Raw genomic sequence first — 60,948 nt, forward strand, 5'->3', positions numbered from 1 at the left:
TACCCTTCCCTTCAAGCCTCCCTCCAGAGCCCCTCCTCCAGAACTCCACCGACACCGACTGCCTCACTGGCCAGCTGGGAGATATTAGTGAGTGGCTAGTTCACAAGTTTCCTCAATCTCTCCCAGCTTTTGTAGTCAAATAAATACATAAATTACCAACTCAGTTACTGCCCACTACTGTGGGTTTGTGATTTGTGCAGACCTGGTTAGCTGCTGAACCAGTCTTTTGCTGCAGCAGTGGCTCTGTTTTTGGCTCAGGGGTTAATGCTTCGTGCAACTGGGTAAGCTGCTGAACGCCAGGCTCAGGGACTGTGTACTGTGAGTGCAGCGGATCGTTGTCATTGCTAACCATATCCAGCGACCTTGTGTTTCACTTACATTTCAGAAAACATCTTACTTTATCATAATGAACCTTAACAACAAACATGGTTATTGTTAGTAGGCACCACTGTCAACTAGTGCGTTAGTATTGGGAAGTTTTGGCTGGACTTTCTGTGCCAGTCTTGTGTAGGACCCGGAAGATACCACTCAGCCTTACTTCCCATCTGGCCCGGTGGCCACTTGCGGTATTGCAGCAAAAAATTACCTACGTCCCAAAAGACATTTACCCCATAGGCCGCCATTATTAAAGAAACATCTGTGAAATTGTTGACAGGACATCAAATATCGCAAAAAAGGTCAACTATGACTTTTTCTATTAGGAATTTTTGATCCATGGAGGATTTTTCTTTGTAAAACGTTCAATAGATAGAGGCTTAAAAATCTGTGACGTCATTAAAATGTAAAGTCTATAGGCTGAGTGGGAACTCACAAACAGGGCCATGGTAGGGCAGGGTATATTCAATGGGCTGCAAAACCAGGAAGGAAGTGCAGACACCAGGAAACCTTTTTTGGCATATGTGCTAGGCAAGCAATTCTCATTTGTTTGAAAGAGGGCTATCTTTGCATCTGGTATCTAGTTCTTTTATATAAATCTATGGCCTTGTGCGACTAGCTCACTAATAGCTTTAGAAATATATCCGTCTTCAGTCTTCAGTCACGCACAATGAGTGCTCAGGCAGAGTTAGTGCAGGCAGGCAGGTTAGTAGAAAGAAAGGTATCCTGTCTAATGATTTTATATGGGCCAAACGACATAATTGGATCAGCTTATTAGAGGCCTGCTACAGCCACAGATACTGTATTTTTTATTTTGTTTGTCAGAGCTTTGCTTTATTGATCCTAGCTTAAACAACTGACCTTTGAAGAAAAAAAATTCAACTGGTTAAATGACAGCACTGCATAATCTTTTGCAACATTAAGACATTGGAAAGTCATTTCCATCAAAATCATTTTAGAAAAAAATCAGTCATATTGTGGAAAAAATTCTAATTCACAATTTACAGACCTTCATGAAAATGGCATTTATAAAACAATGCAAACCAGATAATAAAATGTCAAACAAAAAATGTGTTACTTACTGTCACCGTTGCTTCTCCACTTCCCATGGCCGTCACCTTTATATCCTTATTTATACCATTGAACTGTTGAGATTTAAAATGTGTCACATGTTTAAAACAAACACCTTCATACACATGCAAGAGTAAACAATCAGTAGGAATCATGTCTGTGATTACTAGATCATAATGCATGCAAAGACTGACTTTGTAGCTCAAACTGAAGATCTGTGTGTGTGTGTGTGTGTGTGTGTGTGTGTGTGTATGTGTGTATGTGTGTGTGTGTGTGTGTGTGTGTGTGTGTGTGTGTGTGCATTCTCACTTTAGATGTTCTCGTGGTGTGGTGGTTTTCACGGTTGAAGTTAAACTTGTCAGGCCTTGACCTCTCTGGCAACAGGATGTCCACATACAGATTATACTCTTGTTCTTTCTCCACCAGTGCACTGATCGGCTCTCTTCCTGAGTGGATACAGACAGAGCCCCTCTTCAAGATGGTCATTTGCAACACAGACATCTTTGGCAACAACTTTAATGCAAAAAGAGAATTTACAGGCCCTCTCTCACTATGTTCCCTGTAGTGGCTATCTTACGTTCTTTTCTCCATTCTTCATTTCTTACTCTTTTAACCACTCTTGAGAAATGACGTGAGACTGCTTTACTCGTTGAGCTGGCTGGGTGCCAACACAGACGGTAAAACGACTGTATTGCTCCGCCATCTTCTCGTTTATTCAACACATGTTCTTAACAACAACACTTCACTTCCTGCTTTCTCTACAAAAGATGCATGGGACATCAACGGCAACACAGATGGCTCAAAATTCAAAGCATACTCAAACTTATTCCTCCAACAGAACATCAGCATAAATCAGCGCAAATAACTGAACAATAATAAATGGCGCTTACATTCCCAACTATAAGATAATAGGATCATTTATCATGCCAGCGTGAAGTCAGTGGAAGCACAAATGCAGGTACAATCTGTTTCTTTGGATTTGCATGGGCTGATGTGTTCCCTTCGCCACACAGCTCTGCCCACTCACTTGAGAAGCTCCTGTCTCTGTTTGCCTGTAGACCACAATAGCCTTCAGTGTTGCTGGGGTATTACTCGTGATGCATGACCAATCCGACGTGTTTACAAAACAAAGGGAACATGTTCAGTGACGTAAGATCAATGGGCGTCATAGAGCGTGATTAATCTGCCTTATTTTATTTAGAAAAAACACATTATTTTTATATATAACATATATAAAAATCTATATATTATATTGACAGCTCTAGTTTTTGATGTTTAAAATGCTTAATATTGTGGTGGTTAATGTTTGATTTTTGTTGAGATTCTCTGTGGTGTAGGGCCTTTATAAAGCTTTTGACAACATGGTCAACAAAAGTAGTAGAATTTGATGTACTGCAGTTTAATTAGATTTTTTTTAGAAACTATAAGCTATTTTTTTACTTCATTAATCAGTCTTTCTGCTGTGTAATAATGCATTTTACTAAATCTGTACCCAGTATTGTCCTTGTCAGTATCTACAGCTGACATGGGGTGCAGTTGTAGTGGAAAGTCCCACAGTAAAGGCTTTTACAAACTGTGCAAATAATTCTAACGTCAGTGTTTTTGTGATAAGTACTTGCACACAGAAAGTGAATATCATACAGTGAGAAAGCGACACCATTGTGTAACTTATTCGTGACTTCCTCGGTGTGGAAGGCTTTAAGAGACAGGGACTGCATCCTGCTTATGCAGATCACTTATGGTGTGCACACACACACTCTTCAAAACCAATTAGAAGATTGTTATCATTTTGCTGCTCAGCATGCAAACTCTGTAAAACCAATGAAAGCTATTGAGGCTAAACTCTTCCAGCGTGATGCCACAGCTGGCTGTGTGACCATGGCGACCACACAGACACACAGGAAGTACTGTAATTTTACTGAGATCTGTGACAAACACTTCCTCAATCGCAGTTACAAACATATCAGTGACCATAAAAAGAGTCTTGGAGCAACATCTGCTTCAAAGTTTGTTTACCTGGTGTGGACCTGATGATTAATGTTTACGATGCTAGTCAGCTAAACATGCTAAATGATCATGTCATATTGCTAATCATTCCACCACTTTAAACTGCTCTGCTGTAAACTACATGATGAGATTAGTTTCAAGCATGTCTCTTGTTCTCACCTGTCACAGAGATCATTGTGCTAGCAGGTGAGTTTGGAATCAAATCTCTCAGAGGAATTTCACTGTTGATAATTACCTCTTGTTTACCGTCTAAAGGGAGAGAAAGGTGGCAAATTAGGGATGAGCAAATAAAAACATTACAATTTTGCTTGTTACAGCAACTTCAATAGCACACTTACCCACACCTCTATTAGCAGGGGCTAGTGTTATAGTCTTTGGGGATTTTATCAGAACACCTTCAGGCTAAAAAAACAGCAGTTAATAAACACATCAGGAATAACTCATAAGTAAACTTGTGTGACAAAAAACAATGGGGCATGCATGTTAAAATACTTCTCACTCAGTTTTTTCATCTCTCTGAAATACTTGATATACACACACACAAAAATTGAGACAAGCTTCAAATAATTATAATTTACAACCTTGAATTCTCGTCAGTCTGATGTTGCAGCTGGCTTAAAACGGCCACACATGCATGCAAGTCAGAAAGTTAAAGGTCTGAGATAGAAGTGTAAAGTTTAAATCATATACTATTTTATTGTTAATCTTGAACGCAATAAGATGACATTTCAGAGTGTTTCTCTTACCACCACCCTCAGTGTCTTCATGATCCCATCGCTGAAGTAAGAGTCTTTAACAGCTGCTATAACCTCTATGCGGTATTGTCCTTGCTTCATGGGAATAATGATGAAAGGTACAGATCGTGTAGTTTGGGGCCCAACTTCGACTTCCTGACGATACTTCCCACGCTTAGAAGCTGAACTGCACACATCTACCTCCTCTAACAGATCCACACGCACCTTGAAACAGGTCAAGATGGAAAAAGAAAGAGACTGACATTTAGATGTTGACAAATTGAAAGAAAAATCATAATAAATGAGGAGATAATTAAAAAGATGATGTTTCCAAGGTGCATGGGGTCACTGAATGGTTCAGATTGTTAATACTGATAAATATATTATCAGAGAGAGTGGGAGGGAGGGAAAGAAAAAGAGGCTGCTGGAAAAATACTGCCCTCCACCTGTTGTGTGTATTCTTTTCATCCCTGTGATCTATTCTACAGATACAGACTTTGAAACTGTAGTGAAACGCATGAGTGTTGTAAAAAAAACAAACAGGCGGGAATCTCTAGATTCTCGCTGCTTACATGAGCGCTGAAGTAAAAAGCAAGACGTTCCACCACGCTCACGCACTGCACATGCAGGATTCGTGTTCGGCCCATGAGACTTGCATGAGCCGCGCTGCTCACACTGGCTGTGTGGCTACTCAAACCTGTTTACATGGGTGCCAAGAGGAAAAGCAAGATGTCCCACCACGCACAAGAGGTTTGACATGAGTAATCTAAAACTGCTTTCAGTCATTAGTGGCTGCAGACAGACAGAGCTGGACTTGTTGTTGTTGTATAGTTATAATAATGTCTCTGGTTCAGCTTACGTTAGCTTGACGTGTTGTTACTGTTCTGAGTTGTGTGCAAACTTGACTGTCTTGACTGCTGCACTCCAAAAATGCTTCAGCATGCATGTTAACTTCAAGACACAAGTTTTCAAGACATCATTGTTGTGACGTGCCAAGTCGTAGTTAGCAGTAAATTATATCTGGCAAATTGTTGCAGAAACCTGGGATTTGTATTTATGAACGTTGTGTTGCACTCAAACAGTGGAGGGCGTTAAATTGCAGAAAATACAGATTACTACATAGTGTTGCTTTAAGCTAATGTAAAATATGACAGTGATATTGATGTTCTTCTCTTACTCTTTGAGAGAGTACAGTATTTTAATAGTAAACCCTGCCATCTGTCCTTAAACACAAGAGCTGAATAGCTCAGACTCACAGTGATAGGATCTGGACTGTAGTTATGGAGGATAGCCTTAATTTCTAGCTGCTCTCCCCGGACAGCAGAGTATGGCAGTTTCACATTCACAAGAGTCACATTATTATGTGAGAGCGGTTTATTTAAATATTTCCTTAAATTGCTTCCCCAGATTGGTTCATGAAAAGTACGGTCCTGTCCAGACTTACTGTGGCAGGATCAGGGCTGATGTTGTGGAGGACCGTTTTAACTTCTATCTGCTCTCCTCGGACAGCTGAGTAGGGCAGCCTCAGATCAATGAAGAATTCCTTCCGCACAATGACCTCTAATGGATCAGCCACACAGATACCTTCAAGTCAAAAAGAAACGTGAAATTAAACAAAATGAAAAGAAAGATGGGAAATGAAAGGTAGAGCGGAAAAGTGAGGTGGAAAAACAATGTAACAAGTGTTTAAATGACCAAAGAGCAGAATCCTCCTCCAGAACCTGACAAACTGTAAATTGTGTGCCTTAGACTTAGACTTAGACAGACTTTATTGTCATTCAGTGTGCAACAAGTGAACACAGAACGGAATTTTGTTTCAGAGGCTCAGCATAGAATTAAAATATGAAAGTATATCAAAAAAATATCACAATAAGAATAATAAATATCAAAAACAGAAACATACTGAAAGTGCAAATTATTGAAAGCACCGAATGCTGCAGAACCTCTTTCCAGAGGCCAGCACGGAAAACAGTCCACGGTGAGGGTGACAGGAGTCTCTGACTCCTCTGTCTGCACTGTTTTATACACCCTTATAACCTCACCAATGTAAAGACAAAGAAAGAAAAAGTCAAGTCGTGCAGAGAAACAGAATCCTCACCGTGAGTTCTTGACAGGCTAATGCCAATGAACTGCCAGGTTGTGATTGAGTCTTGCAAAGGAACATTTTTCCTAACTGATGTGGTTTCACTGAAATAAGGAAAAATGTAAACACTTTGAGAGGCAAAAGGTAGGTTATCTGTGTATTTTTTGTGTGTATATTTCTGTGTATATTACCAGTTCGGTGTTTGTGGAGGGCAAGCAGGCAGCTTGATATCTGACCACAGCCAACTTTCAGGGAACCGGGTGCGAGAGACAATTTCATCGCTGTCCATGTAACTGTCATCCTCCTCAGCTACAGTGTCATTAAAAAGGTTACAATTTCGATTTTAGGAAAATGACAGTAAATTAAAAAAAAAAAGCTTTTGGTAAAGAAATTTATCTCAACAAATGTTCCTGACATTTGTAGATGATGGCAAGACTGCCAACACAATTAACAACTATTTGCCAACAATAAATGCTTTGAGCAAAGGAATCAAGTTTAAACAGTCTGACCAGAACACAGTCACAACAGCTGAGAGCTGATGTAGCTGTTTTCATTTAAAAATATTCATGTTTTCTGTTTGTACAAAATTAAAATCACACTACATGATAGCTTCACCTCCTTCCACATACCATAACACAGACATATATTTTAAAAGTCAGATATCCAAGAAACATTTTGGAGAGCATGAAATGTCACACAGAAGTTTAGGGAATATGTTACAGAATATATTTGGTCATTTAAGCTATGATTTTTACCTCGTTTCTTCCTGCTGGGGGCTTGACACTTCAACTCTGGAAATGTCAAACAGACAAAGTCTTAAACAGAGGAGGGGTAATTTGACACAGTAGACACCAGTGGACTCGAGGGGCAGGGGCGAAGAAAATTAAAAGGGCACCAGCACACAGAAAGGATACTGGAAGTGCACTTTATCATGTTTTATCTACCATCGGGGCATCCAAGAGGGCACTTTTGCTGTGTTTTTTTTTGCTGAGTCCACCAGTGGTAGACACAGTAAGGCCTCTGCGTCCATACAATATATTTTATTGTAATTGTACTGGCAAACCAATGGTTGCTTTTTTTAGGGACGATGCAACATTTTTATGTGGTCATTACACTGATGAAAATGTTTCATTCTGCTTTCTTTGAGGCTGTTTTTCTATGATTTGCAGGTTTGGCTGTCTTAATTCTTAAAAACAAGAACTAAGTGTTAAAAACTGGACACTGTGGCTATGTGCCAAGAATGGCAGATGTAAGGAACATACAGTCAATACCACTCCCCAAAGACACAATGAGCAGAAGCACTTTTGACATGAGTGATGACATCAAATGCCAACTCATGGACTACTTTGCCATACAGCTGGATGAGTTGAATGTCACTTCATTGTTAGTTTTTGTAAGATACTGCAGTAACAGTAATCCTCACAATCGGCCATTTCGCAAAGAGCTATCACAAATGGTAAATAATGTAATGTGCTGCCTTGTGTGGTCTGGATTGGAAACACTGTACAGGTGTTAACACAATGACAGGAATACATCATGATGTTGTCACACAGATCCAAGAGAGGGTGCAAGATGCCAAGTGTGCATGAAATTATGAATGTAACTGTGAAAACAGCTTACTATATTGAAAAAAATGCACTCAACTCCGGGTATTCGCTGCTCTGTCTGAAAGACTTGATGCCGTTAATTTGCAGCACTTATACCACAGTGAAGTAAGGTGTACGGTAAACTAAGGAAAGAAGTTCACATAATGATTAACTTCCAGCATCACATCACCACTTTTACAATGATAGCACACAATAAAAAAAAAAAAACATTTCTTAAATCGGGAGCTTCCTGTTCCAGTCTGAGTCTGGTTGCATTCATCACAAGCAGATTCACTGTGAAGCCATTTTTGCTGCGACTAGGAAAACAGAACAGATTACACCTGTGCTCCAAACATGACACTGCCGTTACAGTAGAGACTTAATTTCAAACTATTACTATGTTAAACTTCAAACTAAGGGGTACGGCTCCTAAATATTTAAGTTTTTATTTCATTTTAATAAATACTTTTATGACATGCCTTCCTACCTACAGCCCAATCAGATCCCTCAGATTATTAAGCATGTGTCCTGAATGTGAAATTTAAAACCACAGTAAACCAGGTGAAGGTGCATTTCTCTATGGTGCTGCTTGATGACCTGAGATATGCTGCAAGTGTATCCTCTTTACAAGCAGACTTGAAACATTTATTTTCTGACATTCACACTCAAACTGTTGGTCTGACCCGATGAGGATCCAAGTGGGAACAAAATGTTGTCTTCATGAGACTTTTTATTAGATTTCATCAGACACTTTTCCTGGTTGCCTTGCACCTACGTGATGTGCGTATATCCAACATGCTCTTCTTCCACTCCATTTGTCGAACAACTTTATTCTGAATTGTGACATATTTTTGACAAAGCACTATATTTTTAAAGTACAGTTCCTTAGGACAAATGTACACATGATCAGTGTCAGTGTGATGTCTTTAAACTTTTTTAAAAATGTATTATTATTTAGTCTCAAAATGTTGTAACTGTAAAATAATGAAAAAACATAAATATGGCCGGTGACTAAAGCACATTCAGTTGTGTGTAGTGTAGTGTCACCATGTCTGTAGGGAGTCCCAGAGGCAGCGGACTCAAACAACAGCCCAGCATCGTAGAACACACTCATGCTGTCCCTCCCTCCACCAGGTGTGCAGCCTGTGTCTGACTTCTCTACAATGTCCCACACCTGAAAGGAACAAGAGGAAGTCATTCACACAGAAATACAACCAGACGGGGCTTAGTTACACAAGGAAAATAGCAGAACAGTAGAGATGGAAGTGACAACTTTTGCCACAAATGGAAACAAACCAACATGGATACATCTGAGTCAACGTTAATGCAGAGAGTACCACCAATATCATATTCGGTGCCAGTCAGGTTTTATATCAGGGAGTCTTGGTTAATAATTTTTTTTTATAACTTAAATGTCAATAACACTGAACATCAGACATTGCTGAACATTCCTTGACAAAGGGCTTTTCATTCTATTTAACTTTCTTCAAGAGCATCTTGTTGCTGAGGTCTTTAGATACATCATAACTGGAGTCCATCTCTGTAGAAAAATGTCATTTTCATTTGCAGTTTTGCTGTCATGTACTCCATTATATAGACTTGTTTCAGTCTCTGAGTCCACTGGATTGTTGTGGACGAGGTGCTTTCCTCCAGTTTACAGTTATAATTTTTCTTGCAGTCAAGATGACAAATGCAATATATACCTCTGATCTTTTCCTGTCACATTTTCCGGAGGTACTCCCAGTACAAGCAACATAGGATCCACTGGAATGGCAATGTTCATTATCACTTCTATCTCCCCTTTTATGTCCTGACAATATCTCTGTAATACATGTGAATGATCTCCCGTCATCCCACAATTCCTCCAACAAAGTGGAGATACTAAATCTTTATAAAATGTTGAAAGTACCAGTGGAGTCCTGAAAAATCTAATTTTTGGCTTCCGATCAAATTCCTTTCATAGATTAGTGTTGATGCCTTTGTGACTATTCATACACATGTCCTCCCAGGTCCTGCCTTCAATTATCACATTTACTTCTAGCTCCCATTTTTCTTTTACATTGAAGGTATGTTCTGCCATGTCGGCCAGTAACATCCTATTTATATGTGAGACATAATTCTTAGTTTGCAGATGTTATTCCGTTACCATAATAAAATATTGTTCGATACCTGTTGGGTCTTGATTAATTATTTTCACCAAAGTCTGTGATTTTCAATTTTTAAACACATCAATTATCTATATCTGCTGCGTACAGCGGGCCGGAGTCTATCAGAGCTCTCATAGAGACGACGGATACACCCCGGACAGGTCAGCTTTCTATCACAGAACAAACACATACAGACAGGAAACTATTTACACTTACATTTTAGAATATCAATAAACCAAACCTGCCTGTCTTTGAAGGTTTTATTATGTAGGTCTCTCCTAATGTCTTATGTTTTGCTTTACACTTCCTCCCTTTGTCCTTTTCCAGACATTTGTACCTGTTTACCTGTGTTTCGTTTGTAACTTAGCCCTGTCTAATTAAGCCTGTGTTTCTCTCGCACTCTTTGCCATTTCTTCTGGTCTATTTTACTGACATCAGTACAGGTCTCCTGTGTTCTAAGAGCATCTTTGGTTTGTACTTTATGTAGTTTTAGTTTTAGTGTATTTTTGTTGCTGTTTTTTTATGTGTAGTCCAGTAACTCCCTCATTTATTCAGGGAAGGGCCCTGAGTTATTTAAATCACTTAAATTACCTAATAAGATAATGTATTTATATTTCTCTTGTGCTAATACACTCTTTAAATTGTCTTGGGTCTCCTTTAACAAAATAATAATTAATCACCAGACTGAAATCCATTTTTTTAAAAATTAACCGTTTATTTACTTTTCAAAGTTTCAAATAACAAATGAAATAATATTTAACACCTCTCAACTGAACTGAACTGAACTGAACTGAACCTCTCAACAACTTCAGATGTCACAGCAATATTTTTCCTTTCGATTGCAACACACAATGTAACTAAATTCAAGTTCCCTTAATTCAAATTCACATTAAGCCCTGTTGCAGGCCCGATGTGAAGCTTGGGAGCGTTGCGGCCCAAAACTTATGGCCGGTTCACTCAAATGAGCAAAATAAAAGTGTGGTACCTTATTCCAGTGTTATGAGTCCAGTCTGCAGGTTAACCAGTCTCTCAGTCTGGGTGATGAACAAGAGGGCACACAGGTGTCCAGTGACAGCGTCGTCTTCTCCATGACTGACCACTGAGCCTTAGGTTGATACTGTAATGTCAGCTCAAAGCAGTTTCTGATTCATCTTCAGGATTTCCTCGCCAGAAACGATGAACTAAAGTATTTGTCGTTTGCTGGGTTAGCTAACAGTGGCTAAGAGTCCATTCACTTTGCTAATGAATGCTAACAACATACACTCAGTATGCGAACAAACACGTGAAGCTAATGCACCCACATGAACAACTGTAGGACACACTTCGAGTAGAAATATCTTTAGCTGCTCACAGAATCATGTAGCATGAGTATCTTGACACGGACTCACAAGTAGAAAGTCTGAGACATCAACTAGACACTTGTTGCATAAACTTTTCACGGTCTTTTTCTCAGCTGTGATTTGTTATCGGACAAGCCACAACATTTAGCTCAGACTCTTATTTCCTGTTACTGCCCACCTGTCCATCAACCACCTCAACCAATGAATGATCAGAATTACTCTTGTTCACAAATACCACTTCCTTTTACAACCATGAACTCTCCAAAATAAAACAATATTTATAACAATGCCTCTGCATCTTTTTAAATGTAGTAATTACATCATACCGTTTTAATCATCCATGAAATAGCTTTTAAACCATTTTAACATTTTTATCCTGATGTAACTGTTGAGAGTGGATAAGTGTATGAATGTATGTAATCGTATTTGTTCAGGAGGAGGCGCTGATGCACCAAATATGGCATAGAATCACGTGTGACTGACACCACTATCTTATAGGGGGAATGTTACCACCCTCTCTGTCTCTGTACTTGGCTCTCATGGGGAGCAGTTTTGTTTGTGCACAGTTCGGCAATAAACAATGCCATGAGGTTGATGGCTGAAGAGACAAATGTCTGAACGTCTGTTCATCTCTTAGAATTATTATTCCGCTGTGCAGGTAGGCAGAAGGTATAAGCCTACCTGTCAACAGTAACATTTAACCTTTCCTATATGTTTTTTTGTAGGGCAATGTTGACCTGGTTACATATGTTTGGACTTTCTACTTTGGATTTTGACTTTGGTCAAAGTCCAAACTTTGATTTAGATTTTTGGTTGCAGCTTCATTTTAATAAAGAGTGCTTTTAATTCATTGCCCTGTCCTGAGTGTCTTGTATTTGGGTACTCACTATTTTTGCTACAGGTAACAACTTGGAGAAAAACTAACACAAAGGGAGAACATGCTAGCTCAGAACTAACACAGAAAGGCTCCATGGAGCTGTCAGACTCAAACTACACTGTCACCTCAGTCTCAATAACACTGAAAGCTAACACTGAACATTCTTTCAAAAATTTTAAAAGAAAGGAAATTGCCTTTTTCTGAGTGAGGCGGTGCTCGTTGTTGAGGACATAGACGCCTTTATCAACTGCCACCAGTCCCACTGTGGCCTCTGGGTCTCCTGTGATCTTCAGACTAAACATCTTGCGAGGTTCATATGATGAAGCAGATCTGGATGATTCCAGCTTCAACTACATAAGGGAGGAAGAGCCGATTTTTATTCAATCAAGCAGTTGCATTTAATTCATTCTATTTTTATATACACCTTCAGTTTTATCAGTTTATGCTTGGGTGTCCCACTTCATTAGTTAAACTCTGCAACATCAGTGTTGTGTGTCTCACCGAGCCCATGCAGGAGTCCTTGACATCCACCCAAACAGAGTCTGATACCACTTCATTGTCATTTGTATGGTAGTAGGCTATGATGCGGAACGATGGCAGCATTTCTTTGGTAATGGGAACTATCAGGGGAATCAGTACTTGGCCTCTTGTGTGGTATCGGCCTTTTTTCACCAGTTGACCTCTTCTCAGGATCTGGGGACAACAAATTACACATTAGCCTCTAACCAACATTAATATATATATACACTACACCACCTGCTGAAAGCAACACAAACACTAATGCATGTGCACAAACACACACATGTACAGATGTTAAACATCTCTCACCAGGTATGTGATGTCTTTGTCTTGATTTGAGTTGAGGTTAAGGTTGATTTTCAGGTTGTCTCCTAATGCCAGCTCAGCCGTATACACACCTGCAAAAATGACATTTTGCAATGAGTGATAGACACTGAAAAGATTGAGTGCAAGGCACATACTGTACTTTGCCACTGCCAACACCATCACAACTTTTGCTGTTTTACCAGCTGCTGTCATTTCAGGATGTTCCTCACCTATGTGGATGTAGTTGTTGCTTTTTGTGGTATATGGGAGAGCTGTCATGGATGCTAATGCTTGCCTCTCACGTGTAATGACAGGATCATTGGTCTTTGCCTGCAAATAAATGCACGCAATAAATCATACAAACAAGGTATAGAAACTTATAAAGGATCTATTCAGGCCAAGCTTAGCCAAGCTTTACAGTTCATAATTACTTTTAAGGCAAATTTGCAAACACAAAAATATAAACTTAAATATACCAACCTTAGTTGATGAGAACAGAAAACTTCACAAAAGATACAATACAGTACAACTCACAATTAGTTTCCATCAGACGTAGCCCATTCTTTTTATGTTTTGCTTTTGCATAAGCTTTTATCCGCCAAACACTACTGTAATGCAAAATGCTAAATGAAAATCAAACTATTTTAAAGACATGCTGTAACTGCAGGCACTGGTTTGAAGATCTGAGCATTAAAGACAAATTAATGTTCAACAGTCATTCGATTTTGGTGTCCACCAACTCTTAGTATATCTTTAGCGTGAAGCTGCCAGACTGCAGTAAGCTCACCGTTTACAATTTGGCATATCAGTCAGTAAATGTGTGAGCAGCAGAACCACAACAATGACAAATCTACATCTAGCTGACATGTGGATTCATGTAGGTTTAAGATTCATTTGTCAAATGCGCTGTAATGCATTGAAGGTAAAAAAAAAAATCAGACTTACAGTGATCGTCAGTCTGTCAGTCCTTGACTCTGTATTGATGGTAACCCTCATCATGCCATTGGCTGCAGTGACGCCCCTCACCTGGCCCGGATCAACCACCACTGCAACACCTTGTGCAGGAGTTTCATCAGGATTCACAACTTCAACCTGCCATCAGAGACACAAACAGCTGAACAATCAGAAAACATCAAATTAAATCTGATAATCTGTCTGTCTAAAAACAAACTGAAAGGTCCCATTTGGAAGAAAAGTTGATTTTTGAGTCTCATGTCCTACCCGTCAAAAACTGACGCTTTGAGATGGCGGCCAACCCGACCTTGTGTACAATCCCAAAGCGCCAGTATTTGTTAAGTTGGGAATGAGACTCAAAGATCAACTTTCTTACAACTCAGTCCTTTAAAGTCACCATGAAATGGCTAATAGAATGTTATTTGCTTCGACATAGTTTTGAGTTTCCTGTAAAAACAGGCAGCGGCCAAAAGCGCAGAATGTACGTCACAACACACTCTACCCATTAAACACGGAGCCTCTGACACTGGCCCTGCCCCAGCTGACAGCTCCCAGTAAACATGACCGAACTGGGACAGAACAACACAGCCTCCCAGATGGGCACCAGTTTGACAACGGGTATATAGCACCGAGGTGGTTTTCTTGCCAGTATCGGATCCTGGCCAAGGACCACTTACCGAGCCAACAGCAGGTAACTACATTTAGCAGTAGTTAGCACTTACTTTAGCAACAAAAACATGATGTCTCTCTCCCAGGAAACTCCATAAATCACCTCGGTACTCCAACTAACAAGTATTTTCTCCATAAAATGACCCAGTTTCACCCAAATCACTGAATAAAGTTATAAAGTTGTGTTTTTGTATAGGAATCTGTCAGGTACGGTCCCGGGCGACACACTCCTCTGGCAACATTCTTCTTTTTATACATCCATGGCTTTCCTTATAAAATAAGCACAGTGTTTATTGGACAAAAAATTATTGGACACCCCCCAGTGCAGGATAAGTCATCAACATTTTTTATGATTTTTCAGGAAGTTACAAACTTCCATTTAACATTTAAATACCTGCAAACGGCTTTTTTCCCCACTGTTGGGCCTGTTACTGCTGTATACTATAGGTGAGATACGGAGTAAAACATCTGTAATAAAAATACCTGACGATTTTGACTTCTTGCAAACTTTAAGAGCAATCTAATTCTACCATGGACATGTTGTAATCATCTGCAAACTGCAGTAGCTGGGCAGCAATGAAGTAATGACTGAGATAATAGTCAGTAATGGGTTTTTCAAATAGCAATTGAAGATACAGACAACTTTGTTTTCTAACCTTGTTGTCATTGTTCATAAAAATAAATTCAGTCAAGTACTTTACCACTACATCGAAGGCCATTCCTGGTTTGAAGTATTTGGGCGTTTTCTTGAAGTGGATGGTGTACGGTGACGTGACAATCTTGATACCTCTTAACTCTGCCTCCACCATTTCACCACCTGTTGTGATAAAAAATCACAATCATGTTTTTTAAAAAAACTGTAAAAGTTCTTTTGTGCAACATTACAGATAAAAAGCACAAACAAAACAAACTATTTTATACATTCCCCTCTGCTCCAAGCCCTCAAAATAAAACCTGTAACTTTTATGTCCATCCATCCAGACAAAGTCAGCAGAGATGGGGAACATTTAGTAAAGGCCTTGAATCATCAAATAAGAAGCAGTAAAACAATAAATGAACTTTGTCATTAGTTGTAGCTAAATACAAACACAAACAGTGTCTCTTTCTTACCGCTCTCTGTCAGCACACTGACAGCTACAAATATGGAGCTCCCCACCAGGTCGTCGATGCTTTGGAAGGTCTGTGTGATGTGCTCTCTCCTCAGCGAGACTACTCCCATACTTCTCGCAATCTAATAGAATGAATGTAACCATCATCAATGTATTCCTATATGTGAATCTAACAATAAGCTTAAATACTGTAACTGCAGACACTTAGAAAACAGTCAAATCACAGACATTTTTCAAAGTGTGATAGATTATTTAGCATTGATGAGGCCACACCAGTGACAAAGTTTGAGGTTTGTTCTCGTCATCATTTTAGTTTGTGCTTGCACAGGAAACAACATGAAACAGAAAAGTCAAACACGTTGACCAATCGAGGAGCAGACTGACAGACACACCTGCACTCTCTGAAGAGAACCTGGAAAGCTCTTTTTGGTACCCTCTTGAATAACCCCAAATATCACATACGCCATCCCATCCACCTCTTCACCAGATAGATACCTAAAACCACAAGGACATTTTTAAGCCTACAAAGAAGTAAAACAGGACAATCAAAAACACAACAGACTAAAAGAGCTACAACACAACCCCTGAACAACATCATCTATTTTCTCCTCCAGTCAATCTACCAGTCAGACCTGATCTCTTGAGCCACAAAACAAAAACCTTCACATACCTAGCTCTGATGTTGATGGTGAGCTCTGGACTGTCCACGTAGAAGAAGGGGCTCACAGGCGTCAGCTTCACCTCAAAACTGGGAAACACTGAAAATGTGAAAATGTTTTATTGAATGTCCAATAAAGTCAAAAGTATGTGAATATAGAAGGTATATATATAAAAAAAACAGTGCAGGTAATGAGGGACTTACCATATTCTTTGACTTCGAACTCTGCAGAGTAGCTCTGCTGTGGGTTGCTGTGGAACTTGGCCACCACCTTCCACAGTCCGGGACTAAACGCAACAACACACAACAACACATATTCCAGTAATCAAGTGAGTCATTCGAATATTCATAACATTTTGAGACTGAAGGTGACACGTGAATCAGACTTCAGATTTCATGAATTTATTTTAAATCTTACTCGAATGAGCTTGAAAGCACTTGTTGTTTATACTGTCCCACAGAAAGCAGCAACACAGAAACAGTAAAGTCTAGAAGAAGGGGTTTATATTGTCAGGTTGGCCAGAAAACTGTACAATAGATAGAATGGTTGTACTTTTATTGTTAGTCTATTAAGTCTGATCATTTCAGTTCATAGATGTATTTATTTTAACATGTCTGTCTGTCAACTTAGAATTAAAGTTTATCTCTAAACAGAGACGCTCTAGATTACTTAAGTAGCTATCTAGCTTATACACTACAACATTTCTGAATTAGATTGTGTGTTTATGGTAGAACACTCACGTTATCTAGTTTGTACATTTGGCCCTACAGTAACAGTGTAACCAACAAACATTTGCCTTCACCAATGCTAGCTAGCTAATAGCGCTCCCTTTTATTTCCAGTGTTGGCTAAATAGCGCGCTAGCTGTGATTATGATTTGGCATTTCATTACAACTATAAATTGTCTTATATTATCTCAGCTAAACAAGCAAGACAGTGTAAGGATTGTAAACTTCAGTTTACTGAAATGTGCGTGGCACTGCACAGGGTCCTCTATGCCTTGGAGAAATAGTTACACTATAGTGGGACATGTCCCACCAACTTTTAGAAGAAAAAGTGTCAGTCCACTCACTCGGTGCGCTTTTCAGAGCACTGCCAGTGCTCATCAAATCCAGTCCACTTTCTTATTGGGAAAATTGCCAAATTAATGAAATTCCCTACACAGCTACCTTACACCTTGGCAGATTGACACAGAGCATGGAAATTAATTGTACAAACCGCAACATAAACATGTTATTTACTTTAAAGATTTTACTTTGCATAATTTTAAATGATTCAAGCTATTATTACCAGCGAGTAATGTTTTCAGTTTGTGAGTCTGTGTGTGTGTGTGTGTGTGTGTGTGTGTGTCATCAGACTGTCACAGCAGCTGTTAGTACTTTGCCAGGTGTTCATATGTCTGTCTTTCTGTGGACAGTTTTTTGTCAGCGAAATAGTGTCATGACACCTCAAAGGTGTGATCTTTTTGAAGTAGGGGGCGCTGAGGCTGAGTTTGAAGTTGGGTGTGGGCCGACTCATGAGTACTGAGTACTAATGTTATAATGTAGTAATCACTAATGAATACTCATGGGTCAGAACATGTTGACAGGGGTCACGGCTGTTGAGATCCCATCACAAGATGATTTCTAGTTTGAAATTAATTAACCTGTTATTTGTGTAAAAATGCCAATTCAATTTAAGTAAGATACAGCAGGCTACTCACCTGACAATTTCACCAAGTTTGTAATATCCTGAGTGGATCCCCGAATTCAGAGAGACTGGATCAAGTGGTAAAATGATGCCTTCAGGGGTCTAGAAACAAATAATATTGTATATAACAGTGACCTGTACCAGTTTACAAAATAATTTAGCAAAGCAATGCTTTTATTTTGTCCGCAGTCCATGAGCCTAGTCAGTGTCTAGACATCAGCTGTGTTAAATGTGCAACTCAACCACTAGAGGAAGGCATGCATTTATTATTATAGTGAGTGGGAGGACGTGTTTCTGTTTTTTCTGGTGATTTGTAGGCAAGTGACCCACTATTAAGCACTGTGATGTCATCTCATTCAGAGGCGTTTTGCTTATCAATTCTGTGCTTATTAAAGATAAAACACAATACCACAATCTCAATGGCAATAGAAGCATCTGTGTTGGTTTCCTCCTCTACAGGCTTCATGAGGGGTGTCACTGCAAACATCCTGTAAAGAACTGACAGAGAGAGAAAAAGCTTCATTTTGCTGGTGAGTCATGTGACTGTTTAGCAACTTTCTGACTTCACTTCATTATACTTGTGTCAAAATAACGGTTCATTTTACTGTATTTCATACTGTGTTTTATTGTTTAATTTGAAAAAATAAATATTGTGATATATATTTTCTATTGTAATATCTTTGCTTACTAATGTAGAGACATTGAACTCACCTGTGCTTTCGGGGGTGTAGAGGGTCTTATCAGTCTGGATGAAGATGTACCCAGACTGGAAGGACGCTAAGACGACTTTCTCCAGCAGCCGGTCAGGAAACTGAGCTTGCAGGTACACATACTGCTTGATGTTGGGATCTTTACTGAAGTCACCAACAGGGATCTGAAACACCATGCAGAGACGGAAGCAGAGCATGAGGAGCAGAGTGCGGCATTCAATATTCTAGATCGTTCGTTTGTGGTCATGATACAGTAGAAAATTAGGCCAGCTAACAGTAACATAAAAAAAAATACAGTAACATTTCATTTACCATTATTTGTGCGAGCTCCTGGAAGCTGTTTCCACTGGTGAGGGTCACAATTGTGGATGCCAGCCTTTTAGTTTTGGTTGGATGGTTCATCACAATGATTTCGACCCTAATGTCTGCTCCTGTGCAATCTTGACACTCCACAAAGATGTTTTCTGCTGTTCCTACCCGCAACAAGTTGGGGGCAGACATCACCTGTCTGCAGAGCAGAGAAAGATGGAGAATAGATGTAGTCACTGTGCAGAGGATGCCACATGCTGTTTAGGATTTCCAATCCAATCTAAATTTATTCATAAAGCCGATTAAAAAAAAACAAAACAGTTGGCCAAAGTGCTGAACAGTCAGAAATAGCAATAGGATAGGATTTAATGAAAGAACACGTTCTTCTTGTTGGATGCATTTAAGGCATTTTAATCAAACACAAAATAATGAAGTGTTGTGATAAAGAAGTGGTTCCCAACCTCTTTTGGGTTTGACCCCTTAAACTTAAACTTCCCCTGACTTTTCATTGGCATGCAGGTAAATTGAGGTAAAGTGAACTTTCATTTTTGGGTGAACTTTTCCTTGGTTAGTAATGAGACATCTGCTATATTGGGAATACCAAAAGCCCAAATCTGTTTTTTGTCATATCCAGATTGTCTCCATACTGATTTTAGGAAGTCTGGACAACAAAAAAACACATGAAATGCAATTTTTGCGAAGCAATTTTTTGAAAATTCAAACCATATTTGCAGTTGGTTTGAAATGCAATTCAAATCTGATTTCTACAGATATGACTCTCCTGACACTATGGCTGCTCGTATCAGATTTCAAAGTGTCTTTTGTGTCACTCGCAGCAACAGCAACGTCAAATCTATAAGGGTTTTGACGTAAAGTCTTGAAGGAAAGAGGCTGAAAAATCTGCCACGTTGATTTAGCAAGTTTTCAATTTTTTTTTTCTGAGAATTCAAAGTAGAATTAAAATCATTTGACAAATACACTGTTACATTTTACTGGTTATTTTGTTATTTAATTTTTTTTTAAATGCCACCAGCATGCAGGAAACACTATAATCCATGAGTCTCACATTTTTTGGGACCCCTTCGACCCTGATTTGGTTTCAAAATCCTCCCTATTTCTGAGGTCTCAAGGTTGGCAAGTATGTGTACAAATTCATGTAGATTTAGGAACTTTCAAGAAGTTAAAAACAACCTGTAAATCTGCTTCCCTCTGTCATGTCTGTATCCTATATTTTAAAGAATTGTGGTAATTAGAGTGTATAAAACTAAGATTTTCCTCCTGTGGTGTAAATATTTTTGTGAAAATTAGCTCCTGAGCTGTATTTATTAGGAGAACATATGAATCTGTTAACAATTATTGGACATTATTACAATATCAGATCAAAGCAACTTACTACAATTTACATTTATATTTGCAAACAACTAGACTCTTTTTACATTATTATATAATACAATTAATTAGAAAATCAGTCTAACCCATTTTGGTCACCGAGACTAACATACAGTAATTAATAATTGGGTCATTGGAAGATTAAACATATGATTTCTGTATGAAAACAACAAGAAAAGCACCAATTGTGGGAAAATAAGTGTGTACTGAAATTACACAATTGTGCCAAAGCAACCACGAAGAAATAGCAATGGTATGCAGCAGGGCTAACAACATTTCAGTTCATTTAACCTAAAGAAATTTTGAACAGACATTCAGGGTCTCTGAAGGTGAGGCAGGTCTACTCACAATTGAGCTCCATCAGTCAGAGAGAAAAAGGCCAGAAAGGCCAGCAGCCTCAGCTGGGTCACACACATCCTACAGCTTGATCCCATATCTGCTGTCAATGTAGACTCTCGCTGTGCAACACCGTCCTTTATACACCGACCTCCCTCCTCCTGCCCCTTTAGTTCTCTTCCCGTTAAACGAGAGGTGCACAATTTTATAGATAAGGTAGGTAAACAATAATCAGCTGCCCATGTTTGCATTGGAACTGTGTTTGCTTGCTGTAAGCACACATTCTTGTTCTGAGTACCCATAGATCCCCTTCCTAATGTGCTTTAAATGTAGAATCCAGTTTTTATTTCGTGCAGAAATATGTTCCAAAGTCTGATCTACCAGAAACATGATCACAATCGTTTGAGCAGGAAGTTCTTGTAAATTTGGCATACATCTTATTGACAAGGCAACAATTATTTGAGCAAACTTGTGGCTTTTATAGGCGGTTTATAGAGGAATGTTTATAAGGTGAAAATGATTGTGGCAACAACAGGCAAATCCATTATAAAAGTTGATATTTTATTGTTGTAAATTAGATTTTTATATCCTGGATCACAGTGTTACAAACACTTTTATTTCAAAAGACACGTTTTCAACACATAATATTTTGATGTAATGAGTTTGCAGTTAGCACCTACATTACATCTGATATATTGGTACAGACCTGGGATTTGTATTTACGACAGTGGTGTTGCACTCAGAAACTGCAGGGGGTGCCAAAATAAGCAAAATGCCAATTTCTACATGAGGTTGCTTGAATAAACTTCAACTTCTTGTTGAACTTAGCAAAGATCTTTATACAATAATCAAAATAACAATAATCACCATTCGTCTTACTTTATATAAAACAGTGAGATTAAAACCATTACATTTGAATAATTTCAGTTTAACATTGTCACCTTTGCAGCCCTTATATAATTCACAGATACGAATGTTTTAAAGTATTGGACAAAATGACATTTTGATCTGATAATGGTGCTAAAAGAGACATCCAGGAATTACAATGACACAGAGTTAAGTTCAAAAGGGCAAAGTCTTTACTAAAGAAACATTAAAGTCATAGGAGGTCAGTTCAACAAGGCAAACAAATCCAGGAAAGGAGTTGGCAAAAAACAAACGTGAAGTCAAAAACCACAGTAACAAACACTAGGAAGAATGCCAGATCAGAGGCAGGTAAGTTGGAAGCAGGTTTGGAAAATCATGGAGGCAGGAAACACATGAGAACAGCAAGAGATGTTAGCCTTTCAGAATAAAACAGGAAATGCAATATGCACAAATTAATTGGATGTTACACACCCAAAGGTTAAGATTGAAGATGAAAATTTGATGGTACTCATTCACACGTTTGTTGAGATGTTGCAATCAGGAGTAAACTGGTGGAGCGACTGGCTGACAGACCAATTTCCATGCCATTAGCACAGCTAATAAAAATAAAGGGAGTGTGGGATTTTTTGTGAACACGTAGACTGTCAAAGAATAGAATGAGGATCATGAGCTCCAGCAAGGACTTTACACATAATGAGTGATCTATTGATTATCTTGACTAAGTTCCTGCACTAGATCAATAAGATATTACATCATTGTTATGGACACTGTTTACTTTGCATCACTATGTAAGCTTGGATTAAACATTGTGTGAAAATTTAGGCCAGTGGCATCATTTGAAAAACCAGTGTACGGTCAAATGGAACAGTGTTAAACTATTTCTCCCAATTTTCCATCATCACCATGTATCCATTACAGTTAATGATTACAAATTCAGATTTTCAATTTTTTTTTCGGGCCTTAATAATACAATATGTAGATTAATGTAAAATTAATAAACAAAGTACTTATAGAAAGCTAACTACTTAGCTGTGTATCCTGTGTAGCTGTGAGTGATGTGCAATTGCCATTTCTTTTGTGTCAACAAATTATTGTCAACATGAGTTTATTCACATTATCATAATACTGAGGTTTGGAAGACATGCAATTCAGCTGCAATTCTAAAAAGCAAAAAAAAAAAGGTTTATTAATCATTTATTGCATTCTTCTTCTTATTCTTCTTCTTATTATTATTATTTTATTAGCCTACAGTAGTAGTAGCAGTAGTAGTTGTAGTTGCATGAATGCAGAAGCATTCATGCAACTACAACTACTACTAGTACTACTACTACTAAAGCAACCCTACAGCAAGCCAGCATATAAAATGGTACAGTATCATTACTGCTTGGTCACACACACACACACACACACACACACACACACACACACACACACACACACACACAGCTAACGTAGCCTGAGACCTATATTAGCTAGACAATAAGCTAGACCAATTTCCCGACTTCCCGAAACCGAGTCATGACTTCCAAACTGCTAGGCTAAGACTAATGGTCTTGATGATATTTTTTCCAAGGTTGCACATTAACACAGCTTGTATAACAAAAAGGCAGAACACAGAACAAGGACAGAACATAACACATAACAACACAAACACAACACCAAGATTGATTTACATTAATTATATATACAGTATATACAGTGTGTGTGTGCGTGTGTGTCTGCGTGTGTGTGTGTGTGGGTCACTCACTGTTCCTCAGGTTGTGGCATGTTGACACACATTGGGCAGCAAGATATGCCCTATCTCCCTCTCCCAGGAGTATTTTTAATTTTGATATGTCGTTTAGCTCTTTGAAGTCTGATATTACCGAATTAAACTTATTAAAATAAATTTTCCTCGTTTCGTTGTTCTCCTGCAATGTTTTACATTGCAGGAGAAAGTGCATCTCTGTCTCAACCTCACCTGTCGAGCAGTGACCGCATGTTCTGTTTTCTTTTGGTTGCCATGATTTTTTGTGTCTTCTTGTTTGGATTGTCAGTTTGTGGTCACTGAGCCTGTACTTGGTGAGGATCTGTCTCTACTTTCTATCTCTGACAGTAGAGAGATATTCTGCTAATTCATAATCTCTTTTTAGGGCTAGATAACATTCTAATCTACTTGGGCTTTTAGTTTCTTCCTTCCAATGCTCCAGATATGTTTCTTTACATTGTGTTATAATTTGCGTTACTCTGATTGGTGTTTGGAGAGCAGTGTTGTTGTGAGGCTGGTCAGACTGTGTCTGAGAGGGGGCGGTTAGCCTCAGTACCAAATGACATAGGGCACTCTTTTCTGGGCTCTTTTTCTTCTCTCTCTCTCTCTCTCTCTTTTTCGCCCCTCTGTGAGAGACAGAGCGGAGCCGCAGCGGACAGAGAAGTGGCTTTAGGCTCAACACACACACACAACACCGTATTACAAGGAAATGCGTATGGTAGATAACCGTGGCGTTTTTATACCGCCGTTTTTTTTTTACATCCCTATGCACAATAGGAATTTATTTATTCATTTAAAAAAAAAAGAAAAAAGGGCACTTTTTAATACAAGGCAAAAAGGGCAGGGGCTCAAGCACCCCTTGGGCCCTATGTGTGCACGTGCCTGGTCCAGAGTCCTCACTCTGAGTCAATAGGAGGATGTTCGACGCTTTGTTTCTCTCTTTTGTATTTTGTATTGAGTTGAAAACCAAATAATGTGCAATAACCCATATTTCAGCAGTAGCATTTTTTATTACACTGTATATATAGATATATTTCTGGTAGAACGTACATTTCTTATATTTTTATTCTATTTTTATTATTCTTGCTTATATATAGTTTTTATTTTTCTGCATATTTTCTAAGACTTTTGAATGGGAGCAGCTGTAATGCAAGCAATTTCCCCTCGGGGATCAATAAAGTATTTCTGATTCTGATTCGGATAAAGGTGGTTGGAGCATTTGTTTTTTTCTGATTGGGCTATTATTCCAATTATTATAGGAATATTATGGTCCATGTAAACACAGCTACTGAAGAAAGTGTATTGTGCATGACGAGTTCAAGACAGGGTGATGACACATGCCAGACTGGCAACACCACAAGCCTATTTCATTGTTTGAACAAAATGATCAGTTAGAGCATGCAGAAAGTAAGACATTACAATTACAAACTAGTGTTGAAAGTGGACACTCAGTAATGATTGTTCTATTGTCTATTTATCTTGATTAGTTTGTCAGTCACTATATTTACAAAATGTTTCAAACCATCTGTACATGCTGCCGACCATAATTAAGATATTTAATTTTTATTAATTGTTTTATTTGTTGGCATAATCCTTTAAAAACATTGGATCCTAAGCCATCCTACATGCGTGCGGCACACTGCAGCACTTAATATGTTCTTATCGTATTTTAATGTTTCTCATGTTGAGACAATAATACTTTTATAAACGACAATCAACTGTCTCTGCACCTCAGCAGCAAAAACTAGTTTTTAAACAAGAAATAATGATTTGACTTTTATTGTGATAGTAATCAACTTTTATCATTGTAACATTTTTGGCAATATTGCCCAGCCACACGAAGGGATCGTGACATTATGTGTATATGTATGTGCGTTGCAATGCATGAACACATGAACCGACATTGTGAGATTTTTTCAGTCATTTTATTTTCGTCAAGAGAAGGCATTTGACTTAATGGAAACAGGATTATGGTGCCACATGCATCTATCTTTTGGCGACTGTACATGTACATAACACATTGTGACAGTATTTTTCAGCATCTAACCAGACAGGGGTTCCCCTCTTTTCTCATTATTATTCTCCAGAGGGATGGAGACAATAGCCACACCAATATGTTGCAATTTGCACAAAGAAGGAATAATACATGTATTAAAGAACACAAGGTTTTACTTTATCCAGATGATATGCTTCTTTATATATTAAAACCTATGTCATGTCTACCAAAGTTCTATGAAGTACTGGAGAGATTTCGTCAAATTTCCAGCTGTAAGGTTAACGTAGAAAAAAAGCATCTCTATATGTTGTGTTGTTTGATTCAGAAAAAAAAAAAAAATTTAATTTAAATTTTGTAAGAGGCTACTGCACATGCTGCATGGCATTCCTTCCTGCTTAACCAGCTTAGCCAATAAAACCACACAATTTCACTTACACATTAAGGGTGTCACGATTTCGATTTTAAATCAAAATCGACCGAAATTAATTCACAATCTCGAACTTCGAATTAAAAAATAGAATCGTCGATGCTGCCACGCCCCCATGTCACGTCCGGTCGGCTTGCCAAGGGGAAAAAAACACACACGTGTTGAAGTGCTGCGAGTCAACCACCTCTAACTTAGCTACCAGCTAAGCCAGTAGCTATTAGCTACAGCCAGTCAAACGATAGCATGGTGTTGCACCATTCCTGTTCGGCTCCCGGACCCTGGTTGGGAAGCACAGGGGAGATGATTTCCTCCAGGGCCGAAGTTTATGTTTACCTTCGGGGTGAACCCCCTTTCACGTGTTAAGCTGGTCGGGAAATAATATCAGGGAGCTTTGCTGTATCTTGAGGAGCTGTAGCCTTTATTCAGCCAAACTGCAGCCTATATTGTACACTTTATTGCTGTCGCTACTACTGCTACACCTTTCGCTTCTCCTTCCTCTCCCATTCATTCACTGTCCGCACGTACGTCTCGCTCGCCCACTCACACCTTACGCACCTTATGCACACACACCTCACCATCGCCCTATTCCTGAAAGGGGCTACGCCACTCTTACAAAAATGGCAACTGCAGATGCAGGAGACCCATCAACAGAACTTGAACCCCCTCTTCTTTCACTGAAGTCGCTGGTGTGGAAGTATTTTGGATTTCCAGTGAGTTATGTTGACAATGTTAGCGTTGTCGACAAAAAAGCCACAGTTTGCAAGCTTAATTGAACTTAATTGTTCAGAGAAGACTATGGACATGGCTGTTTTATTTTTTTGTTTGTTTTGTTGTGAACTTGAATGTCATCTTCTGTGAAGAAGACTGAAGTTACAAAAGAGAAACTAGATGGCAGGTTATTTTGTTTAAGTTTCCAATTGACTGAAGATATAAGTTATTGTTACATTATGTTGTTAATAAATGTTTTAAATTGTAGTGTGGTACATGTTTTAAATGTAGTGTGGTACATTGCGAACAAAGGTCAGATATTATATTGCATAAAAGTCTAGTCTAAAAATGGCATAGCAACCTGTGCTTTGAAAAAATAAATGTTTAAATTGAGAATCGAATTGAACCGTGACCTTAGAATCGAAAATTTAATCGAATCGAGGATTTGGAGAATCATGACACCCCTATTACACAGTTTAATTTTTTATTTGCAAAGTGGTTTCACAAAAGCTTAAAATGCCTCCTTTACTACTGCTACAGTTGCATTTATTGATCTGTATGAGCTGTCATATATTCTGAATCACAGCAGATTTGAAATTTGATTCATTTTATATTGTTAAACTTCCTGTGCATCACTTTGTAACCTTAACATTATTAAGGTATGGCATAAGAATTGTCTTTTCATGGGTTTAAAGGCGGCATTTCAGTATGATGTAATTTTCTGACCTTACCAGGCTGTTCTACTTGTTCTAATACTTGTCTTTACCCACTTGGTCATTATATATATTATATTATTTCAAAATATTGTGATTATATATTGTATATTCACAGCAGTGAAGGCTTTACAAATGGAAAATGCTAAATGAAATCGATTTGAAAAGAAAATTTTATTTCGAAGAGTTTAACTAGTGCTCACATCCAAACAGTGCATACTGCTGGACCAGCTCCTCCATGCCCAAACAGGTAGGTCTGTATATGTCAGTCTGACACTCTGCTTCTGTGGTCCAGTACTCGATCCAGGTTCTAATCAGTATTCATCAATTAATATTCTACATTAACTGAAAGTTACTTTGTATAAGACATAGACGATAAGACTAAAACCATAACATTTAATCAATGCAGTGTCACACTGTAACTTGTGCAATCCTTATGTTTCAAAGCACTGAAAGTTTTACATAATCAAAATAATGCAGAATTAAAACAATTTTGAAAGAAGTTTATTTCTTTGAGTTTCACTTAGCTGCGCATCCGAAAATTGTGAACATATCGACAAGCTCCTCCATGCCCAAACAGGTAGGTCTGTATATGTCAATCTGACACTCTGCCTCTGCGGGCCAGTACTCGATCCAGGTTCTCTCACCGAGTACATACTGAAACCTGAGGAGAGCAAACAGAAAAACACCTTGGGTCTTTGTGTGGTCTTAAACACACCGCAGCATAACACGATAAGTCAAACAAAAAAAAAAAAGAAAAAAAAAACCTCAACAAAATGTGTGCCTTTTATCACTCTGACTGACTTTGATTCAGAAAGCAGTAAAACAGATATAAAGTTTGATGGAGACAATATTATGATGGGACGCACTCACAACACACACGCACATTCACTCAAAGAACAAACTTACGATTCATTTTGGTCATCTCTGTGAATATCTTTGGATGTCCCCATGATAAGGTAGGTTTTGCCTTTTGTCAGATCTAAAGACTCCCTGCAGTGCTGAGAACTGAGGAAAGCACGCAGTTTATTCTGGGGACCCACATCATTACTTCCTGTGATTAAAATGCAGAAGAAGAGAGATAAGATGCTTAAGGATTAAATGCATAGCTAAAGGTGCAGTACAAAACATTAATGTTGTGTTCTCACATATTCCAAGTGGAATCACACTTAAAAAAATGGTTCAACATTTAGTAAATATGAAGCTACAGGCAGCAGCGGGCTAACTTAGCTTAGCATTAAGACTGGAATAAGTTAGCTTGGCTCTGTCCAAAGATGAGAAATCTAAACTTGTTTGTTTAATGCATACAAAAAATTAACTTTACGTTAATTTAGCATGCACCCAATGTACAGTGGCTGTGTCCTCACCGCAGTGGCCCAGGGTTCGAATCTGACCTGCATGTCATCCCCCCTTTCCTATCATCTCTATAAATCCCATAATAAAGCCATTGAAAATCACAGGTCACCATTCATGGGTGGTTATGTACTGGACTATTTCGTGGCCAGGACCAGTTAATTACTTGAGTATCCACTGGTTATCTGTGATGGAGGCTGGCTGGCTGTAAGGGACAGCTTTATAGTGTATTTAGTGTAAAATATGTGACTGTGTCACCGTCTCATCTACAGTATCTTTCTTCAAGAAAGGGAAAAAAAACATGTCTCCTAAAATGTCAAACATTTCTTTTGATGACCAAGAAGTTTTATTTCTAAATGTAAACAGTGTTGCCCATAAAATTTCAGAAAGAGACAAAAAATTGCAACGTCACCTTCCTCTTCAAGGCACCTTAGAAACACTTAAGGGAAAACATAAGTGGATAGTACATTTTAGGCAGTTCAAACATGAATACCCACCTTCCTTGATGACTTCCAGTACCCGCATGGTGTAAATGTCAGTGGACTGACCGTCTGTAAATTCTTCCAGCCTCACTTTGTACACTGAAGACAGACAAGTTGCAGATTGTTAGCTCACTTGCTTAACTCTCTGAAGCTTTTTTATTGTTGATAAAAGTACTCAATAAATAAATGCAGATCATTTACACTCTTACCAAAATCTATTACGCTGGTCGGAGTACTCTCACAGGCCATAGCTGTGCGCTGTCCATGGCTGATTATGCCCTTCTTCTGCATACTGCAGTTCTCTGGGAGTATACAATAGGCATGTCGTAAGGTTAAACATGAGGGAATCTGTGTCTCAATTCATCTAGGATGCGGCCCCTTAATTGAGACTAGGGATGCAACAATATTCAATATTTTATCGAACCGTTCAATACGCCCTGTTAGGTTCAATACACAAAGGCAAACAATACAATACAATACAGTACAATACAATACTACAATAATGTTTGCTGTTTAACTTGATTGGATACTGCATATGTTTTTTATGGAAGGCAATTAAGATAAGTGTTAAATTTTTATAATAAGGTTTGTGGTTTGACTATATCTGCTTTTAATTATTTTTACATGCAATATTGCCTTTGCTAGTGTGACTAGTTTTATATTAAGATATCGAAACCGTACCGTTACCATGGCCCAAAAACTGTGATAGCGAACTGTGGGAAAACTCTACCGTTGCATCCCTAATTGAGACACAGCTGGAATGACGTTTAGCTCATCAGACATTATCTTAATGTCGATGCACCATAAAAAATAAATTATTAAGATTCTTCACGAGTCCCAGATCTCGAGTCCGAGTCGAGTCTGAAGTCTTTTGAGGGCGAGTCTCAAGTCTCAAGTCACTGAGGGTGCAACTTAAGTGTTAAGCTTCTGTATATGTTCTGTGTGCTATGCCATCTTTTCCTGGGGTTGCTATGATCACTGAAACATCTGAAAAAGGTCCGTTAAACCCCCGTGATGATTCGGGCCGTCAGGCTCTGTCTATCATGCCACAGGATTGGTTTGGAGAATGGAAAGAGGAAGTGGAAATGGAAACTGATCCTGTGGCCTCTTGAATGACTCGCTCTCATGAGTCAGTCAAGAATCAATAAGTCATGTAACTCAGACTACAGAGAATAAGACTCAGATGTCGTCTGTTGTTTTCCTTCAAAACAAATGTATGTTTAGACTGTTTAGGTCATCATGTTTACCCTCAGCACATGTGCATTCATCATTTCTACAGAGCCGCAGTAGCTTTCCATTTCTCCTCTCTGGGTGGTAGAATTTCACACACGGTCTCTCTGCAACAGGGAAGAAAGACATTTGAAAAATATTTTCACATTGATTATTCACAGCATCATCCGCACATGTACATTAATATCTTTAAATGTGTCCTAAATGTATTCTTATTTCATTTTCAGCAAGGAATAAATTGTTGAGCTGTATTACCAGAGGAAGCTGAGAACACACACTGACTTTTATGGCCTTGGCGAACAATTGCTCATTGCACACTTGAATATGTGAGGGACTGTGTTCAAGCTAGAAAGGGGTCGTATGTTGCTCTTTAACCCAGGGTGGATGTTTCACTTCACTGTTAAACTAAACTGCATAGTGAAAGATAAATAACTTCAGGGCTGAACCAGCATGTTAAAAGATGCAGCTGCTCAGTACCAATATTTTTTGTCCACACACAAGATTCAACCCTGAGGTAGTCATGCCCCTTCCGGTGAACCCCCATATGACCTTATTACAGGGAAAAAAATATGTACAGTAGTGAATGAAGAGAGACAAATCATTTGATCCCACTCAAGTTTGTGCCATGAATTACACAAATGATGTTTGTCAATTTACAGGTAATTTTCCAACTCAATAAGGTTGCAGTTTGTCATAAAACTAATGAAATATAAGACTGAAAATACACTAAACAAAAATATAAACGCAACACTTTTGTTTTTGCTCCCATTTTTCATGAGCTGAACTCAAAGATCTAAAACTTTTTTTATATACACAAAAGATCCATTTCTCTCAAATAGTGTTCACAAATCTGTCTAAATCTGTGTTAGTGAGCACTTCTCCTTTGCCGAGATAATCCATCCCACCTCACAGGTGTGGCATATCAAGATGCTGATTAGACAGCATGAATATTGCACAGGTGTGCCTTAGGCTGGCCACAATAAAAGGCCACTCTGAAATGTGCAGTTTTGCTTTATAATCAAACACAAAAGTGTTGCGTTTATATTTTTGTTGTGTACATAATTACACAGACATTACAAAGGCTAGACAGCCAACCGATCCGCTCACCACAAAAACTCCATAACTCAACCCTTGAGTATATTTGCCAACTCACAAAACTGAATAACTCTCCTTTCACAAAACTACAGTTGTCAATATTAACAGATTAATTGTGATTTTCACAATAAATCTGTGCGGGAAATAGTGCGGGAGGTTGAGCGCTACCGGCTAGAGATAGTCGGGCTCGCCTCCACGCACAGTCTGGGTTCTGGAACCCAACTCCTTGAGAGAGGCTGGACTCTCTTGTACTCTGGAGTTGCCCGCGGTGAGAGGCGGCGAGCTGGTGTGGGCTTGCTCATAGCTCCCCAGCTCAGCCGCCATGTGTTGGAGTTTTCCCCGGTGAACGAGAGGGTCGTCTCCCTGCGCCTTCAGGTTGGGGATAGGTCTCTCACTGTTGTTTCGGCCTACGGGCCAAACGGCAGTGCAGAGTACCCGGCCTTCTTGGGGTCCCTGGGAGGGGTACTGGAGAGTGCTTCAACTGGGGACTCCATCGTTCTACTGGGGGACGCTCACGTGGGCAGCGACAGTGTTACCTGGAGGGGTGTGATTGGGAGGAACGGCCTCCCCGATCTGAACCCGAGTGGCGTTCTGTTGTTGGACTTCTGTGCTAGTCACAGTTTGTCCATAACGAACACCATGTTCAAGCATAAGGGTGTCCATCAGTGCACGTGGCACCAGGACACCCTAGGCCGGAGGTCAATGATCGACTTTGTGGTTGTGTCATCTGACCTCCGGCCGTATGTCTTGGACACTAGGGTGAAGAGAGGGGCTGAGCTGTCAACTGATCACCACCTGGTGGTGAGTTGGATCCGCTGGCAGGGGAGGAAGCTGGACAGACTTGGCAGACCCAAACGTATTGTGAGGGTCTGCTGGGAACGTCTGGTGGAACCCTCTGTCGGGGAGGTCTTCAACTCCCACCTCCGGGAGAGCTTTGACCAGATCCCGAGGGAGGCTGGGGACATTGAGTCCGAATGGACCTTGTTCTCCGCTTCCATTGTTGATGCGGCTGTTCGAAGCTGTGGCCGTAAGGTCTCCGGTGCCTGTCGTGGCGGCAATCCCCGAACCCGGTGGTGGACACCGAAAGTAAGGGATGCTGTCAAGCTGAAGAAGGAGTCCTATCGAGCCTGGTTGGCTCAGGGGACTCCTGAGGCAGCTGACGGGTACCGGCAGGCAAAGCGTGCTGCAGCGCGGGCAGTCGCGGAAGCAAAGGCTCAGGTCTGGGAAAAGTTCGGGGAGGCCATGGAGGAGGACTACCAGTTGGCCTTGAGGAAATTCTGGCAAACCATCCAACGCCTCAGGAAGTGGAAGCAGCCCTCCACCGACACTGTTTACAGTGGAGGTGGGGAGCTGTTGACCTCGACTGGGGATATCGTCGGGCGGTGGAAGGAATACTTCGAGGATCTCCTCAATCCCACTGACCAACTTCCATAGAGGAAGCAGAGGCTGGGGACTCGGAGGTTGATCCATTCATCACCCAAGCCAAAGTCACTGAGGTAGTTCGGAAGCTGCCTGGTGGCAAAGCACCGGGGGTGGATGAGATCCGCCCTGAGTACCTCAAGTCTCTGGATGTTGTGGGGCTGTCTTGGCTGACACGTCTCTGCAACATCGCGTGGCAGTCGGGGACAGTGCCTCTGGACTGGCAGACCGGGGTGGTGGTCCCTCTATTCAAAAAGGGGGACCGGAGGGTGTGTTCCAACTATCGGGGGATCACACTCCTCAGTCTCCCTGGTAAAGTCTATTCCAGGGTACTGGAGAGGAGAATTTGGCCGATAGTCGAACCTCGGATTCAGGAGGAACAATGCGGTTTTCGTCCTGGCTGTGGAACACTGGACCAGCTCTATACCCTCCGCAGGGTGCTCGAGGGTTCATGGGAGTTTGCCCAATCAGTCCACATGTGTTTTGTGGACTTGGAGAAGGCATTCGACCGTGTCCCCCATGGCATTCTGTGGGAGGTGCTTCGGGAGTACGGGGTCGGGGGCCCTCTGCTAAGGGCTGTACGGTCCCTGTATGACCGGCGCAGGAGCCTGGTTCGCATTGCCAGCAGTAAGTCAGACCTGTTCCCGGTGCGTGTTGGACTCCGGCAGGGCTGCCCTTTGTCACCGGTTCTGTTCATTATTTTTATGGACAGAATTTCTAGGCGCAGTCTGTCTGCCAGAATTTGTATCCCCCCATATCTTTGGCTAGAAGAGTACATTATAGTACATTTCGAATGAAGTGGATTTAATAGACGTAATTGAAGCCAGAAAACAATCACAGTGATCTTGATTTTGGATATTGACGTTTATTTAGTTCGACAAATTCCATACCAGGACTTGAATTACAACGTGTTATATGTCAATCACATGAGGAAATTATTGCCTTGGTTTTTCCGTTCAGTACGTAGTACGACGTTACGACGTACAAGAGAATAAAAGCATTTATTTTGATGGGTGGGCCATGTTGCAAAACCTCGTAGATAATTACAACACCAGAACATTGAATTAAACAATGCAATTGTTGTTAGTTTTAATTTACTTGGGTGAAAGCAAGCGCAGCGCTGTTTCCGCCTGGCTCCCGCGGCCAGGGGAAACAGTTTCTGTCGGGGATACCTACATTGGCACGACACCGGCCGTACCGGCCCTGACACAAACAGCAATTTTATTGACTTTAAATTGACAAACATCATATGTGTAATTAATGGCACAATTAAAACAGGATTAAAAATGTATTTGTCTCTTCCCATTGACTACTGTAATTTTTTTAATATATATAAAATAAGGTCCCATGAGGTCCACTTGCAGGGGCGTGACTTCGGTGCTCTGTAGGCAGAAAAAATGCAGTCATAACTGTAAATGTGAAACATCTTTCAGCCCAGTCACCAGGATTAAATTGTAGTAGTCATATTTCCTGCACCTATTTTAGGCTACGTGTTGTATTGGAATTTTCCACAAAACGTGTCACATCACGTTCACATAACAGTTTTCATGTCAAGGTGGAGGGGACATGGAAGTTTTCTGACAAGGAACTGCAGTGTTTCAACACTTGTTTACATGACACCACTGGATAGTTTTAAGGAGAACTCGTGACACCGTGTTTGTGGAAACAAAGAAAGGGATATTTTTGGTTGTGTTGGTTGGGTCATTTGCAGCTGTGTCTGTGGTAAAAAAACCCCCAAAAAACGGGTGATTTTGACGAGACATGAGACATCTACAGCTGTGTTTGTGACGACCAAAACACTGCTTTGTTTTGTGCTTAAACCTAACCATAAACCCCCGTCCTACGAGATTGTTTTTTAAAAGGCACAGACAAATTAAATATTTTGAGGTTCTGGCATGAGTGTTTGTTAAAATACAGTATATCTGTAGGAGACTCACGATCATAGTATTCATAGACAGACACAGCAGCTGGTTGTATGACGCCCACTTTAAATGTCTGATGGATCCTAAATGTGATCTCTTCTGGTCGTGTGTGAGAAACCTGCAGAGATGTCCAACAAGGGTACAGTATGTGTGTGTGTGAGAGAGAAACACAATTTAATTTCATCTGATTTTGGCCGAAAAAAACAACCAAAAAAGCCCTCTACCGATCTGAGAAGCACCACTTGGCCAGCATCAAGAAATCAATACAATCTCAAATGTTCTTGTCAATAAAACTTAGGAAAACTAGGGGAAAAAAGTGTTACTTTGTCCAGGTAGATGATGAGTGAGCCTCGTTCTGACAGGAGCGTGTTCATCTCATATTTTGCAATGACGCGGTCACGTCCTTTGGACAGCTACACACACACACACAAATAAATGAACAAGCAGTTTAAAAGTCAGTTTTACTGGTGAGCTGACAAAGTCATGTGTTATTGTATTTCCACTATACTTTAAAAGTAACTAATTAATATACTGAATAATAATATCAATAATAATTAAATAGTGAAATTTAAATGGTCTTGTTATCTTGCAAAAAAATACTGAAGAATATCAGATTCCCCAGATGTTCAGGCAATCCGAGCTTGCTTTTCATCAAATTGACTTTAATATCTGGAATGTAAACTTAAGGAATGTATATTATTGTATTGCATCCAGCATCGTATGGGTCTTTTGATGAAAAATGCCACAATACAATCTTAACGTTGTATTGCCCTGCAACAGAAAAGCTAAAATTGTGCATTAAAAATAAAAAAAAATAACATAAAGGTTACTTAGTACAAATAAAATATGTTTTAAGATTTAGACTGTTGTCTGATCCTGGGTATTGTTCATGCTTGTGTAAGCTCTTACTAAGTTCAGGTCATTTGTGTTAACGGTGAAGCCAGTTAACAAGCCAATATCCAAGACTGACACGGTTGCATCGCGCTGGTTGTCCTTATACCTGTGCAGAAAAAGAACAGGATAATTTAAATAATTTTATATAAATCAAGTGAGAAAAAAGCAAAACCCTTAATGTTTACAAACATCATTTTGAACTATGCAGGGTGAGATCGAGCTGCAAAAAGTGGAGACAGCAGTAATATGCAACAATTTACAGGGTGCCCCCATGTACAATAAAATGTTGTGAAAGTCCCCCCTTTGTTCCCCCTGTGGTAGCTAGAAACATGGTAAGTGCCCTCCCAGGTACCTTTCCAGTTCACTATAAATGTATTACGACATTTATAGTGTCGTAATACACTTTTTTTTGCCCCTGCCCCTCAATCATTCCGAGTCCGTCACTGGATGGCTCTCTAAAATAATGTCACTGTAACACTTGTCAGTGTTAAGTCTTCACTGTACTTACAAGACCTCTATTCTCAGCCTGTATGTCGTCTCATCTTCACTGATTTCATCTGCAGAAGCAAAACATTTGATCAGCATTTACTTTGTGTTTCTCCTAAGAAAACTAATTGGCAGAGGAAAAAACAAACAAACCAAACAAACAAACAAAAACAGAACAAGCATTATTACTACTGCTTAAATGAAAACCAACTGCAAACAGAAAGACAGGAAGAGCCAGAGGACACCAAATTACCTGGGAGGAGCTGCACTGACAAGTTAAACTTCTGACATTCACTCTCCATTTGTGTAGGCAGAGCGTAGTACAGGGACACCATCTGTCATAGAGATAAAAGTTCATCGTAAAGCAGTGAGTTACCATCAGGGCCTCAACAAGGGTTGGAGGAAGATTCTAAATCAAATTTTGTAAAAAGAAAAAAAATGTTTTCTTTTGTTTGTCAGAGCTGTTGCTTTATTGATCGCTGTTAAGAGATTTTCTACAAACACAACAAAAAAGGCTTCTAGCACAACTTACCAATCCTAGCCTAAACAACTGACCTTTGACAAAAAAACACAACTGGTTAAATGACAGCACTGCATAATCTTTTGCAACATTAAGACATTGGAAAGTCATTTCCATCAAAATCATTTTGAAACAATCCAATGCATTCACAATTTACAGAGCTTAATGAAAAAGGCATTTATAAAACAATGCAAACCAGATAATAAAATGTCAAACAAAAAAATGTGTTACTTACTGTCACCGTTGCTTCTCCACTTCCCATGGCCGTCACCTTTACATCCTTATTTATACCAGTGAACTGTTGAGATTTAAAATATGTGTCACATGTTTAAAACAAACACCTGCATACACATGCAAGAGTAAACAATCAGTAGGAATCATGTCTGTGATAACTAGATCATTACGAATGCACAGACTGACTTTGTAGCTCAAACTGAAGATCTGTGTGTGTGTGTGTGTGTGTGTGTGTGTGTGTGTGTGTGTGTGTGTGTGTGTGTGTGTGTGCTCTCACTTGAAATGTTCTCGTGGTGTGGTGGTTTTCACGGTTGAAGTTATACTTGCTAGGCCTTGACCTCTCTGTCAATAGGATGTCCACATCCAGATCATACTCTTGTTCTTTAGCACTAGCCCAGTACTCAGCTACAGCCTGGTACACCATTATAGTAGCCTGGAGAGAGGGACATCATCAATAGCTTGAGCCCATATTAAAGCACAACAGCAATAGAAAGCATTAATATAGACACATATATGCTTCCAGACAGAGAGAGGAGAGAGGCCCGTGTTACCTGAGTTGATCCATAACCTCCGCCCACCTTCTGCTGTTGGTTGAACCATCTGACAACAGGTCGGGCATCTTCAAAGGCCTTTATTAACAAAAGGCAGGAATATAAAAGTCCAGATTTATTACCAATTTTAAGAAATGATTTATTCTTTTAAAGTTAGAAACATGAGGTCTACTGACTCTGGTCTTCCCTGGATTTGACCTCTTGCACCAAAATTAGGTTGACATTTTTGTTGACGTAAGTGAATTATCTTTACAATTCTCAATTCTAAGGACTCTAAGGAATCCCCTTCCCCTTCATTTTGTGTCTCACTATGGCACAAAATGTCAGAAAGTCTTTATTACTTCACGCCAGCCCATGGACTGGTCCTGATGACGCATATGTCATTGGCCACCCTGCTGTCCTTCTACATAGAGCGCTGACATGCCATTATTCCCCATTCAAAACCTCTTCTACTTTCACAGCCGCCAAACCCACGATGGAACAGCCACTCTGGAATTTAGATTGCAAATGCAAGCACACACCTCGGTCACTGAGTTCTTTGCTCTGGGTCATTGTTTTAGTTCACCTCACTGTGACCAAGCAGCAGCTTGAGCACAACAGTCAGCTAGGAGCAATTCTAGTAGTAGCAGGAGTAGCAATACTCAATGCCAACCGAGAAAGGTAAGTCGGTAGGTCCCAAAACTCAATTAAACCTCAGCCCCGTGGAGTAGCAATGCTTCCAAGGGTCAGCATTAACACCAGCTACACGGAGCAACATCAGTGTCAAACTCACTAGCCTCTAGTCAGGGACATGCCTTGACCAACCTTCTCCTCTGTTAAAGTAGAAAGTAACATGGATTGTGGCTCTATTGAGTGTTTTTATTAGCATTGTCACGCACACATAAGCACATAAGAGGGACATGCTCACCTTGGCCTTGATCTGAGCAAGAAGAGCGTAAGCTGTGGCCTCCAGTGTGTAAACACGTCCCTTAGGTACAGGCCAGTGAGACAACTCTGAGAAGAGAGGACACGCAGACAGGCACACACACACACACACACACACACACCATTTTATATCTATTCAAGTGACAAGCTTCGTTGACTATGAAGTCACATACAATACATAAAAAACACACACAAAACAAACACAGTGCATTTTGTTTCTAGTGATCATGTTAAGGAGTATAGTGTGAGGAAACCTGGGGAGACAAAGTTGTAGAGGGTCTCCCGGTTAAGTTTGTTTTCATTGGCCAAGGCGTACGATGTCATTGCAACAGCATATGGGTTTGTGAGGCTGGACAGACGCGTCTCCAGGTAGGCCACCGCTTTGTCTATACTGCCTGGCAGACTCTGGACAGAAGGAAAAGGCAGCTAATGACGAGAGATAACCATATCCAGAGGCTTAGAGAGAGACAGAGAAGCAGAGTACAGATCCAGCTCTCGTTTTTGCAGTCCTGGCTGTTATTGATTTTTGTAAAATGAATACCTAGGTGGGCTTATTCTCAGAGTCAGAATAAATGTTGAAGTATTTACTTGTATACTGTTCTGTAATTTAATGTAACAGGAAAAATGACTACTAGGCCTTCTTCAAAAAGCAGAGGGCAGGAATCAGTAAAGGATAAAGTAAAGAGAAGGAGGTAGAAAGGAAAACAATGCATGCAGGTGAGGTACTCACACTGACAGTGGCAGCACATAGTGAGCGTGACTCCTGCATGGCAATGAGACAGAAGGCCGTCATGGAGGCATCTGAATTTGTTCCGTGCACATCACCCTACACAAGTACACGTATTAGATGGTGTCTTATTTGTTGTTGTTGTGTTGCACCAGGTTGATGAACTGCTGTCATTAAATCAGTGCACATACAATCATATCTCTGTGGATCACCGTTCCAACTTCTCTAAACATGCCGCTAGGTTGCTGTGTGTTGAGAATCAAAAACTTGACAGCGTCACAGATGACGTTCCTTTGCAGTGTCAGCAGATTGGTGGCCATGGCAAACACCTTGGTGACATAAGCTGTCAGCCTTTGAGAGGAGAGAGGGTGTAACAGTCTCACATTTGCTTCATGTTATTTATTTGTACATGATATACATCCAACCCTCTAACCATTAAAGGAGTTAAAGACATTCATGTACAGTGTCATTGATATATGGATGGCTCACCAGGTGCTACTTCGGTGGTTGGGGAACACAGCAAAAGACCCATCATTTTTTCGGTAGGCAAGCTCGTTCTGGTAGCCTGGACACAAACAACACACACACACAACCTTTTTACTGACTGATTTTAATCTACTGGATGCATGTTTGAGAAGTCCTAAATTTAAAGTTAAATTGGGTTACTCAGTTAAAAAAAAAGAAAACGTAGCCTACCAACTTTGATGTGCTGAAGGGCTTCGTTACGTTTCTCAAATCCCACAGTTTCCCACTGGTTGGTTTTGTCCAAATACATGGTTGCAATGACAGGTAGAGTCATGTGGATCATGTTTGCCTCTCCATCACCTGAGGGCCTGTAGATCAGACTACCCATTGATCTCCCGCTGATGGTGCTCTCCACCAGTGCACTGATCGGCTCTCTTCCTGAGTGGATACAGAAAGAGCCCCTCTTCAAGATGATCATTTGCACACAGACATCTTTGGCAACAACTTTAATGCAAAAACAGAATTTACAGGCACTCTATCACACTGACGGGCATCATAGAGCGCGATTAATCTGCCTTATTTTATTTTTAAAAACACGTTATTTTTCTTTATAACATATAGAAAAATCTATATATTATATTGACAGCTCTAGTTTTTTATGTTTAAAATGCTTAATATTGTGGTGGTCAATGTTTGATTTTTGTTGAGATTCTCTGTGGTGTAGGGCCTTTATAAAGCTTTTGACAACATGGTCAACAAAAGTAGTAGAATTTGATGTACTGCAGTTTAATTAGATTTTTTTTAGAAACTATAAGCTATTTTTTTACTTCATTAATCAGTCTTTCTGCTGTGTAATAATGCATTTTACTAAATCTGTACCCAGTATTGTCCTTGTCAGTATCTACAGCTGACATGGGGTGCAGTTGTAGTGGAAAGTCCCACAGTAAAGGCTTTTACAAACTGTGCAAATAATTCTAACGTCAGTGTTTTTGTGATAAGTACTTGCACACAGAAAGTGAATATCATACGGTGAGAAAGCGACACCATTGTGTAACTTATTGTGAACTTCCTCGGTGTGGAAGGCTTTAAGAGACAGGGACTGCATCCTGCTTATGCAGATCACTTATGGTGTGCACACACACACTCTTCAAAACCAATTAGAAGATTGTTATCATTTTGCTGCTCAGTATATACTGCATGCAAACTCTGTAAAACCAATGAAAGCTATTGAGGCTAAACTCTTCCAACATGATGCCACAGCTGGCTGTGTGACCATGGCGACCTCACAGACACACAGGAAGTACTGTAATTTTACTGAGATCTGTGACAAACACTTCCTCAATCGCAGTTACAAACATATCAGTGACCATAAAAAGAGTCTTGGAGCAACATCTGCTTCAAAGTTTGTTTACCTGGTGTGGACCTGATGATTAATGTTTACGATGCTAGTCAGCTAAACATGCTAAATGATCATGTCATATTGCTAATCATTCCACCACTTTAAACTGCTCTGCTGTAAACTACATGATGAGATTAGTTTCAAGCATGTCTCTTGTTCTCACCTGTCACAGAGATCATTGTGCTAGCAGGTGAGTTTGAAATCAAATCTCTCAGAGGAATTTCACTGTTGATAATTACCTCTTGTTTACCATCTAAAGGGAGAGAAAGGTGGCAAATTAGGGATGAGCAAATAAAAACATTACAATTTTGCTTGTTACAGCAACTTCAATAGCACACTTACCCACACCTCTATTAGCAGGGGCTAGTGTTATAGTCTTTGGGGATTTTATCAGGACACCTTCAGGCTAAAAAAACAGCAGTTAATAAACACATCAGGAATAACTCATAAGTAAACTTGTGTGACAAAAAACAATGGGGCATGCATGTTAAAATACTTCTCACTCAGTTTTTTATTCTTTCTGAAATTGAGACAAGCGTCAAATAATTATAATTTTCAACCTTGAATTTTCGTCAGTCTGATATTGCAGCTGGCTTAAAACGGCCACACATGCATGCAAGTCAGAAAGTTAAAGGTCTGAGATGGAAATGTAAAGTTTAAATCATATACTATTTTATTGTTAATCTTGAACGCAATAAGATGACATTTCAGAGTGTTTCTCTTACCACCACCCTCAGTGTCTTCATGATCCCATCATTGAGTGAAGAGTCTTTAACAGCTGCTTTAACCTGTATGCGGTATTGTCCTTGCTTCATGGGAATAATGATGAAAGGTACAGATCGTGTAGTCTGGGGCCCAACTTTGACTTCCTGACGATACTTCCCACGCTTAGAAGCTGAACTGCACACATCTACCTCCTCTAACAGATCCACACGCACCTTGAAACAGGTCAAGATGGAAAAAGAAAGAGACTGACATTTAGATGTTGACAAATTGAAAGAAAAATCATAATAATGAATTAAAAAGATGTTTCCAAGGTGCGTGGAGTCACTGAATGGTTCAGATTGTTAATACTGATAAATATATTATCAGAGAGAGTGGGAGGGAGGGAAAGAAAAAGAGGCTGCTGGAAAAATACTGCCCTCCACCTGTTGTGTGTATTCTTTTCATGCCTGTGATCTATTCTACAGATACAGACTTTGAAACTGTAGTGAAACGCATGAGTGTTGTAAAAAAACAAACAGGCGGGAATCTCTAGATTCTCGCTGCTTACATGAGCGCTGAAATAAAAAGCAAGAAGTTCCACCACGCTCACGCACTGCACATGCAGGATTCGTGTTTGGCCCATGAGACTTGCATGAGCCGCGCTGCTCACGTGGGCTGTGTGGCTACTCAAACCTGTTTACCTGTGTGCCAAGAGGAAAAGCAAGATGTCCCACCACGAGTAATCTAATACTGCTTTCAGTCATTAGTGGCTTCAGACAGACAGAGCTGAACTTGTTGCTGTTGTATAGTTATAATAATGTCTCTGGTTCATCTTACGTTAGCTTGATGTGTTGTTACTGTTCTGAGTTGTGTGCAAACTTGACTGACTTGACTGCTGCACTCCAAAAATACCTCAGCATGCATGTTAACTTCAAGACACAAGTTTTCAAGACAACATCGTTGTGACGTGACAAGTTTTGTTTGTAGTTAGCAGTGAATTATATCTGGCAAATTGTTGCAGAAACCTGGGATTTGTATTTATGACAGCTGTGTTGCACTCAAACAGTGGAGGGCGTTAAATTTGCACAAAATACAGATTACTACATAATGTTGCTTTAAGCTCCATACTTAATGTAAAATATGACAGTGATATTGATGTTCTTCTCTTACTCTTCAAGAGAGTGAAGTATTTTAATAGTAAACCCTGCCATCTGTCCTTAAACACAAGAGCTGAATAGCTCAGACTCACAGTGATAGGATCTGGACTGTAGTTATGGAGGATAGCCTTAATTTCCAGCTGCTCTCCCCGGACAGCAGAGTATGGCAGTTTGAGATCAATGAAGAATTCCTTCCGCACAATGACCTCTAATGGATCAGCCACACAGATACCTTCAAGTCAAAAAGAAACGTGAAATTAAACAAAATGAAAAGAAAAATGGGAAATTAAAGGTAGAGTGGAGAAGTGAGGTGGAAAAACAATGTGACAAGTGTTTAAATAGGGCTGCCCCCAAATAGTCGACCAAGCACTGGTCGACCAAAAAATCATTAGCCGACCAAAATTTCATTGGTCGATTGGTCGCAGGAAAAAAAAACAAAAAACATTTGGAGCCGTGTCTTGTCAAAATTAAGTCAAAAAGCTATGTAACTTGCGGCTGGCCTGTGTATAAAAGGCTGGAGGGCTTTTAATTTGAAGGGCAAGATACAGGAAGTCGTGACACTCACTCACTGTCAGTGTTTTTTTTTAACATGGCAGGTCCCTTCGACATCGCGGTTAGACAGTTAACAATTAATAGCCAACCATGTCGGGAAAGACGTCTAAAATATGGGATCATTTTGAAAAGAAGAAGGATGACCCCAAGAAGGTGACATGCAAACTTTGCAAGAAAAACTTCGCCTATCACTCCTCCACGACGAACATGATGTACCACCTTAAACGTGTAAATAGCCTAGCTACCTGTCCATGGCGCCCGAACGTTTGAAAGCAGAGATAAATACATTTCATTATTGTTATATGCGCTAGTGTTAGACTATTCGTGTGTACTGGAAAAGCTAAATTATCCAGCTCAGTGTGTTTTACTTATTGTGTAAATCTCTTTATAGGCGCATCCACTTTACTTTTTAAAATATATATATATATATATGTATGCGTCGATTAGTCGACTAATCGCTCTAAATGACAACCACTGGTCGACCAAGAAAATCCTTGGTCGGGGGCAGCCCTAGTTTAAAATGCCCAAAGTGTTACGGCCTGTCAAGTTCTGTGATGGATTTTTGTGTTTTTGGTGTTTTTTGTGTTTTGTTGTGCTTGCAGAAGTGCACTGAGAGGCTGGGTGGAGTTTCACCTCACCAGAGTTGTGGACGCTTACGTACACCTGCAGCAGGTTGGCAATCAGTGCCTGCTTAGAAGTCCTGGTCTTCACACTACCTGCTGCCAGATGATTTCGTCAAATCGATGTGGTACATGGCTCCTGCTAGTCGCTTCACAAAGTCTCTTGTCAGAGATTTCTGTGTCTTCTTGTGGAAAATTAATAGTTTTTTGTTCTACCTCCAGCGTTCACTTGCAGTCCCAACTACCAGTGGCTCTGCACCCTGCAACCCAGCTCTCAGCACCTCTGCAGCCAGCACCCTCACCCCGAGCTCACCTGAGCCTCCACACGCCACCAGGTCCACCAGCGCCACAGTGAGCAACCTCTCCTCCAACACCTCTCTGCTCTCCGACGGACTCTCCAGCCAGAGTTTCGCTACACCTCGCCCCTGCATATTTCGTTGTGAAGTATCAATATATCTGCACTCAACTCCTGCCTCGTTGTCTGCTTTTGGGTCCAGCCCCACACCACGCAGTGTAACACAAAGAGCAGAATCCTCCACCAGAACCTGACAAATTGTAAACTGTGTGCCTTATACACCTTTATAACCTCACCAATGTAAAGACAAAGAAAGAAAAAGTCAAGCCGTGCAGAGAAACAGAATCCTCACCGTGAGTTCTTGACAGGCTAATGCCAATGAACTGCCAGGTTGTGATTGAGTCTCGCGAAGGAACAATTTTCTCAACTGATGTGGTTTCACTGAAATAAGGAAAAATGTAAACACTTTGAGAGGCAAAAGGTAGGTTATCTGTGTATTTTTTGTGTGTATATTTCTATTGACTCACCAGTTTGGTGTTTGTGGAGGGCAAGCAGGCAGCTTGATATCTGACCACAGCCAACTTTCAGGGAACCGGGTGCGAGAGACAATTTCATTGCTGTCCATGTAACTGTTGTCATCCTCCTCAGCTACAGTGTCATTAAAAAGGTTACAATTTTGATTTTAGGAAAATGACAGTAAATAAAAAAAAAAGCTTTTGGTAAAGAAATGTAGTTCAACAAATGTTCCTGACATTTGTAGATGATGGCAAGACTGCCAACACAATTAACAACTATTTGCCAACAATAAATGCTTTGAGCAAAGGAATCAAGTTTAAACAGTCTGACCAGAACACAGTCACAACAGCTGAGAGCTGATGTAGCTGTTTTCATTTAGAAATATTAATGTTTTCTGTTTGTACAAAAATTAAAATCACACTACACGATAGCTTCACCTGCTTCCACATACCATAACAGACATATATTTTAAAAGTCAGATATCCAAGAAACATTTTGGAGAGCATGAAATGTCACACAGAAGTTTAGGGAATATGTTACAGAATATATTTAGTCATTTAAGCTATGATTTTTACCTCGTTTCTTCCTGCTGGGGGCTTGACACTTCAACTCTGGAAATGTCAAACAGACAAAGTCTTAAACAGAGGAAGGGTAATTTGACACAGTAGACACCAGTGGACTCGAGGGGCAGGGGCAAAGAAAATTAAAAGGGCAGCAGCTGTATGCAGTGGGGCACCAGCACACAGAAAGGGTACTGGAAGGGCACTTTATCATGTTTTATCTACCATCGGCGCATCCAAGAGGGCACCTTTGCGGCAGTTTTTCTGCCCCCTTAGTCCACCAGTGGTAGACACAGTAAGGCCTCTGTGTCCATACAATATATATTTATTGTAATTGTACTGGCAAACCAATGGTTGCTCTTTTTAGGGAAGTTGCAACATTTTTATTTGGTCATTACACTGATGAAAATGTTTCATTCTGCTTTCTTTAAGGCTGTTTTTCTTCTAAAAACTGGGCACTGTGGCTATGTGCCAAGAATGGCAGATGTAAGGAACATACAGTCAATACCACTCTCCAAAGACACCATGAGCAGAAGCACTTTTGACATGAGTGATGATATCAAATGCCAACTCATGGACTACTGTGCCATACAGCTGGATGACTTGAATGTCGCTTCATTGTTAGTTTTTGTAAGATACTGCAGTAACAGTAATCCTCACAATCTACCATTTCGCAAAGAGCTATCCACAAATGTAAATAATGTAATGTGTGGCCTTGTGTGGTCTAGATTGGAAACACTGTACAGGTGTTAACACAATGACAGGAATACATCATGATGTTGTCACACAGATCCAAGAGAGGGTGCAAGATAGAAGTGCACTGTTTCTTAGCTGGGGGAAGTCCAGCAAAAAGCTGGAGAAAGGTCACCGGGACTGCATGAAATTATGAATGTAAGACCACATTTACATAGCTGGGTATTTACAGAAACAAATATTTCTCCCCCTCCATTTTCAAAAATAACGTCGTACACACAAGATCGTTTTCAAAAAAGTTTTCGTTTACATGAACCCTCATAAATACTCCGTCGAGCACCATCACTATGCCAAACCTGTAGGCGGCAGTGTAAAGCCATGCAAGCCAATCAGAATCCTCAAAATCAACAACAACAAACCGGCGGCGGCGACGTTGGCAGGCAATGTACCTACGTCTTGGGAGTGAAAGCTGTAGAAAAACTGCTGACCTCCGTGCACTTCTTCGCCTCTGCTCCTCGATATAGTAGAGCAGTTGTGTTTGCAAATGCAAACAGGCCAAAAGTGTTTGCACAAACATAAAAATGAGCAATACCTTAACAGCATCCATGATCAGTAAGAAAACAAACTGTAAACATAGGACGCTCACATGACGTGATGCATTTTTAGTCGCATACTGTGACGTTTGAGTACCTAAACCTCCGTTTGACCCAGTACACACGCAAACACAAAAACGATGTTTTCAGAAATCTCCACTTTGGGCGGAGTTTTTAGAAATGATCATTTTCCGTGATAAAACCTCTCTTTTTGTGTAAATGAAAGGCCAAACCGCATGAAAATATATGCCTTTTCCCTCCGTGTAAACAGGGTTTAACTGTGAAAACAGCTTACTATATTGAAAAAAATGCCCTCAACTCCAGGTATTCGCTGCTCTGTCTGAAAGACTTGATGCCGTTAATTTGCAGCACTTATACCACAGTGAAGTAAGGTGTAAGGTAAACTGAGGAAAGAAGTTCACATAATGATTAACTTCCAGCATCACATCACCACTTTTACAACGACGGCTTTCCACAATTAAAAAAAAAAAATCTTAAATCGGGAGCTTCCTGTCCCAGTCTGAGTCTGGTTGCATTCATCACAAGCAGATTCACTGTGAAGCCATTTTTGCTGGGACTAGGAAAACAGAACAGATTACACTTGGGCTCCAAACATGACACTGCCGTTACAGTAGAGACTTGATTTCAAACTATTACTATGTTAAACTTCAAACTAAGTGGTACGGCTCCTAAATATTTAAATTTTTATTTCATTTTAATAATTACTTTTATGACATGCCTTCCTACCTACAGCCCAATCGGATCCCTCAAATTATTAAGCATGTGTCCTGAATGTGACTTGATTTAAAATCACAGTAAACCTGGTGAAGGTCCATTTCACTACGGTGCTGCTTGATGACCTGAGATATGCTGCAAGTGTATCCTCTTTACAAGCAGACTTGAAACATTTATTTTCTGACATTCACACTCAAACTGTTGGTCTGACCCGATGAAGATCCAAGTGGGAACAAAATGTTGTCTTCATGAGACTTTTTATTAGATTTCATCAGACACTTTTCCTGGTTGCCTTGCACCTACGTGATGTGTGTATATCCAACATGCTCTTCTTCAACTCTATTTTTCAAACAACTTTATTCTGAATTGTGACATATTTTTGACAAAGCATGTTAATATTTGTAAAGTACAGTTCCTTAGGACAAATGTACACATGATCATTGTCAGTGTGATGTCTTTAAACTTTTTTTATTATTATTATTTAGTCTCAAGATGTTGTAATTGTAAAATAATGAAAATACGTAAATATGGCCGGTGACTAAAGCACATTCAGTTGTGTGTAGTGTAGTGTCACCTTGTCTGTAGGGAGTCCCAGAGGCAGCGGACTCAAACAACAGCCCAGCATCGTAGAACACACTCATGCTGTCCCTCCCTCCACCTGGTGTGCAGCCTGTGTCGGACTTCTCTACAATGTCCCACACCTGAAAGGAACAAGAGGAAGACATTCACACAGAAACACAACCAGACGGGGCTTAGTTACACAAGGAAATCTTTGGTTCGTACTTTATTTATTTATTTTTTTAAGTTTTGTTGCCTTTTGTTGCAGTTTGTCATGTTTGGACTTTCTATTTTGGATTTTGACTTTGGTCAAAGTCCAAACTTTGATTTGGATTTTTGGTTTTTGGTACTCACTATTTTTGCTACAGGTAACAACCTGCAGAAAAACTAACACAAAGGGAGAACATGCTAGCTCTGCACAGAAAGGCTCCATGGAGCTGTCAGACTCAAACCACACTGTCACATCAGTCTCAATAACACTGAAGGCTTAAAATAACATTCTTTCAAAGAGTTTAAAAGAAAGGAAATAGCCTTTTTCTGAGTGAGGCGGTGCTCGTTGTTGAGGACATAGACGCCTTTATCAACTGCCACCAGTCCCACTGTGGCCTCTGGGTCTCCTGTGATCTTCAGATGAAATAACCTGCCAGGTCCATATGATGGAGCAGGTCTGGATGATTCCAGCTTCAACTACATAAGGGAGGAAGAGCTGATTTTTATTCAATCAAGCAGTTACATTAAATTAATTCTATTTGTATATACACCTTCAGTTTTATCAGTTTATGCTTGGGTGTCCCACTTAATTAGTTAAAATCTGCAACATCAGTGTCGTGTGTCTCACCGAGCCCATGCAGGAGTCCTTGACATCCACCCAAACAGAGTCTGATACCACTTCGTTGTCATTTGTATGGTAGTAGGCTATGATGCGGAACGATGGCAGCATTTCTTTGGTAATGGGAACTATCAGGGAAATCAGTACTTGGCCTCTTGTGTGGTATCGGCCTTTTTTCACCAGTTGACCTCTGCTCAGGATCTGGGGACAACAAATTACACATCAGCCTCTAACCAACATTAGTATATATATGTATCAGAATCAGCTTTATTGGCCAAGTATGTGAAACACAAACAAGGAATTTGACTTGGTTTTTTCTTCGCACACAATGTACATAGACATAGACATGAACATAAACAAACATAACAACATTCAACTAGAAGGAACAAGAACAACAAAGAACAGTGAGTTAAAAGGTGTTCAGAAGTCCGGACTATTATAAATATATAAATATATATTTAAGTATATTTATATTATATTATTTACAGTGTGGATATATGTTGTTCAATTATGTACAGGTAGAAATATATATATATATATATATATACATATAAAGTGCAATTTGGTCTGTGAATGTAAAGACTATGAGTGGATGGTTTTTGGAGTCAGGGGGGTCACTGACACTGGGTGACTGATCAAGTGTTCATCAGTGCGACGGCCTGGGGGAAGAAACTGTTCTTATGTCTGGTTGTTTTGGCGAACAGTGTTCTGTAGCGCCTGCCGGAGGGGAGAAGTTCGAACAGATTGTGTCCAGGGTGTGATGGGTCTGCAGAGATGTTTCCTGCCCGTTTCCTGACTCTGGATGAGTATAGGGCCTGGATGGTGGGCAGTTTAGCACCAATGATTTTTTCTGCAGACCTTATTGTCCGTGTCAGTCTTTTCCTGTCCTGTTTGGTGGCTGATCCAAACCAGACGGTGATGGAGGTGCAGAGAACAGACTGAACTATTGCTGTGTAGAACTGGATCAGCAGCTCCTGGGGCAGGTTGAACTTCCTGAGCTGACGCAGGAAGTACATCCTCTGCTGGGCCTTTTTGATTATGGAGTCTATGTGGAGAGACCACTTTAGGTCCTGGGAGATGGAAGATCCCAGAAACCTGAAGGTTTCCACAGCAGACACAGAGTTATTTAAAATGGTGATGGGGGACAGTATAGGGGGGCTACTCCTGAAGTCCACTGTCATCTCCACAGTTTTGAGCGTGTTCAGCTCCAAATTGTTCTGACCACACCAGAGGGCCAGCTGTTCCACCTCCCGTCTGTAAGCAGACTCGTCACCGTCACGGATGAGGCCAATGACCGTTGTGTCGTCTGCAAACTTCAGGAGTTTGACAGATGGGTCTCTCGAGGTGCAGTCGTTGGTATACAGGGAGAAGAGCAGTGGGGAGAGCACACATCCCTGGGGGGCGCCTGTGCTGATTGACCGGGTGCTGGATGTGATTTTCCCCAACCTCACATGCTGCCTCCTGTCTGTCAGGAAGTTTGTGATCCACTGACAGGTGGAGGCTGGGACGGTGAGCTGGGTGAGTTTGGAGTGGAGGATGTCTGGGATGATGGTGTTGAACGCCGAGCTGAAGTCCACAAACAGGATCCTAGCATATGTCCCTGGGGAGTCAAGGTGTTGCAGGATGTAGTGCAGTCCCATGTTGATTGCATCATCCACTGACCTGTTTGCCCGGTATGCGAACTGCAGGGGGTCCAGCAGGGGGCCTGTGATGTCCTTCAGGTGGCTCAACACCAGTCTCTCAAAGGACTTCATGACCACAGACGTCAGGGCTACGGGCCTGTAGTCATTTAGTCCAGAAATTGCCGGTTTCTTGGGGACCGGGATTATTGTGGAGCTTTTGAAGCAGTATACACTACATATACACTACACCACCTGCTGAAATCAACACAAACACTAATGCATGTGCACAAACAAACATATGTACTATGGGGCGCTGATTGTAAAGTTGCGCATGCTAAAATAAACAGCAACTTTTTGACACATTTAGCAAAAAAACACGTTTAAAAAACATGTGAATTTTAAAATGTTACTTTTGACCAGATTTACAGCAATATTTGTGAACTTTTTGATATTTACTTCTTTTGTAAAAATATAATGTCAATGTTAAATCTAAATACAAAATCTAAATCTAAATGTTAAATATTAAATCTAAATGTTAAATCTAAATCTAAATGTTAAATTTAAATCTAAATGTTAAATGTTACATCTAAATCTAAATCTAAATGTTAAATCTAAATGCTAAATGTTAAATCTAAATGTTAAATCTAAATGCTAAATGTTAAATCTAAATGTCACGTGAAACTAAATATTTAGCTAATATGCAAATTCACACTGCCTGTCACTGGAAATAGCAAAATAAAAGCTCATTGACGCAAACAAGCGCTATCCGCGGTCTTCTTCGGGTAGTCAGGCGAGTGATTGCGCTGCACTGTTAGTCACGTCTCCTCACCGTGCTCTCATGTTGCCTGCCACCATGTTCAGCGACTTAGCTGGAAACATTGGTAGGGCCGTTTTTGGCGGCAATACAGAGGTTCAGCAATGCCCTTTTCACAGAGTCGCCGCATTATTGCCGCAGCGGCGGTTCGCCAATTCTCCGTCGTTGTTTGTTCACACAAAGCCAAGCAGCTTGATGTTTGGTGGGTCAGGATCATGTGACTGACCACACATGAACAGCGTCCATATGATTATAAACAGTCAGCGGTTACATGTTTAGATTGACAGGACTCCTGTCATTGGAGGACACCTGGGGAAACACCTTGAAAAAAACACACAGACGTCATCATCATGACGTGTAGCGCCACGCTTCTTTAGGAGCCGCAGCGCCGGCTTTCTGTGTGAATTACACAGCGGTTCGTCTTTACGCCAGCGCTGCTGGGCTCTGTGTGAACAACCAACAGCGGAGAATTGGCTAACCGATAATGCGGCTTCTCTGTGTGAAAAGGGCTAGCGACAGCTACAGCATCCACCACAGTAGAGCCACCACAGCACTCGGTAGCTTTTATTTTGGTACTTCCGGTGACAGGCAGTGTGAATTTGCACATTAGCTAAATATTTAGTTTCACCCGTGACATTTAGATTTAACATTTAGCATTTAGATTTAGATTTAACATTTAGATTTAAATTTAACATTTATATTTATATTTAACATTTAGATTTAGATTTAGATTTAACATTTAGATTTATATTTAGATTTAACATTTAGATTTAACATTTAGATTTATATTTAACATTTAGATTTAAATTTAACATTTATATTTATATTTAACATTTAGATTTAGATTTAGATTTAACATTTAGCATTTAGATTTAGATTTAACATTTAGATTTATATTTAACATTTATATTTATATTTAACATTTAGATTTAGATTTAGATTTAACATTTAACATTTAGATTTAGATTTAACATTTAGATTTAAATTTAACATTTATATTTATATTTAACATTAGATTTAAATTTAACATTTAGATTTAAATTTAACATTTAGATTTAGATTTAACATTTAGATTTAAATTTAACATTTAGATTTAGATTTAACATTTAGATTTAACATTGACATTATATTTTTACAAGAGAAGTAAATATCACAAAGTTCACAAATATTGCTGTAAATCTGGTCAAAAGTAATATTAAAAAATTCACATATGTTTTTTTAATGGGGTTTGGTGCTAAATGTGTCAAAAAGTTGCTGTTTATTTTAGCATGCGCAACTTTACAATCGGCACCCCATAATATACAGATGTAAAACATCTCTCACCAGGTATGTGATGTCTTTGTCTTGATTTGACTGCCTGTTGAGTATAAGGTTGATTTTCAGGTTGTCTCCTAATGCCAGCTCAGCCGTATCCACACCTGCAAAAATGACATGTTGCAATGAGTGATAGACACTGAAAAGATCGAGTGCATGGCACATACTGTACTTTGCCACTGCCAACACCAACTTTTTCCGTTTTACCAGCTGCTGTCATTTCAGGATGTTCCTCACCTATGTGGATGTAGTTGTTGCTTATTGTGTTATATGGGAGAGCTGTCATGGATGCTGATGCTTGCCTCTCACGTGTAATGACAGGATCATCGGTCTTTGCCTGCAAATAAATGCACGCAATAAATCATACACACAAGGTATATACACTTATAAAGGATCTATTCAGGCCAAGCTTAGCCTAGCTTTACAATTCAATTACTTTTACTTTTAAGGCAAATTTGCAAACACAAAAAATATAAACTTAAATATACCAACCTTAGTTGATGAGAACAGAAAACTTCACAAAAGATACAATACAGTACAACTCACAATTAGTTTCCATCAGACGTAGCCCATTCTTTTTATGTTTTGCTTTTGCATAAGCTTTTATCCGCCAAACACAGACAGACAAATTAATGTTCAACAGTCATTCGATTTTGGTATCCACCGACTCTTAGTATATCTTTAGCGTGAAGCTGCCAGACTGCAGTAAGCTCACCGTTCAAAATTTGGCATATCATTCAATAAATATGTGAGCAGCAGAACCACAACAATGACAAATCTACATCTAGCTGACATGTGGATTCATGTAGGTTTAAGATTCATTTGTCAAATGCGCTGTAATGCGTTGAGGGTAAAAAAAAAATCAGACTTACAGTGATCGTCAGTCTGTCAGTCCTTGACTCTGTATTGACGGTAACTCTAGTCATGCCATTGGCTGCAGTGACGCCCCTCACCTGGCCTGGATCAACCACCACTGCAACACCTTGTGCAGGAGTTTCATCAGGATTCACAACTTCAACCTGCCATCAGAGACACAAACAGCTGAACAATCAGAAAACATCAAATTAAATCTGTCTTATAAAAACAAACTGAAAGGTCCCATTTGGAAGAAAAGTTGATTTTTGAGTCTCATGTCCTACCCGTCAAAAACTGACGCTTTGAGATGGCGGCCAACCCGACCTAGTGTATATTCCCAAAGCGGCAGTATTGATAAGTTTGGAATGAGACTCAAAGATCAACTTTCTTATAACTCAGTCCTTTAAAGTCACCATGAAATGGCTAATAGAATGCTATTTGCTTCAACATAGTTTTGAGTTTCCAGTAAAAACAGGCAGCGGCCAAAAGCGCAGAATGTACGTCACAACACACTCTACCCATTTAACACGGAGCCTCTGACACTGGCCCTGCCCCAGCTGACAGCTCCCAGTAAACATGACCAAACTGGGATGGAACAACACAGCCTCCCAGATGGGCACCAGTTTGACAACGGGTATATAGCACCGAGGTGGTTTTCTTGCCAGTTTTGGATCTTGGCAACCCGGGGCGGAGTCAGCAAGGACCACTTACCGAGCGAACGGCAGGTAACTACATTTAGCAGTAGTTAGCACTTACTTTAGCAACAAAAACATGATGTCTGTCTCCCAGGAAACTCCATAAATCACCTCGGTACTCCAACTAACAAGTATTTTCTCCATAAAATGACCCAGTTTCACCCAAATCACTGAATAAAGTTATAAAGTTGTGTTTTTGTATAGTAATCTGTCAGGTATGGTCCCGGGCGACACACTCCTCTGGCAACAGTCTTCTTTTTATACATCCATGGCTTTCCTTATAAAATAAGCAAAGCATTTATTCATCATTTAAATACCTACAAACGGCTTTTTTTTCCCACTGTTGGCCTGTTACTGCTGTATACTATAGGTGAGATACGGAGCAAGACATCTGTGATAAAAACACCTAACGATTTTGACTTCTTGCAAACTTTAAGAGCAATCTAATTCTACCATGGACATGTTGTAATCATCTGCAAACTGCAGTAGCTGGGCAGCAATGAAGTAATGACTGAGATAATAGTCAGTAATGGGTTTTTCAAAAAGCAATTGAGGATACAGACAACTTTGTTTTCTAACCTTGTTGTCATTGTTCATAAATATAAATTCAGTCAAGTACTTTACCACTACATCGAAGGCCATTACTGGTTTGAAGTATTTGGGCGTTTTCTTGAAGTGGATGGTGTACGGTGACGTGACAATCTGGATACCTCTTAACTCTGCCTCCACCATTTCACCACCTGTTGTGATAAAAAATCACAATCATGTTTTTAAAAAAACCTGTAAAAGTTCTTTTGTGCAACATTACAGATAAGAAGCACAAAACAAAACAAACTATTTTATACATTCCCCTCTGCTCCAAGCCCTAAAAATAAAACCTGTAACTTTTATGTCCATCCATCCAGACAAAGTCAGCAGAGATGGGGAACATTTAGTAAAGGCCTTGAATCATCAAATAAGAAGCAGTAAAACAATAAATGAACTTTGTCATTACTCGTAGCTAAATACAAACACAAACAGTGTCTCTTTCTTACCGCTCTCTGTCAGCACACTGACAGCTACAAATATGGAGCTCCCCACCAGGTCGTCGATGCTTCGGAAGGTCTGTGTGATGTGCTCTCTCCTCAGCGAGACTACTCCCATACTTCTCGCAATCTAATAGAATGAATGTAACAATCAAATAATCAAAATCACAGACATCAAGTCTGATAGATTATTTAGCATTTATGAGGCCACACCAGTGACAAAGTTTGAGGTTTGTTCTCGTCATCATTTTAGTTTGTGCTTGCACAGGAAACAACACGAAACAGAAAAGTCAAACACGTTGACCAATCGAGGAGCAGACTGACAGACACACCTGCACTCTCTGAAGAGAACCTGGAAAGCTCTTTTTGGTACCCTCTTGAATAACCCCAAATACCACATACGCCATCCCATCCACCTCTTCACCAGATAGATACCTAAAACCACAAGGACATTTTTGAGCCTACAAAGAAGTAAAACAGGACAATCAAAAACACAACAGACTAAAAGAGCCACAACACAACCTCTGAACAACATCATCTATTTTCTCCTCCAGTCAATCTACCAGTCAGACCTGATCTCTTGAGCCACAAAACAAAAACCTTCACATACCTAGCTCTGATGTTGATGGTGAGCTCTGGACTGTCCACGTAGAAGAAGGGGCTCACAGGCGTCAGCTTCACCTCAAAACTGGGCAGCACTGAAAATGTGAAAAGGTTTTATTGAATGTCCAATAAAGTCGAAAGTATGTGAATATAGAAGGTATATATATATAGGTTTTAAAAAAACAGTGCAGGTAATGAGGGACTTACCATATTCTTTGACTTCGAACTCTGCAGAGTAGCTCTGCTGTGGGTTGCTGTGGAACTTGGCCACCACCTTCCACAGTCCGGGACTAAACGCAACAACACACAACAACACATAATCAAGTGAGTCATTCAAATATTCATATTAATTTTAATTTTTTAACATTTTGAGACTGAAGGTGACACGTGATCCGACTTCAGATTTCATGAAGTTATTTAAATCTTACTCGAATGAGCTTGAAAGCACTTGTTGTTTATACTGTCCCACAGAAAGCAGCAACACAGAAACAGTAAAGTCTAGAAGAAGGCGTTAATATTGTCAGGTTGGCCAGAAAACTGTACAATAGATAGAATGGTTGTAACTTTATTGTAAGTCTTTTAAATCTGATCATTTCAGTTCATAGATGTATTTATTTTAACATGTCTGTCTGTCAACTTAGAATTAAAGTTTATATTTAAACGGAGACTCTCTAGATTAATTAAGTAGCTATCTCGCTTATACACTTTATTTTCTTCATTTTTTTATTTTCTAATCTGAATCAGATTGTATGTTTATGGTAGAACGCTCACGTTATCTAGTTTGTAAGTTTGGCCCTATTAAGTTACAGTGTAACCAACAAACATTTACCTTCACCAATGCTCGCTAGCTAATAGCGCTCCCTTTTATTTCCAGTGTTGGCTAAATAGCGAGCTAGCTGTGCTTATGATTTGGCATTTCATTACAACTATAAATTGTCTTATATTATCTCAGCTAAACAAGCAAGACAATGTAAGGATTGTAAAACTTTAGTTTACTGAAATGTGTGTGGCACTGCACACGGTTCCCTTTATGTCATGACACCTCAAAGGTGTGATGAAAAATGAAGTCTAAATGAAGGCAGAGCTAAAAATGGGCGGGGGCTGAGCAGGTCGTTGATCTTTTTGAAGTAGGGGGCGCTGAGGCTGAGTTTGAAGATGGGTGTGGGCCGACTCGTGAGTACTGAGTACTAATGTTATAATGTAGTAATCACTAATGTGTACTCATGGGTCAGAACATATTGACAGGGGTCGCAGCTGTTGAGATCCCATCACAAGATGATCTCTAGTTTGAATTGAATTCACCTGTTATTCATGCCAATTCAATTTAAGTAAGATACAGCAGGCTACTCACCTGACAATTTCACCAAGTTTGTAATATCCTGAGTGGATCCCCGATTTCAGAGAGACTGGATCAAGTGGTAAAATGATGCCTTCAGCGGTCTAGAAACAAATAATATTGTATAAAACAGTGACCTGTACCAGCTTACAAATTAATTTAGCAAAGCAATGCTTTTATTTTGTCTGCAGTCCATGAGCGTAGTCAGCGTCTAGACATCGGCTGTGTTAAATGTGCAACTCAACCACTAGAGGGAGGCATGCATTTATTATTATAGTGAGTGGGAGGACAGGTGTTACTGAATATACACACCAAAGCTAACAATGACACAAGGTGTGCCAGATGTGTTTCTGTTTTTTTCTGGTGATTCGTAGGCAAGTGACCCACTATTAAGCACTGTGATGTCATCTCATTCAGAGGCGTTTTGCTTATCAAGTCTGTGCTTATTAAAGATAAAACACAATACCACAATCTCAATGGCAATAGAAGCATCCGTGTTGGTTTCCTCATCTACAGGCTTCATGAGGGGTGTCACTGCAAACATCCTGTAAAGAACTGACAGAGAGAGAAAAAGCTTCATTTTGCTGGTGAGTCGTGACGGTTCAGCAACTTTCTGACTTCACTTCATTATACTTGTGTTAAAATAACGGTTCATCTTACTGTATTTTATAATGTGTTTTATTGTTTCATTTGGAAAAATAAATAAATAGTGTGATATATATTTTCTATTGTAATATCTTTGCTTACTAATGTAGAGACATTGAACTCACCTGTGCTTTCGGGGGTGTAGAGGGTCTTATCAGTCTGGATGAAGATGTACCCGGACTGGAAGGACGCTAAGACGACTTTCTCCAGCAGCCGGTCAGGGAACTGAGCTTGCAGGTACACATACTGCTTGATGTTGGGATCTTTACTGAAGTTACCAGCAGGGATCTGAAACACCATGCAGAGACGAAAGCAGAGCATGAGGAGCAGAGTGTGGCATTCAATATTCTAGATCGTTCGTTTGTGGTCATGATACAGTAGAAAATTAGGCCACCTTACAGTAACGGCATTTCATTTACCATTATTTGTGCGAGCTCCTGGAAGCTGTTTCCACTGGTGAGGGTCACAATTGTGGATGCCAGCCTTTTAGTTTTGGTTGGATGGTTCATCACAATGATTTCGACCCTAATGTTTGCTCCTGTGCAATCTTGACACTCCACAAATATGTTTTCTGCTGTTCCTACCCGCAACAAGTTGGGGGCAGACATCACCTGTCTGCAGAGCAGAGAAAGATGGAGAATAGATGTAGTCACTGTGCAGAGGATGCCACATGCTGTTTAGGATTTCCAATCCAATCTAAATTTATTCATAAAGCCGATTAAAAAAACAAAACAGTTGGCCAAAGTGCTGAACAGTCAGAAATAGCAATAGGATAGGATTTAATGAAAGAACACGTTCTTCTTGTTGGATGCATTTAAGGCATTTTAATCAAACACAAAATAATGAAGTGTCGTGATAAAGAAGTGGTTCCCAACCTCTTTTGGGTTTGACCCCTTAAACTTAAACTTCCCCTGACTTTTCATTGGCATGCAGGTAAATTGAGGTAAAGTGAACTTTCATTTTTGGGTGAACTTTTCCTTGGTTAGTAATGAGACATCTGCTATATTAGGACTACCAAAAGCCCAAATCTGTTTTTTGTCATATCCAGATTGTCTCCATATTGATTTTAGGAAGTCTGGACAACAAAAAAACACATGAAATGCAATTTTTCAAAGTGTCTTTTGTGTCACTCGCAGCAACAGCAACGTCAAATCCATAAGGGTTTTGACGTAAAGTCTTGAAGGAAAGAGGCTGAAAAATCTGCCACGTTGATTTAGCAAGTTTTCAAAATTTTTTTTCTGAGAATTCAAAGTAGAATTAAAATCATTTGACAAATACACTGTTACATTTTACTGGTTATTTTGTTATTTAATTTTTTTTAAAATGCCACCAGCATGCAGGAAACACCATAATCCATGAGTCTCACATTTTTTGGGACCCCTTCAACCCTGCTTTGGTTTCAAAATCCTCCCTATTTCTGAGGTCTCAAGGTTGGCAAGTATGTGTACAAATTCATGTAAATTTAGGAACTTTCAAGAAGTTAAAAACAACCTGTAAATCTGCTTCCCTCTGTCATGTCTGTATCCTCAATTTTACAGAATTGTGGTAATTAGAGTGTATAAAACTAAGATTTTACTCCTGTGGTGTAAATATTTTTGTGAAAAATTAGCTCCTAAACTGTATCTGTTAGGAGAACATATGAATCTGTTAACAATTATTGGACATTATTACAATATCAGATCAAAGCAACTTACAACAATTTACATTTATATTTGCAAACAACTAGACTCTTTTTATATTATTATATAATACAATTAATTAGAAAATCAGTCTAACCCATTTTGGTCACCGAGACTAACATACAGTAATTAATAATTGGGTCATTGGAAGATTAAACATATGATTTCTGTATGAAAACAACAAGAAAAGCACCAATTGTGGGAAAATAAGTGTGTACTGAAATTACACAATTGTGCCAAGGCAACCAAGAAGAAATAGCAATGGTATGCAGCAGGGCTAACAACATTTCAGTTCCTTTAATCTCAAGAAATTTTGAACAGACATTCGGGGTCTCTGAGGGTGAGGCAGGTCTACTCACAATTGAGCTCCATCAGTCAGAGAGAAAAAGGCCAGAAAGGCCAGCAGCCACAGCTGGGTCACACACATCCTACGGTTTGATCCCATATCTGCTGTCAATGTAGACTCTCGCTGTGCAACACCGTCCTTTATACACCGACCTCCCTCCTCCTGCCCCTTTAGTTCTCTTCCCGTTAAACGAGAGCTGCACAATTTTATAGATAAGGTAGGTAAACAATAATCAGCTGCCCATGTTTGCATTGGAACTGTGTTCGCTTGCTGTAAGCACTCATTCCTGTTCTGAGTACCCATAGATCCCCTTCCTAATGTGCTTTAAATGTAGAATCCAGTTTTTATTTTGTGCAGAAATATGTTCCAAAGTCTGATCTACCAGAAACATGACCACAATCGTTTGAGCAGGAAGCAGGAAATTTGGCATACATCTTATTGACAAGGCAACAATTATTTGAGCAAACTTGTGGCTTTTATAGGCGGTTTATAGAGGAATGTTTATAAGGTGAAAATGATTGTGGCAACAACAGGCAAATCCATTATAGAAGTTGATATTTTATTGTTGTAAATTAGATTTTTATATCCTGGATCACAGTGTTACAAACACTTTTATTTCAAAAGACACGTCTTCAACACATAATATTTTGATGTAATGAGTTTGCAGTTAGCACCTACATTACATCTGACATATTGGTACAGACCTGGGATTTGTATTTACGACAGTGGTGTTGCACTCAGAAACTGCAGGGGGTGCCAAAATAAGCAAAATGCCAATTTCTACATGAGGTTGCTTAAATAAACTTCAACTTCTTGTTGAACTTAGCAAAGATCTTTATACAATAATCAAAATAACAATAATCACCATTCGTCTTACTTTATATAAACCAGTGAGATTAAAACCATTACATTTGAATAATTTCAGTTTAACATTGTCACCTTTGCAGCCCTTATATAATTCACAGATAGGAATGTATTAAAGTATTGGACAAAATGAAATTTTGATCTGATAATGGTGCTAAAAGAGACATCCGGGAATTACAATGACACAGAGTTAAGTTCAAAAGGGCAAAGTCTTTACTAAAGAAACAGTAAAGTCATAGGAGGTCAGTTCAACAAGGCAAACAAATCCAGGAAAGGAGTTGGCAAAAAACAAACGTGAAGTCAAAAACCA

At 39.7% G+C, this 60,948-nt stretch overlaps 2 protein-coding genes across 5 annotated transcripts in view; both read right to left on the minus strand.

Moving 5' to 3' along the window:
- Window positions 1-21,043, minus strand: part of LOC141000874 (complement C3-like) — a 64,027-nt gene extending 42,984 nt beyond the window's left edge. Inside the window, exons 1-25 of one of the 3 annotated variants that reach the window (XM_073471783.1) lie at window positions 20,881-21,043; window positions 19,147-19,342; window positions 18,836-18,998; window positions 18,534-18,622; window positions 18,138-18,226; window positions 16,640-16,722; window positions 16,448-16,535; window positions 16,170-16,272; window positions 15,779-15,899; window positions 15,370-15,485; window positions 13,991-14,137; window positions 13,276-13,375; window positions 13,049-13,137; window positions 12,722-12,913; window positions 12,415-12,570; window positions 8,904-9,030; window positions 7,026-7,061; window positions 6,462-6,579; window positions 6,286-6,374; window positions 5,632-5,771; window positions 4,200-4,412; window positions 3,792-3,855; window positions 3,613-3,702; window positions 1,756-1,892; window positions 1,458-1,520 (exon numbers count right to left, since the gene is read on the minus strand). In XM_073471783.1, the coding sequence (XP_073327884.1) occupies window positions 1,458-1,520; window positions 1,756-1,892; window positions 3,613-3,702; window positions 3,792-3,855; window positions 4,200-4,412; window positions 5,632-5,771; window positions 6,286-6,374; window positions 6,462-6,579; window positions 7,026-7,061; window positions 8,904-9,030; window positions 12,415-12,570; window positions 12,722-12,913; window positions 13,049-13,137; window positions 13,276-13,375; window positions 13,991-14,137; window positions 15,370-15,485; window positions 15,779-15,899; window positions 16,170-16,272; window positions 16,448-16,535; window positions 16,640-16,722; window positions 18,138-18,226; window positions 18,534-18,622; window positions 18,836-18,998; window positions 19,147-19,342; window positions 20,881-20,966 (2,895 nt within the window). In that variant the 5' untranslated portion in view covers window positions 20,967-21,043. The remainder of the gene's footprint in view (window positions 1-1,457; window positions 1,521-1,755; window positions 1,893-3,612; window positions 3,703-3,791; window positions 3,856-4,199; window positions 4,413-5,631; window positions 5,772-6,285; window positions 6,375-6,461; window positions 6,580-7,025; window positions 7,062-8,903; window positions 9,031-12,414; window positions 12,571-12,721; window positions 12,914-13,048; window positions 13,138-13,275; window positions 13,376-13,990; window positions 14,138-15,369; window positions 15,486-15,778; window positions 15,900-16,169; window positions 16,273-16,447; window positions 16,536-16,639; window positions 16,723-18,137; window positions 18,227-18,533; window positions 18,623-18,835; window positions 18,999-19,146; window positions 19,343-20,880) is intronic. The other 2 variants (XM_073471767.1, XM_073471759.1) reach the window with 2 other exon arrangements.
- A 6,771-nt stretch (window positions 21,044-27,814) lies between these two features.
- Window positions 27,815-59,894, minus strand: LOC141000915 (complement C3-like). 2 transcript variants are annotated; one of them, XM_073471805.1, is made up of 42 exons: window positions 59,788-59,893; window positions 58,169-58,364; window positions 57,875-58,037; window positions 57,571-57,659; window positions 57,120-57,208; window positions 55,976-56,058; window positions 55,776-55,863; window positions 55,498-55,600; window positions 55,175-55,295; window positions 54,765-54,880; window positions 53,463-53,609; window positions 52,828-52,927; window positions 52,600-52,694; window positions 48,850-49,041; window positions 48,543-48,698; window positions 48,028-48,154; window positions 45,448-45,483; window positions 44,884-45,004; window positions 44,709-44,797; window positions 42,982-43,121; window positions 41,753-41,965; window positions 41,370-41,433; window positions 41,191-41,280; window positions 39,860-40,066; window positions 39,653-39,728; window positions 39,355-39,514; window positions 39,167-39,262; window positions 38,691-38,841; window positions 38,420-38,505; window positions 37,513-37,590; window positions 37,239-37,394; window positions 36,963-37,025; window positions 36,461-36,542; window positions 36,230-36,278; window positions 35,737-35,827; window positions 35,151-35,240; window positions 34,843-34,945; window positions 30,409-30,498; window positions 29,371-29,463; window positions 29,177-29,260; window positions 28,236-28,380; window positions 27,815-27,990 (listed from the first exon to the last, which is right to left on the minus strand). In XM_073471805.1, the coding sequence occupies exons 1-42, from the start codon at window positions 59,871-59,873 to the stop codon at window positions 27,846-27,848; spliced, it is 4,749 nt and encodes a 1,582-aa protein (XP_073327906.1). In that variant the 5' UTR covers window positions 59,874-59,893; the 3' UTR covers window positions 27,815-27,845. The 2 variants fall into 2 exon arrangements, 1 of the variants encoding a protein (XP_073327906.1); XR_012179574.1 differs by lacking the exon at window positions 34,843-34,945 and having other exon boundaries at window positions 27,960-27,990; window positions 59,788-59,894.
- Window positions 59,895-60,948: the final 1,054 nt, after the last annotated feature.

This window comes from Pagrus major, chromosome 1 (genome assembly GCF_040436345.1).
Source record: "Pagrus major chromosome 1, Pma_NU_1.0".
NCBI classification, from domain to species: domain Eukaryota; kingdom Metazoa; phylum Chordata; class Actinopteri; order Spariformes; family Sparidae; genus Pagrus; species Pagrus major.

What these genes read in the sequence shown, in the direction of transcription:
- LOC141000915 (XM_073471805.1), bottom strand. Translation starts at nt 59,873, where the DNA reads ATGGGATCAAACCGTAGGATGTGTGTGACCCAGCTGTGGCTGCTGGCC. An exon ending in GTTCGAAGTCAAAGAATATG is followed by an intron (nt 55,864 to 55,975) that starts GTAAGTCCCTCA and finishes TCACATTTTCAG; the next exon opens with TGCTGCCCAGTTTTGAGGTG. An exon ending in ACCGCCTCACTCAGAAAAAG is followed by an intron (nt 48,155 to 48,542) that starts GCTATTTCCTTT and finishes TGTTCCTTTCAG; the next exon opens with GTGTGGGACATTGTAGAGAA.